Source organism: Mirounga angustirostris, unplaced genomic scaffold, assembly GCF_029215605.1.
Source record: "Mirounga angustirostris isolate CCGP_5_RB_7025 unplaced genomic scaffold, mMirAng1.0.hap1 SCAF_17, whole genome shotgun sequence".
Lineage (NCBI taxonomy): Eukaryota > Metazoa > Chordata > Mammalia > Carnivora > Phocidae > Mirounga > Mirounga angustirostris.
In genome coordinates, this window is record NW_026991725.1 from 45,971,001 (window position 1) to 46,040,678 (window position 69,678).

General features: G+C 61.3%; 1 protein-coding gene across 2 annotated transcripts; it reads right to left on the reverse strand.

Annotated features, from left to right (window-relative positions):
- Positions 1-22,959: 22,959 nt before the first annotated feature.
- Positions 22,960-53,929, reverse strand: WSCD1 (WSC domain containing 1). 2 transcript variants are annotated; one of them, XM_045890022.3, is made up of 9 exons: positions 53,788-53,929; positions 45,327-46,026; positions 40,590-40,704; positions 39,756-39,940; positions 37,493-37,614; positions 29,764-29,923; positions 29,194-29,358; positions 27,775-27,975; positions 22,960-26,776 (listed from the first exon to the last, which is right to left on the reverse strand). In XM_045890022.3, the coding sequence occupies exons 2-9, from the start codon at positions 45,751-45,753 to the stop codon at positions 26,424-26,426; spliced, it is 1,728 nt and encodes a 575-aa protein (XP_045745978.1). In that variant the 5' UTR covers positions 45,754-46,026; positions 53,788-53,929; the 3' UTR covers positions 22,960-26,423. The 2 variants fall into 2 exon arrangements, with proteins under 2 accessions (XP_045745978.1, XP_045745979.1); XM_045890023.2 differs by lacking the exon at positions 53,788-53,929 and adding an exon at positions 53,324-53,504.
- Positions 53,930-69,678: the final 15,749 nt, after the last annotated feature.

Genomic DNA, 69,678 nt, shown 5'->3' on the forward strand with positions numbered 1-69,678 from the left:
CCTCTATAGCGAGGTTGCCGTTAGTCCCACACTTGAATGTGGGCTTCGGTGCCCTGGCCCAGGAGTTGGGACACGCTCCCACGCTCCCACGCTGGGCGGGCAGCAGGTGCCCCCACTGAATCCGCTGTGCGGTGGGGGCTGGCTCCTCCCCGGCCAGGTTGGGGGCCACAGCGCGCTTGCTTCCTGCAGGGCCCGACAATGCACCAGGCGCGCAGCTCACTCTCCTCCCCGGGGGTCCAGAAAGGACCACTGCTAACGTTTGTGAGCATGATTTGGGCTGATTTTTCTTTATGCACGTGTGCGTGCACATGTGGGTGAACCGCTTTCTGGGGAAGATGGGTTTTATTTAGTGAAAGGTCCACGGGGAGCTGGCCCCCAGCCCCTCAGTGGGTTTGGATGCATGCAGGGTGGCCTAGATCTGAATTTGGGGCTCCGGAGGACTGAGTCGCCATGTTTCATGAGGTGGAAAAGCGCTGGGAGGTTGTGGGGCCAGCCAGGGGCTAGAGAGAGCAATGGAGTTCAGAATAGGAGGCCAGTTAAGGAGCCGATTCAGCTGGGCGGGAGTCTGGACCCCTCGCAGGAAGAGCCACGGCACCTTCAAAAACCGGGTGAAAACACCCAGGACTGAATTTCAGGGGCTTCTAGAGGATTCCCCAAACCTCCGACGTGCTGGACCCTCACACGGGTCTAATGTGAGTGTTTGGGGTGCTTGGAGGAAGGGGTTGAACCCACAGTGGGGCTGTCCTGTCTGGGGCCACCACAGGGACGTGGGGCAGGAAGGCCATCCTTCTGCAGCAGGACAGGGTGGGGACAGGCGCAGCGGTGACCACGTGAACAAACTCCTTTGGGAATTCATGGAAGTATTGGGATCGGGGACTCCCCAGTTTGTGGATGGGGGTTCAGGCCACGCTTCTGTGGTTGAGAAGTGGTTCGTTCCTCCAGACACGTGGGACATATACTTACGTTCACAGTTTTATTTAAATGGAGTTTCCCCCCCCCCACACACTTGCTGTTTTACGTCTTTTCTCTCCGTCCCATGCTGTGCACTCCAGGCTCATCAGTAAGGGTGCATCCAACCCGTCTTCCTGACGTCCAGACGGAAAGTCATGGGAGAGGAGCCGGCCGTGTTGCTGATTGGCTTTCGGGGGATTTCAGACTCTTCCGTGGTAACTCCACGTGCACCTTTCACGCGGGTTGAGCTGGCCGCTGAAGGGCTCGGGTTAGAATCTCAAAAGGCAAAAATCCCATTGTTGGTTTTTATTTCCTTTTCCTTCCTCCTGAGAATCAGTTGTTTGAAGGCAGTCCCCGCACGTCCGGACGGCCTCCGCGGGCTGCACATGGTGGTGGTGATTTTGAAAAGTTCTTCGGGCTGTTGCTGATGCAGAAGTCCCCCCCGCCCCCCGCCCGACCTCAAGGCTGGAGCCCACCTGCTGGAGCATTTACCAAACCCTCAGAGGGCAAAGCCTACCCTGGGTGGGGGGGAAGGGTCTCGTGTCCTCCCAAGACATTCACCAATTCAAGCGGCCAGTTGCAGAGATTTTCAGCTGGAAGCCTCCTTGGAGATGATCCGGTCTGGCGTCTTCACTTTACAGATGGGGAAACTGAGGCCCACGATCACACATTTGCAAGAACACAGTAAGAGCTATAGACGCGCTGAGTGTTGAAGACATTTTTTAAGTCTAAACCATAGCAAGAACCCTGTTCTTCCTGCCATTTCTCCACCGTGACACGGGAGGCGGGAGGGAGGGGGTCTGGAGTGCGGGTCCGCACGGGAGGTCACTGTGGGGATCGTGGCCCCCAAGCGGTCTCTACCACGCGCCCGTCTGTCCAGGGGTCTGTCACCGCTTGAGCATGGGGATGTCCTGGCTGGACTGCATACATGAATAATTCAATGAAAGTGGATAATTTCCATGGCAACCTTGCCGGCACGTGACCTGCTCCGCGGCCTCCCAGGGCTGGGCTCGCCCCAGTAAAGAGACGCATTTGTCAGATTGCACGGAGGAAACAGGGATAGCGCTCCCGTTTGCGGGACTGGACGGGAAGTAGGTCGGCGGCCGCCGGGCGGGGGCTCGCGGAGCCTTGTTTAAGGTGGCGGCGGATGGACGGGGTTTGTGGGAGGCCCTGCGCCCCAGTGTTGGGAGGACTGCCCTTCCTGCAGGGGAGAGGCATGTTGATCGGCCCAGGAGCCCCCGAATCTGGGATAAAGACCATGTGAAACCCTCCTCACTCCCCAACTGGCAAAGGCCACCCAAGTGCTAGGCTGCTGAGCCGTCACCGTCTTCCTTTGGGGTGAGACAGGGAGACTGAGGCCCAGAGCTGCCTCACTGGCTTAGTTGGCAGGTGGCAAAGCCTGGACCACTCCAGCCGGGTGGTCTCCCTACCTCGCGCGTGGAAGCTGGAGTCTGAAAGGGGAACGCTGTCCATCTTCCCGTGTAAACCAGTAACTCACATGTACGGACCCAGCCTGGGAGGGTTTGGGGACCCCGTCTGGGCATGTGTGAGGCCGAGGTGAGGGGTTAGCCTGGGGGGAGTGTGGGGCTAAGTCTGCAGCAGGAACGACAGGGACTCAGAGCAAGGTCAAGGTCGCAGTCAAGGCCCAAGTGGTCAGCTTGGGCCTGTGCTGGAGGGATGGGAGTGGTCCCTCTGTGGAACTTGTGGACGGTGCCTGGACCGCGCCTCCAGGAGGGAGAGGGTAGGGCACAGTCACGCCGGGACCCCCGGGGGCCCTCCAGAGTCAGGGGAGGGCAGACCCAGGTGCAGGTGGGAGGGATCAGAAGAGCAGGTGGGCTCAGGGATGAGGACACGGGGCAGCGGGTGGGGGGCAATGGGGTCGGAAGGCCCGCGCAGGGGCTTCGGGAGATGGGGGCGGGCAGATGAGGGGCAGAGGGAGAGGCCTGACCGGGAGACCTCTGCAGAGCCCAGCCTGTTCCCTGGTCCCACAGGGTCAGAGGGGAAACCCCGAGGAGCAGGTGCCCTGGACCTCCCACCTCTAGGCCAGGAACACCCGCCTCTCCCCAAAATGCACTCGCGGGCCTTGGTTCCTTCCAGGATCCCGCGGACCTTCCCCAGTCATTCCAGCACACAGTGCTGCCACGGTGCTTCCTGACGGGGCGCTCACCCCCTCTTCCTGCTGCGTCCCCCGTGTTTGCAAGACCTGAGGAGTGGGGTGCCTGTGGTTTTGCAAGCCCCTCAGGAGCCTCCCAGGGGCACTCTGAAACCCTCCCCTTTCGCGGAGGGCAGGGAGACACACAAGTCGAGGGTGGCGCCTCCAGTTGGTAGGCGGCGGGTTAACCTCGGGCAGCGGCCAGCAGGTAGGTCTCCGATGCACACAAGGCATCTGGAAGGTCGGTGCCGAGGCCTTGCCTGGGCTCGGGCACGTAGACCCTGCAGGCGTTCTCAGCCCTACCGCTGTCTGGAGGCCGCATCGTGGGAGCAGCCTCTGGGAACGGGAAGGCCAGCGCACGCACGCTCGAAGGACGGGGGGCAGGTGAGGCGCCTTGGAGGGCCCGGGGCCAGCGCGCGGGTCAACCTCAGGTCCCGCCCCTCCATGACCTCCCCAGTGCCCGGGACGCCGGGCTCCTTGTGAGCTGCGAGGGGCCGGCCGAGCTCACGTCGATGCTGATTGAAAACAAGAAGCAAGACAGGACAAAACAAGGCTCTTCTGCAGGTTAAAAGCGGTGGGCGTGGGGTGTGGGGGAGCCCTGTGAGTCACTCCCAGAGCCACCTTAGATGGCGGGGAAAGGGGGAGCAGGGATACTTCCTCTCCAGTTATGCTGGATGCCGAGCCGGGTGAGGGGGACCCATCAGGAGGGGACGCGGGGGGAGGGGCAGAGGGTGTGGCGGGCGGGGGTGGGTTCTGGGTTTAATGGCAGCGTCCAGCTCCTGTCCAGCTCCCGTTGCCGGGCATGTGGGGTGCTCTCTTCACACCTGAGGACGGAGCGCCGGCCCCTGTGCGGGGACCCTCTCCAGCACTATCTCTGGCCCCGTGGGGCCTTGCCCGTCATCCTCACTCCAGCCCCTGCTATGGTGGGCACCCCTGTGCCACGAGGCCGGGCCCCCGTCCCAGCCCTGAAGGTCTCGTCTGCTCGGGGCCAGGAGCTCAGAATGCACCTGGGCACAACCCACAAGTGGGGCCGCGGGCACGCCCCGCGGGTGGACCTTTGACTGAACCGTGCTTCCCCCGTCCTTCACCCCCCTTCTCCAGAGGTGGCGCCCCTCCCCCCTTGAATCAAGCAGCTCATCTCCTGCACAGGTGGCCATGCAGGTGAGGACCCGTTTCTTGGGCCTCTGGGTGCGCTGCAAAATGACCCTGCCGTCCCCAGGTCCTGATCCTGGAAAGGCAAAGGCAGTTTTGTGGCGAGGACTGGGCTTAGGGTCTTGGGATGGGCGGTGACCCTGGATGACCCGGGGAGCCCTGAGCATGCCCGGGGTCCCCTTAAGAGGGAGGTGGAGGGAGATTTGGTTGTAGGAGGAAACATGGCCGGTGAGGCAGGGTGTGGTGCCGGGGGACGGGGAATGCGGCTCTGGAGGTGGGAAAAGGCCAGGAAACAGGTCCCCCCAGAGTGTCCACAGGGAAGCTGGGTCCGGCCCGCGAGACTGCTTTGGGACGTCTGCCCTCCGGACTGTAGGAGAGCAGTGGTTGTGGTCGTTTGTCACGGTGGCCCCGGCGCTCAGATCGGGCCCCCCTTTGTGCCCCCGCTGCGCTGCTCCCTCGGGCACCCAGGCTCACGGACACCGGCGTGCACCTGCTCCATCCCCCAGCCAGGCAGTCACAGCCGACTCAGGGTCTGCTGTGCAACGGGAGTCTGGCCAAGAGAGCACGTGAGTTCCTGTGCTCCTGCATGGGGACCCCGATGTGAGTGTCTGGGTGGGTTAAGGACGTCATTCTAGGACACGCCCGGGGGGCCTGGGAGCCCTGTGCCCACTTCGTGTGGTCGTGGACGTCAGCATTTGTCTGCAATATAGATGTCATCCTCCTGGGTGGATTTCCTTTGTGCCGTACACAACCTGAACAACTGTACAGGGTGGCCCTGATGGGATGCTCGGCCTTGGACAAATTATCTCACCTGCTCTATTTCTTCTGTAAAATGGGAGTGGTGAGAACACCCCCCCCCCCCCCCGCAGAGCGCTATCCTGACTCATGCGGGCACTGGATGAAGACGTTAATAAGCGGTCGTGGTACCATCATGGCCGCTCCTGTCATGTTCAGAAAGGTGGTCCAGGCACAGCCTGCCCAAGGTCACACAGCCAGCAAACCGCGGAGCTGCATGGACTCAGACCTCCTGACGCCGGGCCTCCTCCGAGCTTCCTCCCATGGCTTCCAGGCAGAGGACGGGGGAGGGGGAGAGGCGCTGGGCGGCCGCGGGTGGGACCGCAGCCGGGAGAGGAAAATGAAGTGACAGCCGTGAGTGCGGTCTCTCTTTTTCCGATTTGGCTGCGTCTGCCAACAGCCAATATTGTCATCACAGGCCCGGGGACGCGCGGCTCTGGGACCCTCGGTCACCGCGATGGAAACCTCGGCCGGGCAGGGACACTCCTCTGAATTACATCAGGCGCGCAGTTCCCACCCTGGCCGGGCGCGTGCGAGTTATCTGTCGCCGGCCTGCAGGCTCGCGGCGAGTTGATCTGGGGCCTTTGCAGCTGCCAAGAGGTGCTTCCTCCCCCGTCCCGTTATGGGTCAGCTCAGCAGGCTGGAACAGCAGGAACAGCCGCGGGGCGGCCGAGCCGCGCCCCGCACAACGCTCCTAGCACACCGCCGCGGCTTCCGGAGCGCCTGCAGGCACCGTGCCGCTGGTGCCCCTGCAGCATCGACCAGGGCCCCGTCCGTGCCCCGCCCACACGGCCCCCCCCCGCCCCGCCTGCATCCCGAGCCAGCTGCAAGCGGGAGGCCCAGGTTCTGAGGCCCGTCCCCTCGGCCTAGGGGGCCGCTCCCAACCAGGGCCATAGTGTCCCCCAAACTGGGTGAGAGGGAGCCAGGGTCGCTCTCCATGAGGTGGGTCGGGGAGAACGGAGTGCAGGGACACCACTCAAATCCTACAGAGCCCGGGGCAGCCTCTCAACGGGGAGCCTCAGGGGTCTGGCGGCTGGGAAACACCGGCCTTGCGGCGTGGTGGACACAGAGCGCGTGAGCCGGGGACCCCGCAGACTGGAGCGCGTGAGCCGGGGACCCTGCAGGCCCGAGTGCGCGAGCCGGGGACCCCGCAGATGGGCAGTTACAGCAGGTGCCTTCCCAGCGCATGCGCTGTGCCCCAGGTGGGCCCTCCCTGCCTTCGCTGGTCCACTCACCTGGTCCCGTAAGTCCATAGCAGCCCAGGAGACAAGGGGCTGTTTTTACCATCCCCCCGTTTCACAGATGCGGAAACTGGGGGTCGAGGGGTGAAGCACTTTGCCCCAAATCCCAGGGCTCCTGGACTGCAGCACTGGGGTTGGAATCCGGGCGAGCCCTGGCCTCTGAGAGCCGCGGAGCCCAGACTCTGGAGCTGCCCAGACCACGCGGAGGCCCCGGCTCCTCCGCTCAGCACCCACGAGACTCTGACAAGCTGCGCGCTGCCCCGTGACCTCCCCGAGGGATCCCGTACCAGAGTCCCGGGGCCGCCGGACGTCCGCGGTCGAGCTGAGGGCGGGGCGGCCTCTCAGGCCAGGCTCCGGGGCAGGGTCCTTCTTGCCCCGTGCACCTGCTGTGGCCTGGGTGTGCGGGCTGTGGCTGCGTCCGTCCGTCCGTCTGCGTCTCCACGTGGCTTCTCCTCTGTAAGGACGCTTGTCCCTGGATTTGGGGATAGTGCGGCACCTTCTCATGTTGACATCGTTAATTTAATTACGTCAGCCAAGACACCTTTTTTCCCAGTAAGGCAACAGCCGCGGGTCCCGGGGGCACGAATGCCGACGTGCCCGGGGCAAACCGCGATGCCTGCGTCAGTGAGTGGGGTTTGAGGACGGCCCGGCTCTGCTCGCCATGGCCATCACCATCGCCATGGGGCGTGGCCCAGGGAAGGCAGACGGGGAGGGCGGGGACCGTCATGGTTGGAAGGAGCCTGGTTTTGGGGTGTCTACTCCCCGGGGAGCAGCAGGCTTGGGCAGGCCCCAGACCCTCAACTCTGACAGGCCATGGGCGTGAACGCGGAGCAGAAGGAACGGGGAGGCCAGAGAGACCCTCGCTGCCGCTTCAGCCCCTCTGTGCCGCCCTGATGGAAACGGGAGAGAGGAGTCTGCCTGACAAGGGGCAGAGCTGGGCCTCGAACCCAGGGAAGCCGGGACCCAACACCTGCGCCTGCTCCCCGCGCAGGGCCGCCTCCAGGTCCCGGAGGGCTCCAGGTGCGACAGCGAGAGGGCAAGGCCGGTCACCCATGGCTGATGCGCAGTTCCGCGGAAGGTGGGTTCTCAGCCCTCGGACAGGCTGCGCACCCTCCAGACCAGCAGAAGCATAAATGAGCTCGGCTCGCTTTGAGTCTTCGGCCTCGGCCCCCAAAGACCCGTCAGCTCGGGGGAAACTGAGGCAGCATGGCCCTTTGTCCCATAGTCACAAGGCAGGCTTCCCCGGAGCATGTTCAGGTAGAGTTCAGGCCTCCCTGGTAGAGTGCCGTGGCCCCAGGGAGGCCGGGGTGAGGCGGACTTGGAGGCTGCAGGGGGGGGGCCAGGCAGGGCGTGCCTCACCCCGATTGAGTTACCTCCCCCCAGGGGGTGTTTCCAGGCCCATTATCACGAGCGTGCTTGGCTGGATCTCCATTTGTCACGGCAAACATCGGGCATATGGTAATGGCCCCCCAAACCATGGCCAGTTGGGCCTTAATGTTTGTTTAATGAACCTGCTATGAAGGCTCCCATGACCAGCTCGTAATGGCAGATGAGGGGATATTAGGCTGGGGAAGGACAGCTCTGGGATGGAGGGCTGCCTCTGGGGCGGGGGAGCTCACGGAAGCTGCCCAGAGCCCCCCCCTTGTTCGGCTGGGCCCCCGGGGGCGGGACACAGAAGTGGCTCTGGGGCGGGAGGTGGGCGACACCAGGCCTGATTTCGGTTTCCTTTACCGACCATTGACCTGTGCTCAGAATGAACGCCAAGCACTGTTTCCCGTGTGGGGAGGGGAAGGACAGCGGAAGCTGCTGGGGGTACGAAATACCAGGGATGGGGAGCTGGAGACGGTCCCTCCCTGCCCTCCTGCCTCTGCTGGGCCTTCTGCTCCAGCCTCAACCTCCACACTCGGGTGGGGGCAGAGACGGTTTGCGAGGGTGCGTAGGGACGTCCCTTCTCACAAGTTCTCTTAGTCCTCACGCGCTCCCCCACTCGCGGTAGCTGTGTTAATACGGAGATGCTTGCAGGAAGATGCTTGCAGGCGGCGGTTCCCAGGGACGTCGGCACCTGTAGGTGGTGCCGGCTTGCTGCTCGGTGACACGCCCTCGTCAGGAGGTGAAGTCTCGTTCCCCACACCTCGAATCTTCGGTGGCTTGTAGCAGATACGATGTGGCTGGATGTGGCCCCACACGACAGCAGGACGAACCGCCAGCCACCAGCCACGTGAGCCAGCCACATGGCATGCCAGCCCCGGGGAGCCTTCAGGGGACTCAGCACCTCTGCTTGACAGATCGCCGTGCAACCAGAGGCCGGAGGCGGTGAGCACTGCCCCACGCTGGGCACGCTCACATGGGAGCACACGCGGGAATCTGCCGACCGCCAGGGAGGAAGGACGCTCAGTGAAGAGGCCATGGTGTGCAGAACGAGGGGGTGTCACGCCAGGACAGGGAGCCCCAGCTCGCCCTCTGAGGGGGCGCTCAGAACCGAGGCTGAACACCCAGCATCTTCCTAGAATCTGATTGATGGTTCCCACCATCAGGGGAGTTAAAACATTTTTATATTGAAGCCAAGAATACATCACAGAGTAAAAAAGCAAACATGACATGATTTTTTCTTTTTTTTAAGGATTGAATTAGGAGAAGTCATAGATTTTGTGTCTTCCTGGGCCTTGCTGAAACATCAGTGGAGGGCGGCGTCGGTGCTCGGGGCCCGATGGACGGGAGCTTCGAGGGGCTCTCGATGGTGAGGGGTCGCTCCCGGGAGGTTCTCATCTGGGGGTGAGCTGCAAGCAGACCCGCGCTGGGACGATGTCCGGAAAGAAGTCTGGGGGACGGCTGGTGCAAGACTGAAGGCAGGAGGCCGGCTCGGAACCTGCTGGAACGGCCACCATAGAGGCTCCGTGGGAGGGGAGGACGGCCGGCACGAGCGGAGGGGTCTGCCCAGAAAGATCTCTGAGACTCGGAGCCGCGGCGCTCCCCCTGGCCTGGACTGGAGGCTCCGTGAAGCGTCTGGCGTTGGTGCCCCCCTCACCCGCCACCATGCTGCAGGCTCATGACATCGGCGACGCCGCAGCCTGGACACTCTGAGTGCTTCTTGCACACCCGTGCTCTCCTGGCTCGCGCTCGGGAGCACGTTCACCCGCGAGAGCGTGGCTGACGTAAGAACTGTCTGGAACTAAGTGGAACAGCACTCAGGCGCCCAGGAGCGCGTCTGGAGCCCAAGGCCCCTCCAGCTTCTGTCACCGTCCCCTTGGTCCCGGGTGGTCAGATGTTCCGTATGAGTGTTTCTGGTGAGAAGGCGAACGAGCAGCGTCTCTCATGAAACTTTGTCCTCTTACTCTGGAAGGAATGCTCTCACCAAAATTTCCATCCGCGCTCAACGACAGGAACCGGGGCGCGTGGCCCGCGTGGCCACAAGGGAGCCTGGGAAGGCGAGCGACTGTCAGGATGTGTGGGCCGCCCCAGCAAACTCAGGGTCCTCTCAGGGAACAAGGAGGGCATGGTGGACGCGTGTGGGCTGACGTAGCTGCCCCAGCCGTCCTGGGACCTAATTACTCTTTTCATAATTTGACGGATGAGGGGATTAAGGGACAGGCAAGCCAGGTCATTTCTTTTTTGAAGACTACGTAATAGATGCGGGAGCTGTATCTCTGTGAGACAGTGGGCAACCTGAGGGCAGGACCATGCATGTGTCCTTTGCCCTGTGTGGTTGTGACCCCATCACCCGGACACAGCGTCACTTGGGTTGATTCCTGATCGAATGCCTCGTTGACAGCCTGGTAAAGTCCCATCCTCCGTCTCAGAGAAAAGAGATCTGGAAGAATCTCCACCATGTTGGGCTGAGTTCACCAGGACCTGACAAGGCCTGAATTGTTTCAAGGAGTGTTTTTAACAAGTTGTAAATAACATCTGACCAAGTTCCGCTGCTGCCTGGAATTGATGCGGCTGATGAAAAGCAATCATGATCCCGTGAATCATTTCTGTCTGTTTACAGAACGTTTCATTCCCCATCTTCCAAATGGATGCACAGAACATGCTTTAAAGGAAGACGATGTATCCGATACTGACATATGGTAAGACTGTCTTGCATTCCGCTTCCTCACTGGCTCATACACTATGTGCAAAAGAAGAAGGCAAACTCGTCATTACTGTAGATTCTATTTTTTTTTAATACCCACAGATAATTTCTCTTAAGTATAAACACGGGCATTTGCAGAACGACAACCTTATCTCCGCATGGCTTGCTTTCAGGTAAGAAACGTGGCCGGTACCTTGAGATGTGATTATTTGCCTACAGGCCCGTCTCTCTCACTCGAAGAAATGGCATGTGTCTCGTTCTAACGTATAGTCACCCTGCTCTTGTTGGGCCCATCGCCCCTGCTAAGGCTGAGCAGGAGCCTCCGTGTGTTTCGTGCATGAAGTAAGAAATAAACCTTCTGGAAGAAAGATGGAATACCCCTGATGGGGAAGCCTTTCTTGTTCACAGCGACCGTCTGTATGACAGTCGGGCTTAGGGAGTAAGAGCGGAGAACTTGGACGACCCCCGCTTGTATCAGCCAGCTAAGCCTGCAGCCATGCTGCGTAACAAAACATCCCCAAACTCAGGGTCTCGAAACAAAAACTATTTCTTCTCATATCCATGGATCTGCAGTTGGGGACCGTATGGCTGATCTGGGCTAACCCGTCTCAGGCTCCAGGTCAGCCGGGCATGCCTCCAGGCTTCGGGGTAGACTTGGGTCTCTTCCTCTGGTTTCTCCTGGGGCTGCATCTGAAGTGGCGCCTCTACCTGGTGCATAGTCTTCTCGGGGGATCCCAGGAATACAGAAACTGCAAACGCTATTGCACAGGACGTGGGGAGCCTCTGGCTGCATCATATCTACTAGCCTGTCACTGGCCCAAGCGAGTCACATGGTCCACCCGAAGGGCAGGGAGCAGGGAGGGCTGTGGGGCGTGGCTGTGGGGAGGGGCGATGGGGAGGGCCTGTGGGGAGGGGGAAGGGCTGTGGGGCGGGCCATGGGGCCGTGGCACCATAGGGTGGGCCGTGGGGCCGTGGGGGAGGGGCCAGGGGCAGTGTCGGGGAGAGGCTGAGAAGTAAGATCTATTACAAAGCAGTGAAGCCTGGGAACCAGAGATTCAGTCTGTCTCAGTGGAAGCCTGGGGTGGGGATGGGGGAGCAGAGGGGCGCAGGAGAAGCAGAGGGAGGGAACCGAGCTTGGGAGCAGGTGGAATGTGCCTGGAGAGGGAAGGAGGTGAATCTGTGATACGCCCAGGTCGCTGAGTTGGGGGTTCAGCCCCCCGAAAGGTGAGAACCACCAGTAAACGTGGGGCACTCCTGAGGGACGCAGCCCACACATGGCGAACACGGGGTGGAGAGATCACAGCTGCACGTGCCTTCCTCTGTAGAAAAGCCAGGATCGCTGGTCACCCACAGCTAGTAGGTCTGGTGATGAGCAGAGACCCCGCAGCAGAGTGGAGGTCCGGATGGCGGGCGGGCGAGCGGACACCTGCCAGCCCCACGTCTCCTTCCCACGCCCCCCCTGCGGCCACCTGGGCCCCGCTGCGTGGCCCCACTTTTCCGACAAGTCTGCCGGGTCACCAATGACTCCCTCGTGCAAACCCAGCGGGCGCTCGCCAGACCTCCCTGTTAGCAGCCACTCCTTCCGGAGACTTCCCGTCCTGGGATTCTGCCTTGCGGCTCTCATTTGCGTTTCCCTCCGTACCCGCCCCCCAACATTTCATCTCAGTGTCTTTTCCTGGCGCATTCGAACGCTCAAGGAGGAAAATGTTGGCGGCAGAGATGGAGAGAAGGGCTTGGCAGTAAATGGTCCAAGATCTTCTGCTTCCTACTGTGACGTGGGGTTGGGTGGATGGCGAGCTCGTGGGAGAGCTGGGGGACCTGCTGCCCGCGTGTGAGCAGTGACTTGCCCCTCTTCCCATCGTAAACTGCATTGCCAGCATCCTTCCCACGGCCCTTCTGGGCTCCTGGGGACAGGTTGCCGCTGAGGCACCTGGGCCTCCCGCGGAGCCCAGCTCAGGGCCTGGCAGGTGGCGGTTTCTCTCCTGACCACAGCGCAGAGGGAAAGGGGCACAGCCTTCACCTACAAATTTCAACACCTGCTGCTCCCACTCCAGTGACCTTCAACCTGCCTTTCCGCTCTCTCCCGCTCCCCCCTGCACTCTGCTAAAACTGCCCCCATGCTAGTCTGAGCGAGCCCGCCTGGTGTCCAAGCTCCTGCCCACCCTCTCCCTGCCCCTTCATCATGCACAGTTCAGCTCAAATGCCACTTCCTCCATAAAGCCCTCCCTGATTCTCCAGCAGGAAGCAGGAGCCTCTCTTCTGGAGCGTTTCTTATTGTGCATCTTATCTACTTCCCCAGCTGACTGCCGGTTCCTTGCTGTGGGGAATTTGCTCCAAGCTTTGCTTTTCCCCTGGTACTTAGCTAATGATTCCAATGGAGTAAGTCCTCAATAAATAGGCGAGAAATCATCAAATTGGGTTGGGTGGCAATCTGAGAAGATTGGGTTGAGTGGCAATCTGAGAAGAAATCGGATATGTTCTTAAGAGCTCCCATCCCGAGCTTGCGGCTTCGGAAGGGAGGAGAGTGAAATCAGTTTTTATTGAATCTGTCTGCTCTTTGCAGAGTTATTTTGTGGTCTCTTTCATTGGGCCAATTACATTTATGAAGATGAATTATGACAGGCGAGCACCCGCGTGCATGGATTACCATGTGCTAACTATGTAATTAGTGGCCAGTGTCTAGGAGGGGAGTTTGTTGGATATTTCCATCAGAAAAAAAAACAAACAAAACACATTATGATCCATAAAAAACAATGAGCAATGATAATTTCATTTTTATTGGTCATTTTAAAACATTCACTGATAATTGCCACCATGCTTAATAGGCACATGCTTGCCTCCTTCAAAATACATCCATAAACTTGTCGCAAAAAAACAGTCTTACATAATTGTTCAACTTCCTCCCATCATGAAGCCCAAATGAAAGGCTTCCAAAGGCGGCAGGTGTGGGGTTCATGGAGGGCATTGACTCCGGCTTACAGGTCACCCGGGTCGGCAGAACTCAGCATGAGACTGAACACTGACCATCGCGCTGTCCTCCAGCCAAGGGGTTTTAAACTAGAGAGAATTTATCCTGTTTTGCATTTGAATTAAAACAGAATGAGCCTTTCTACAGGTATCCTGTCCTTTTTGTAGATAATCAGGAGGAGGCTTGGGGTTGTTTGGGGCGGGGGAACTGGACCCCAGGGTGAGGCCGAAGGTAGATGCAAGTGGTAATAAATGTGTGCGAGTGAATGGCCCCGGGCAGGTGGGCGGGCTGAGGGCCGGATGGATGGATGAGCTCAGGTGAACTGGGTGGGACGTCCCGCATCCCACTGACACCATGCCTCTCACAGCCCAGGGTCCCAGCTCTCAGACAGGGAGATGGGGGGCTGCCGGGAAGGTGGCTACAGCCTCCAGACCCTCCCAGTTCAGGAAGGAAAACACCTTCAGGTGTTTCCAAAACCGCCTGAGGAAAGTATTTCGGTCTTCCCATGTGGAAATTAAATCCTCCATGTGAAATGTGTTTTCCTTTGCTTCTTGCTCCTTTATGACCCTGTTCTCTGGCCCCTCTCTGACCTCTGGCCCCAAGGTCCACCCTCCTCTCGCGTGCAAGGCCAGACACCAGCACAGATGGGAACAAAGACTGGGCTCTGGAGGGAGGGGCCCACGCAGCAGCTTCAGGACGGGCTTCTCTCCAGAGACAAGACCCGCCCTTCTGTCTGTGCTGTGAGCCGGACAAACCTGAGTGTGTGTGTGTGTGCATGAATGTGATCATGCGTGTGCATGTGATCATGTGTCTGTGTGTGCGTGTGAACACGTGTGTGATCGTGTGCATGTGAGTGCATGGGAACATGTACGTACATGTGTGTCTCCATGTGAGTGAGTGCATGTGTATGTACATGTGATTGAGCATTTTGTGCATGTGGTCATGTGTGTACACGTGGGTGATCATGTATGTGTCTGCATGCGATCGTGTGTGTGCATGTGAATGTGTGTGCATGTGAGTTGAGCATGTGTCTGCACAGGGGCATTGTGCATGTGAACACGTGTATACACATGTGTGTATATGTGTCTCTGTGTGTGGACGTGTGTGCATGCGTGAACATGTGTGTACACACGTGAGCATGTGTGTGCATGTGTGTGTGAGCACGTGTGACTGGGTGTGTGTTCCCGTGTTTGCAGAAGGGCCCCGTGCGGAGTGAGTGGGGCGGGCGGTCGGACGCGCTCCAGGGCCCGCCGGCTCCGTGAGCATTGGCGAGGCTGGGTGGCGGCCAGCAGGCAGGTGGGCCAGCCACGGTCCGTGTTTGCACCTGGCTGCACCCCACGTGAACGCGGCCTCTCCCTTAGCTGAGCGTGGCTGCCACGCGCCCGCCAGCGCCCGGGGCTTCTCTGGGCCCGAGACACAGCGCTTCCTCCCACGTTTCCGCCGTGGCCGCGGCTCCTCCAGCGCCTGGGGCTCCCCACAAGCGAAGTCGCAGCTGTGGCCTGACGTCCGCTCGGCCGTGGCGGCTCTCCATCTGCCCTTTCTCTCATTCCCTGCGTCCCGCTTGGCTCTCTTTGGCTCTGCACACATTTCCTGCCTGCACTCCGTCTGACACCGCGCAGCCGTGTTTGAACCTGCTTCTCCTGGCGGGTCCCGTGCGGGGCCGTGAACACGCCAGAGCCCCCACCCCGCGGGCCTGGGTCCTCCTCCAGGCTTGTGCCCCCCCGGGACCATCGGCGTTCTGGACCCCGAGGGATAGGATGTCCTGGTCTGTATCCCTGGGAGTGTATGTGCAGCGACCCACGCTGGTGTGCCTTTCATCGTGAGCGGGATTTTCCCGAGTGGGAGGAAATGCTGAGTCTCACCGCGTGGATCCCAGTGCATTAGTCAGTGCGCAGATAATTAATCTCTATTTGTGTGATTTTTCCCTCTCATTACGCATTTGCTCATTAGTGTGCTTGAATATTCATTCAACAAACATTTAATGAGCACCTAGTGAGGCCGATGGGTCCGAGCCGTTCATGCAGGAGCCGGGTTCAAACCCCAGCCCCACCGCCCCACCCGATCTCTCAGAAGCCGGTTTGCTTATCTGCTCAGTGGGGCTCCTGAGGCTGATCTGAGGAACCCAGTACAATCCCATGTTCAAGCCCCCGTAGCTCTTCACTCTTGCTGGCATGGGTGTCCTCGCGGTTAAACCCGGAGGCTCACAGTCCAGCAAAGGTAGGAGGGGCGCCCGTGGTCAGCTCTGCCCCAGGGGGAGCAGGGGAGGCGGAGGGAGGAGGCAGGTCCTTCCAAGCTGGGCCTGGAAGGATAGTGAAAACGCTAATAGTCAACGGAGCGGGGAGGGCATCCAGGAAGATGGAGGAGCATGAACGGCCAACCGTCTAGAGCGCCGAGTGGATTGAGGATGGCAGCCGTGAAGAGGAAGGTTTTCTGGCCAGATTGCAGAGAGCCTTAGAGAGCCTCAAATGCCAAGCCAAGTGGGGCATCTGGGTTGTAGTCTATTGGCCGTGGGGAGGGATTCCAGCGTCTTAAACAAGGGAGCAGTGGGATCTGATCAGTGCCAAGGGTATAAGTTGCCATTATAAAAATAAATACGTTTACCCGAGACTGAGGAAGTTGGCAGGAATACGTGGCCAGATTTTCAGTGCTCTGCCTGTGTGTGTTTGCTTCCTGCCTCAGGAAAGGGGCCAGGAAGGGTGATGTCACGGGAGCTCGGGGGGCCTCACGTCCAGAGCAGGCAGCCAGCTTGGGCTTCCCAAGGACCGCGAGGCGGGGAGGTGACGCAGGTGGCCCCGTGCCGGGCTTCCTCCCTTCCTCAGTGCCTCAGTGGCTGCTGGAGGCCGGGACGAACCACGGGCGGGAACCAGCGACAAGGAGGGAGCAACGGGGCCACGCGAACTTGCTCTGTGACAGTGGACAAATCACTTAACTTTCCCGAGACGCGGTGTGCCCGTCCGTGTGGGAGCGCCGTGGCCGTGAGGACTCGGGGACAGTGTGAATGTCTGGGGCGCACGTGGGGCACGCAGCAAGTGCTCATCCACGGCGGCTGGGGGCTTCGAAGAGGCTCAGCACACCTCGAAGAGGCTCAAGCACACCTGCGGCCCCCTCCCACCGCCCCTGCTCCTATAGCCCTTCTGGATGGGGCGTGGGACGCGCGGCTCCTGCCCAGGAGGGCTTCACGCAGTTTTCATCACCCCCTCCCCAGCGGGCAACACACGCATCCTACAACCTTTCTTCTTCCAGGGCCTTTGAGATTTTCGCTGCAAGTGGTAAAAAGAGATCGATGAATTTCCCCATGAATATTTATTGAAATGGCACTTTTAATACAAATCCATTTTAGTGAAACTCCCAGGAAATGCATTTTGTGCAGCCGTTGGTCTTAAAATATTTACTACAAATATGGTTATCTTGGAAATATTACACACTGCTTCTTATTACTTGTCCTGGATGGAATTGCAGGGATTTGGCCCACATGGTTTTACAAGCCGAGCAGTGTTGGCGAGTTGACTTCTGAGCGGCGTTTGGCTTGCTTTCTTCCCGGCCCCCGATGCGTGGGTTTCTGCAGCTGCTCGGTGGGTCTCGGTTCACGAGTGGCCGGTGGGGGATGGGGCTAAAGACGCACCTGTAACAGGTGAGCTCTGAGGACAGACACCTGGAGAATCAGGGACACAGGGGGTCATCTTGTCCAACGCCCTGACTTACCCACGAAGGTGCCCTTCAGATGGGGGCCACTTCCCAACCCCGCCCACTGGATCTGTAAAACTTGAGAGGATCAAGAATCCGCGGGGTCGAGGAAGATGCGGGGAAACAGGCATTTCATACGTTCTGATGGAGGTATGGATTGCTACGGGGTTTTTGGAGATGAGGCCACTGATACCCATCACGATTAGAACGCCACCCAGCCCCTGAGCCAGGATTTACCTTTGGGGGTCTGTCCTGCAGACCTCAAGGCGCTCGTCTATCAATGTTCACGCAGAGCAATCCTTGTTGCAACAGGCCGGCAGCGGCCCCAGCTAGAAACAGCACGCGTCTCCATCCAGCGGGGAATTGTGAACAAAAGCCTCCTGCTTACGTGGACCAGTGGCCTCTGAGGACTGCTGACTGCTCACTCGGTGTTAACCTGCACCTCCAAAGTATGGATTTTTATGTGCGTGCACGAATATTATAAGTGTAGGATAAGCAAACGGAACCTAGAAAATTCAGACAGATGAGATAAAACATTGAGTACTTTTTCCTTGTGGCAGCTGAGCATATGTGCCCTGCGTAGGAGATCCTTGCTGGAGAATGTGACACCACGTTCCCACGGCGCACCGTCGAATGGAGACGTGAGAGACAGGGAAGTCCGTGCATCGTAGGATCCCGTTGTTGCAAAAACACACGATGACTTCAAGGTTCTCACGTGTCGGTCTGTAGACGGTGGATACAGCTTTATGGCTACGGACACACAGATAGGGACGCTCACACGCACCTTGGTGTACTCGCTCACGGGCACAGCACAGCGTGGGTGCGCGGGCCTCAGCCGTCACCCCTGCAGCCACGGCGGGGGCTGGACAGGGAGCAGGAAAATGAGATATCAAAAAGATACTAAAACCGAGAAAATATTCGGGATGTAATGCCAAGTAGGAAGGAAAGTAAACCCTCGTGCATTGTTCACACGGGGAGGACACCAGTGTGAGAAAAGGCGCCCGCCGGTGACAGGGACGAGGTCCGGGATGAGCCCTAGTCAGTGCCCTGGGCGGGGGAGACCCAGCCCCACCCGGACGCATCCTCCGCTGGACTCAGTGGCATCAGGGACGGTCCCACGGCCCTTGGCTTCTGTGCCATTTGAGTGGGAATTTGAATTCCAATCCTGTCACCTTTCCATACATCTGGAACCCTCTCTTGGAATTACATGCTAATAAGACGAGGGAGAGGACACGGATAGTTTCCCTAAAGATCACACTCCGTGCCCTGGGTCCCGTGGGGATGGTGCGTGAGGCAGAGAGCGGTCGGGCCCGCACCCGGCGTGATGTCGTGGCAAAAGCAAGGAGCCTGTGGCTTTCTCTGAACATCTTGTTAGACTCTGTGTCCATCAGAGGTGACTGGCTGGCGGAAAGGTGACCGTGAAGGTCTCCCACGGAGAGCCAAGCCCTTCATCATCTGACGGAGGTTGACGTGGCTGCAGAGAGGGGAGCCTGGGGGTTGTGCGGAGAGCTATTTCTGCGGGTGAGCCCGTGGAGAGCCCCCCATGTCTGACCAGGCTTTCCCGGCCTCGGGGACCCTCCTAGGCTGAGTGTGGGGAGCGGACAGTTGTCCACGTTTGCTCGGATACACGGTTGCAGGGCGAGCCCGCAGGAAGGGTGCAGCAGGATGCTGAGGGCCGCCCTGTGCGGGGAGGGGTGGGGGCGGGGAGCAGCTGCGGGTGGATGTGTGGGGACCCCAGTGCAGGACCAGGGTTCCCAAAGGGGCCGCCTTCCCGCACCCATGCCCCTGCGTGACCCCTCTTCTGGGTGCAGGCTAGACCTGGGAATGTCCTTCTAGCCGACGTAACGCCCAAACGCAACAAAGAGGTGGGACTCATGGGGCTCGTCACGAAGACTCACACCCTGTACCCCCCTCCCCTCCTCACTCTGATGGGGCGAGCTGCGGGTGAGGACCTAACGGGGAGGTCCTCCTCCTGCGAGGAGTCCTGCCCACGGTGGGGTGAGAGGCTTGGCGGTGAGCCCTCTCGCCGTGGAGCCCCCAGAGGAGCGTGCGGCCCGGCCACCTCCCCGTCACAGCCTCAAGAGGGTCTGTGGGCCACAGGACCCACGTAAGCCGTGCCTGATTCCCAACCCACACGAACCCTGAGTCTGTGGCTCTAAGTTACGGCTGTTTGGGGGCGACTTGCTGCACGGTGGTCAGTGGATCACTAACGGTGACGTTTGCTGCTGGGGTGGGAGGCAGGCACCCTGCATTTCCCACCCTGGCCCCCTCGTCTGGGCGGTGGGGCTGGGGGAGAAACCCGGTGGTCCCCCGGGCGAGCATGTGTGCGTGGTCTGGGGGCGGCACCGCATCCTTCCCTCTCCTCATTACGTATGCAAACACACTCGCCCTCCTGCTGCCCTTAGGAGAAAGGGGGGCGTCTCCGTTTACACCTCGGGGCCTCTGATCGAAAGGAGGTTTCCGTTTAGGAGAAAAAGCATTGCCGGAGGTTTGGGGCTCAGCGTCAGGTACCAAGCGGCAGAACCAGGGGCAAAGATCGGGTGATGCTGGTTAGACCATCTTCCCGAACATCCCCCAACAGGGCTTTGGACAAAAGCCCTGCTGCTTTGTCTCCTGTTCTGCAAACGGGAACAGGTGGTTGACCAGGAACATGTGTCTTCAGTTCAACTCTCCAGAGAGCTGGGGTACTGCTGTTTGTCCCCCTCGTTCTGCTGCCTGGGATCCTACAGCTCACCTTCGTCCCCCACCGTCTCAGCAGGCGGGGGGTGGTCAGCAGGTGTCTTCAGCCACGTCCCCCCAACTCACAAACAGTGGTTGTTTTCCTGGAAAACTTGAAAAGCCAGATGGTTTAGGATTTTCTTTTTTTTTTTTTTTTTTTTTTTTTAAAGATTTTATTTATTTATTTGACAGAGAGAGACAGCGAGAGCAGGAACACAAGCAGGGGGAGTGGGAGGGGGAGAAGCAGGCTTCCCGCCGAGCAAGGAGCCCGATGTGGGGCTCGATCCCAGGACCCTGGGATCATGACCTGAGCCGAAGGCAGACGCTCAACGACTGAGCCACCCAGGCGCCCTGGTTTAAGATTTTCATGCATCCCTACTTCCTTCCCCTGATATTTGCCGTGCCTCCCACGTGTGAGTCCTATGCCAGGAGCTGAGGCTAGAAAGGTCCCTACAAAATACAGCACTGTCCCTGTCCCCACTGGCTTAAAAAATCCAGTGAAGTAAATGTGTAATTGGGGCTTTTTGCATGAATTGAAAATGGTGATTATTTACCAAACTCAAAACATGACGAATGGACGGAATATACAAAAGTCATTTTAAGAGTATTTGATGTTTTTCCATGGCACTGTCCATTTCTGGGAAGACCTGACAGAGACTGGGCTCTCGAGTGAAGGTCTGGCTTTTGGGATGTTGCTGGTGGCCCAGTGTCCCGAGCAGGTGCAGACGTGGGGCTTTTTCCCCAGAAGATGTGGACGGCATCAGGAGAACTGTCGAACATCCAAGCCGGGTGAGATCTCAGAGAGTTCTTTCAAATTTCTCAGGTTTGTTTTTTTTTTAACGAAGAACTTGAAATTCAGAGAGGAGAAGACACGTGCCCATCTGCTGGCGATGCTCATGGTCATCTGATCTGATTTTCATGGTCAGGGATCCAGTTCTCACGGTGGCTGGTTAGGAAAGCACTTGCTCAGCTTTTCCTTCCCTGAATTAAGCCCAAACGATGACATGCCCGGGAGGGCGAGACGTGGACAGCAATGGGACAAACCCTGAGAGGCGGCAAACAGATGGGAAGATCAGAGGCGGTGAGCGCCCAGCATGGGGCCGGACTTGTGCCTCAGAAAGGTGGGTGCATCCCACCAGCAGTCCGTGGAACTGGGGAGCAGGAGGTGGACTCGGGGTGATTCACAGGGTCGCTGGCTGAGGTCCCAAACCTGGGGCCACCAGGAAGGTCGACCCCACACCATCCTCCTCTTCTGTAATGAATGCAGAGCCGCCAAAACTCCGATGAGGACCAGAACCACGAAAGAGACCACAAAGTCGACAAAGAGAGAAACTCACACCCAAGGAAATAGAGTTAACAGAGCACTGAGTGTATTTAATGTCTGTGAGTAGACGTGAAGGGGCATCATCCACAAAGCCAGTGCAGATTGGGATAAAAATCAATTAGAAGTTCTAGGAATTAAAAAAAAAACAACACATAATTATGGAAATTGACAGGTAGGTTAATGGGACCTGTATGCAGTGAAGAGCAAATGATAATTTTTGAGGATCAAAGTGCAGGACCCGCGCGGTGGGATCGAGACAGCAAGTGTGGGAAACGGCCCGCCGCATGCTGACGGATGCAGCTGGGCTCTGGAGTCCCGGCGCCAGGGAGTGAGGAATTCGAGAGGGACGCTGGGGGGAGGGGCAACGTTCAACTCAAAAATAGTTAATGGTGTCCTAAAATTAAAGAAGTCCAGATTGCAAAAGACCCACTGTGCGCTGTGCAGGATGAATTGGAAAGGAGTACAGAGTGGCCGCTGTGGACTGGGGACACGGCCCTGACTCGTGGTGATGCGGGTGAAAGCTGACACCCCCCAGATGATGCCCCCAAACACACACCACACTCAGTGCAGCCCAGTGCGGAGCAGAAAGTACGGATTTCTGGACTTTTCCCACACGGGTGTTGTGGTGGACAGACCCCGAGTTGGTCACCAGGGATCTCCACCTCCTGGGGTTCATGCTTTCGTGGGACCCCCGCCCCGAGTGGGGGTAGGGCTGTGACGTGCTCTGTCTGGTGGATGCGGCTAAGGTGACGGGACGGCCTTCCTGGGATCATGTAGAAGATGTGGGACCCTGGGTCACCCTCCTGCTGGCAGCCACATTGCGATCTTCCTACGAGAGGCCCCCATCATGTCAGGACCGTGCACAGGCCGGAGGGACTGAGGGCCTCAGTCCTACCACCACAGAAACTCAATTCTGCCAAAAATGTGGGTGAGCCTGGGCACAGACACATCCCCAGTCAAGCCTCCAGTGGGACCACCACCTTGATGGCGGGCGGCCCACGGAGGTCCACCCGGATGCCTGACCCACGGGAGCCAGGGGAGGGTGCCTGGGGGTGGGCTCGAGCTGCTGGGTTCGTGGTAATTTGTCACGTGGCAAAGGAGAAGCGGCCCAGCTGATGCTGGTGGGGTGTGATCTCAACCTCTGGCCAATCGCACCGTGTCAGCTGGGTGCGGGGCTCAGACTGTGGGGACAAGATCACTGAGGAACCTGATGCCGAAGTCCGGGTGACTGGGTGCCTGTCTGGTGGTCAGGAGGGCTGGCCCGCGATGCGAGGGGGCACCCGCCTGTCCTGCGGGTGAACCCCCCGAGGGAGCAGAACCCTTCTGTGTCTGGGATGCCCAGGACGGAGGATGAACACCCGGGCACAGTCCCTCTCCCTGCTCCGTCTGGGCAGGTCTTCAAGTCCTGGCTACGCTCTGATAAAATGGCCCTCGGCACTGACCTCGGGCGCCCACCAAAGTGTATTCTGGCGAAGAACCAGCAGTGAGATTAATGGGGTCGCTTCCAAATGAGCTGGCTCTGCACACTTGCCCTGTCTGTGGTGACGCCTCCAAGAGTTAAAGGGATGCAGCAGAAGGGCGGTCAGGTGGTTTCGCGGAAGGAGCCCGCGCTCCTGCCCTCACTCTGCGCGCTCGTCCTTCTAGCGCGACCTCGTGGGAGTCCCAGGTCCCTCGTCTGTGAAGCAGAGGGCTTGCGCTTGGGGCAGCTCAGCTCAGAAGCCAGATCTCTCCCCCCACCAAGGCGCACGCGGGACGAGGTCTCTGCTCTGGGAAAAGGCACCGTCCCCGGACCCCCAGCTTGAACTGGGCCGAGGCTCGGCCTCCATCTCCATCAGCCGCAGACGGAAAGAACCCGGCACCAAGCCCGCGGACCATAAGGAACAGAAGTCCGACAACCCGAGGTGAACAAGAAAGGGGATTTATTGGCTCATGTGACAAAACCATCCAGAGGGAGGGCTGGTCACAGGCAAAGCATGAGCGTTCTTAACGATGCCACCAAGTTCCTGGCTGGTTGTGCCCCCGACCACCCCCGCGGCAGAACCAGCATCATTGGAGGGTGGGCCCCTCTGCAGACCCAGGGCCGCCGACCTCCCCTCCCACCAGCAGTGCACGCTCCGTGCGTCCTGAGATGCCCTCCGGCCGCACCCCTGTAGCTCACAGGACCATCCCTGAACCCACCCATCGCCAGAGAGACGGAAGGAGCCGTTGGCTTTGTCCAGCCGGGGGCCCGACCCCAGAGATGGTGATGAACACGAATCCCCCCGTCCCCCAGAGACCAGGGCTGCTGGGGAAGGAAACGGGGGCGGGAACAGGGGGGCATGGCCCTGCCCGGCTCGCAGTCTGCCTTCCATTCCATTTCCACCTCGTCTAGGCCAACTGGTCCTGTTGGGAGCGGTGAGCAGTGTGGCCCCCAGACCCATCAGTTTCCTGCTAGACCCCCGGGGATTTTCCAGCCGCAGAAAAACACACCTCTGCCCCAAGCATCCCTGCAGCTGCGAGGACCCCCCAAGCACTCCCATCTCCCCACCCCTAAGGGCCCCCCCAAGAACCAAGGAGCTCCTGCCACGTTTTAAGGGGAAAATGCATTCGGGTGTGCAAACATTATCACATATTCATGCACTCAGGATCTAATTTTAGCTGCAAGAGGCTTCATTACAAGATGCTCACATAATTAAGCAGCTTTCTTCCCAGGGTCTGGAAGCCTGTCTATTCTTCTGTCTCATTTACACATCGCTGGGATTATCAGAAATGTGTTTTAGTTTTTTTAAATTATGTATTTTGGTGTTTCCAAATTGATCGACAACGGGAGATGAAAACCATGGAGATTACATGTCTTAACACAGGTTTACGTGATTTCACAGGTGGAATCTGCAGGAAGTGGGTTTTACCACAATCCTCCACCAAATTCACACTGGCTTTTGCTCCCTGGCTGCTTAGGGCAGCAGAGGCTTGATGGGAGAAGCTGAGAGCTTGAGGACGCCTCACTTGCAGAGACAAACGGACACCCCGAGCCCCTTCCCGTGCCTCCGGGCTCTCCCCCAGGACAGGCTGTGGTGACAGCCACGGAGAATCAGCAGCAGGGCCTTTGCACGTCCTTGCTCATCGGACACCCAGGAGCACCACCCCCGTGTCGGGCACCCGACTGTGTACCGACTCAGTGTGAGTCAATGCAGGTGACCCCGTCATTCCACTCTTCTGCAGGTCTGGCTGAGGTGCCCTGAAAGTTGCAAGGCCGTCTGAGCAGCTAGCTCTCCCCCGGGAAGGAAGGGAGGTCTCTGGGCACCTGGCAGCAGGAAATGAACCATCTACTGGGGTGAGGGGCTGGCTGTTGCTGTCCTGACTCCAGGGTGGGCAGGAGGGTGGGAGGCCCGAGGGCCAGCGTGGGTCGGCCCTCCAGCCACACCTCTGCCCTTCCCAGCCTCCCCGGCGTCCGGGTCTTGTCCCTGAAGTCTCCCCGGCGGCCGGAAGAGTGAGGGCCAGATCTGGGAGCCAATCTCAGGAGGCAGCCAGCATCCGGCCCTCCATCCCCTCGAGACTCTAGGGTTGCTTGGGGGGCGCAGCTGTCCCTTGGGACGCCTTCCACAGCAGGTGGGGCCTCGCGGCAGGTCTCCCCTCTTCCTGCGACGCTGGAGACACCGCTCTATCGGGCCGACCCAGACTGGATGGTGGAACCAGAGCCGTGCCAATAAACGCTTAGCAAGACCTGGTGCTTCCAGCGTCATGCCGAGCGCAGCTGTGGGAGGGCCGGGACAGGCTCGGCACCAGTGTGGGTTTGGCGGAGCCGGGGACGGCCGTGGAGGCCTCCCTCTGAAGAGGGGCAGCCCGCCGGGCCCCCCACCCACCTGCCCACCTGTGGTGGCTCTCGGCTTCCTGCAGCCGGCGGGGAGTGCAGGCTCAGGACGTTCCAATGCCGGTTTCCCCAAGCCTCTCCCCATTTTCTTCCCCTGGTGCAGCTTGGCTCAGGCCGTAGGAGGACAGACCAAGGGGCCCAGCTGCGGTCACCCCAAGCCTGGAGAAGCTGCTGAGGGGCCCGCCCACCACCACCCACCTCGCAAGGGTCCAGCCCCACCCCCAGACCAGAGCCCTGGTCTGCACAGCCTCATTCTGAACCTGAGAGTCGGTCTCTGAAGGGCGCTCTGTTCCTTCAGGCTGAGCACCAGGCCGCTGTGAGGACAGTCCCTCTGTGTCCCCACCTCTGTCCTCACCCACCACTCCGTCCCCAGCTGCGCACTCAGACACACACGCCCCACACCCGTTCTCCAAGCCTCTGAACCTTTGCATACGCTGTTCTCTCTGCCTCAACGCCCTTCCCTCTGCTCCGCTGGGGAAATCCCTACAGATTCCTCCGGACCAGCAGCGTGGAGACCCTGAGCGCACGCACGCTCCTCTGCTACTGGGTTAACTCCTGTTTGGGACCAGCCTCCCCTGCCCCCCGAGGCTGTGAGCTGGGGTAGGGGGCTTTCCTACCCTCCCCCCACACACACTGCCGGGCTAGCACACAACAGGCCACGGCGTCCGTGAGCACCCTTCCTCCGGGGTGAGTGACTGAGAGAGATGGCAACCTCACGCAGAGACAGAGGGCGTGGTAATGAGCCCCAGGGACCGGGCGGGGGTGAACACAGAAGGTTTGGCCGTGGCCCCTCCCTCGAGGGTTGTGTGGATGGGGACATGGCCAAGATGGGTGGGGCCAAGTGATCCCCAAGACCTGTCCCTCCTGGGTCTCCCCATGTGCACCCCAAGCCCCCCTGCAGGCCTGTGTGCCCCTCGGGTCTGGGGCTCCCCTGGAGGCCAGCCCCTCTTGCCCCATGCCCCCTCGCCCTCACACCCGCCTCTGGGACACGGGAGGGAAAAGCGGGGCAAGGGGGCCCCTCCAAGGAGTGCTGACGTTGGACGGGGTTGTGGGGTGCACAGAGCTGTGGCAGGTCCTGAGGTCGGTGTGCGGTGGGGGGGGGGTCTACTCTGTCCAGTCCTGCCAGCCCGCCTACAGAGAAGGGAGATGTAGGGCTGTGCACCGGGGTGCCTGATGGCCACGCTACACGTGTTCATGGGGCGTCTGATGCGCCGTCAGGATCGCGGGGTCCAGCAGCATCCGTGAGCTCATGCCCACGCCGGGGTGCTCGCTGCCCACGGCGCCGACGCCCGCCCAGCCCCGCGTCCGGGGGCGAGGACCCTGGCCGGCGAGTCTGCAGCGCGAAACAGGAAGCCGGACTGGGAGCCCAGCGCGCGCGGGCGGGCCGGCGTCTGCGGGTCCGAGAGGGCCCGGCCCAGCGCGCGTGGCCCCGCGAGACGGGTCTGTGAGCGCAGGGGGGCCTGCGGCGGCTCCGGCAGCCGGGCCCCAGCGAGGCCGCGGGGCAGCGTCCGGGCCGTCATCTGGGCACGTACTCGCCCGGCAGCCCGGCCCCGCCGTGGTCGCGCAGCGCCTTGTCCACCGTCCGGATGTAGCCGTCGATCAGCGCCCTCATCTCGGGCGTGAAGGGCTCGGGGTCCTGGGGGCGCCGGCCGCGCCGCCGGAAGCTGCCCTCCTTGTTGTTCTCCACGCACAGCAGCCGCTCCTCGCTCACGGACACGTTGAGGAAGGCCACCATCTCCCGCAGCGTGGGCAGCAGGCTGTGCCGCAGCTCCTCGTAATGCACCACCAGCAGCCGCTTGCCGTACCGCAGCCAGTCCAGCACGTGCGAGGACCACCACGCCGCGTAGCTTCGCACGAAGTCCGGCCACTCTGCGCGGGAGAGAGGGCGCCCGTCAGGCCCGCCTCCTGGGCGCCGGGGTGGGGAGGCGAGGGCCCCACAGATGAGGCCCTCCTGACGACCTGCGGGCAGTAAGAGCAGCACCCCCGGGCCAGCCCGGGTCACGTGGCTGTGGCTGCATCCGTGGCCGTGGCAGCACCACGTGAGGACGGACGTGGACCATGTGTGCCAAGAACCGGTTCCCTCTCTCGTGGACGGTGAGTGCCGTGACCGCTGGGCCCACGCTGGGGCAGGGAGAGCCACGGGGCCCACGTGGCACAGTAGGGTTAATGACAGGTGGGAAACGGGATGACCCTCATCCGCCTTCACCTGTCCCGGGTGACCAGGGTGAGCAGGGGTTCGGCAAGGACGCACACAGGCCCGATCGCCTGCCCCGGGGCCTCCTGTGAGGCTAAGTGAACCTGGTCCCTGCCTGATGCCGACCTGTCTCGTTGGGGGGGTGGCCAGTCTACCCTGTGACGCCGCCGGGCAGCCGCCAACTTTTGCCAATGGTCTACTCCGTGAGATTTCTATCCTAGCAAATTAGAAAGCTGGCGGGCTTTTTGTTTTGGTGGGGAAAGGTGCAAATGTCAACAAACACCGCTGCTGTAACTATCCCACCCGCACACCTCAGATGCCACCGAGAGCCTTCACTCTCCCTAGTCTTCATGATGACTCCGAGACAGGGACCACCCTGGTGTCTCAGATGAGTAAACTGAGGCTCACGAGAGCCAAGGAGGGACCAGAGCTCAGCCTCCTGCATCCGGGGGGTCAGCAAGGGGCAGGGTCGGCTGGAGGCCACGGGAGGCATCAGCCGGGGCCGAGGCTACAGGGACGGGCCTGCCTGCCCCATGGCCTTGCACCTGCTGGACGCAGCTTCCCTCTGAGCGCTCCGTGCCCTAACACCCGCCCCCCGGACCCGCGTCTCGGCCACACTGTGGGGCGGGTCCCCCCCCGGCCCCGCCACGGGCTGCCCACCCCTTTTGCCTACCTTTGCTCTTCCAGTTGCGGTCGGCCGCGTAGCCCAGGTGCCCGGCACACTTGCGGTTGAACTCGGCCACCAGGGACCTGTACGGATTCCGGATCAGCAGGATGGCCGAGTCGAACATCTCGATTTCCCTCCGGCCGCTCTCATGGGTCTTCACGCAGATGGTGCGCCGGCTGCACCAGTGATCCTTCTCGCCCTTGAACCCTGCGGGGAGAGCGGAGGCCCCTGAGGACCGCGTCGGGCCCCGCCACGGCAGCAGGCAGAGCTGAACACGCCTCCGGGAGACCCAGAAGCTGGGGGGCAGAGGCCTGACACCCCTCTGGACCCTGGAGGTGCGTGCGTGTGGGCATTTGCACGGAGATGTCCCCCAAGCACCACAAACAGCCCACGAGTTAGTGGCGGCTGCAGGCATGGCTCAGAGTGGGTACGAGACTTGCCCGAGGTCACACAGCAGCGCAGGGCTCTGGGCACGTGCCGCGTGTGTCCCTGGGAGGCCTGGCTTCCACCCCTTCCCGGCAGTGGGGGCGGGATCCCCGTCACCAGGCGCGAGGCCTGTCAGACCTTATGCTGCGGTCCTGCAGCGGGACCCAGCCCTCCCCACCGTAGCAGAGTCACACGGGTCAACAGGACGCTTATGTGCTTGTTCCGCGGTGGGCTTTACGCTGCGGATGGAGGGGCTCCACGTGCAGTCCTGCCGAGCACAGGGGCTCACAGGAACTAGGAGTAGAGGACCGGTCAGGGGTGCAGCGCGATGTCACGGAAGGACCCCTGGACAGGCGTCCCTGAACCTAGATTCTGGCCACGTCCCGACAGATCCGGGGTCCGTGAGCCTGGGACCCGTGCTCCATAAACGAGCACGCACTTCTCCTGGGCTCTTGGGGACGCCGATGAGCCCCAGCACCACCCGCTTCGTGAGCGGCTGGGGACACGTGAAGGTGCAGCGAGCAGGGACGGGTTCTCTGATGCCGGGAAACAAGGCTCCTCTGCATCGGGGTTCGCCCACTGGAACTCAACACGCCAAACCCCGTCAGCCTTCGCCGGGGCTCCTTCTGTCAGACGCTGGGACGCTCCAGGGGAAGGAGGAGCCAGACCACAGGCTGTAAACACGGGATCTGGTCCCTGACACCCTGACACCCACGGCGCCTTCCGTGCGCGGCAGGCTGTCCCCACAGCACCACTCTCGCCCGTCACACGGGCCACATTCGCCCAGGACTGGCCGGGCACTGTGCGTGTCACTGTGGGTTGGTGCAGAGGCCAGTGGCCACCCTGAGCCAGTCCCCGGAAGCCTCAGAGGGGGAACCTCGCGGGCCACCCCACGCGGCCTGTCCAGCCCCTGGGGCCCCTGGCCCCCTGCAGACCGAGACCGCTGTGTGGACAGGTCCTGCCCCGCAGCCGGGGACCCCTGCCCTGGCCCTCACTCACCCTTGTTGTACAGGGTCCCATCAAAGTAGTAGCTCCCCGTGTAGAAGCCGGTGGCGTGCTCGATGAGGTGCCGCGCCCACGTGTTCCCGGCTCCCGGGAAGCTCGACAGAGCCACAAACACCTTGGACTTGGTGGGCAGGAACCGCCTGTCCGTGCAGCGAGTGTCTGAAAGTCCAGAGGTTGACCACCGACCGCCCCACCGGGACCCGCTGCCCCGAGGCTCCCACTACACCGACGGGGAAACTGAGGCAGGCCCAGGGAGGGGAGGGCTTGGCTGCACAGGCCTGTGGCCAGAGAGGCCTCCCATGCCCCGGGCAGCGGGCCCTGGCTCCCCGCACAGCACAGAACGCTCTGGATTCTGCAGGGGGGTGGCTGGCCCCGCCTCGCCGCTCTCCTGCTCTTCCTCAAACTATCTCCATCCCCAGACTTGGGTCAAGGCCAGGAGCGTCCCGTGTCCAGCCTCCAGGGACGGTGGAGGCCCCCCCCGCCCCAGGACCACACACGGCCACACTGGCCTCTCCAAATCCCCGGAGCGCGGGACCCCGCTCGTCCCCCAGGTGCCGAACTCACCCTGCATGGGTGTCTGGTAGACCTCGCAGTACGGGGCCAGCCTCTGCGCCTCAGGCTCCTGGCCACACAGCGAGCTGTCCACGGCGTCCCGAAGGCTGAACTGAGGCGTGGGGTAAGCGCAGTAGCACTCCCAGCCCCGCAGGATGGCCAGTGGGAACTCCTGCCAGGAGCGAGGGGGACAGAAGCATGTGGGGTGCACGCCGGGCCGGGCCTCCCAGCTCGCATCGGGATGGACGTCCGTCCTTCCAGCTCAAGCCTGGGGGGGGGGGCACGGCGCATGGACGTGACAGCTCACAGCGGGCCAGGGACGGTCAACAGTCACAGCACGAGCAGACCCGGGACTAAGGCTGGGGGGCCGGCAGGAGTGCGGGAGGACTGGGCACGCGGGGTGGGGGCGTCCACAGGAGCCCGTGTGTGCCCGGTCAGAATGGGGCACGTAAGCCCACACAGCGCAGTGCGGGGCCCACAGACCGCAAGCCCCAAGGAGACCTCTGGCCTTCCGGTTGGGGCTCCCTGGGGAGGTCAGCCCAACCCTGCTGCGGCGGGCAGGGGGTGCAGGCCGGGACAGACTCCCCCAGTCCCTGTGGGCTCCGCCAGGATCAGGGGCAGCCCCCTCCCCTGTGCTTGGCCCTGCTCCCTCTGCCCCCACGGAGGAGACCGCTGGGCACTGGGCGACCTCGGGCAAGGTGCCGAGCCTCTCTGAACCTCACCACTGAACAAGAGAAATCAGATCCACCTTGCACGTTCCTTATGAGGAAAGCCCAGCACCGGGCATGGCGCGTGCGGGCGCTCCCAGGGGGAAGGACACCCAGCCCCACTCGCCCCTGCCTGCCCCTGCCTCGTGCAAACGGGAACGCAGGGAGAGTAGGCAGGGAGGGAGGCGGGAGGCCGAGAAAGCCTCTCACAGCCCAGGCAACACCGCACAGACCTTTTTATTTTTTGCCTACAGCAAAAATCTCATAAATAAATAAGAAAAAGAAAATCAATAGCGTTTTCTGAGTGTGGCTCAGCAAAGAGAGGATCCCCGGGCTCAGAAAAGTCACCGGGCGAGTCCCAGCCATGGGAGGGTGATGCAGAGCCCCAGTGGGGGGAGGGGACTCCTGTGCTGGGGCATGTGCCCCCCCCCACTGCCCTGCAGCCCCCACCAGAACCCCTCCCCGCCTCCCTCCTCCTCCTGGACGCCTGCAGCGGCTGGGCCGCTGCCAGGAGCTCCCAGGTTCCCGACCCCGTCCCTCTGAGAGCTGAGCTGCCGCGTGGAGACAGAAGCCGAGACCCCACGCTGTTCCAACGCTGCGCACCCACCACGCACCCCTGCCCTGTTCCGAAGCTGCGCCCCTCTACGCACCCCCTGCCACGCAGCCCCGCCCTGTTCGGACGCTGCGCACCCACCACGCACCCCCGCGCTGTTCTGATGCAGCGCCCCCACCACGCACCCCGCTCACCCCCGCCACGCATGCCCATCGCTGCTACAGCACTGAGCCCCCCTACACACGGAAAGCCCTGAGACAGCCCGTGGGGCCCATCTGGAACCCTAGTCTCTAGGGAACAGACAAGTCTTGTGGCTCCTGGCCTGGAAGAGGGGAAGGACCTCGCTTCCCTCCAGCCTCCTCACCAGCTCGCCCCCTCCCCTGGGACCAGAGCACAGGTCTCCATGCCTTTGCTGGAGGAGGCTCTGGAGACATGGATTTTCGGAGGATGAAGGACGGGGGAGGCAGTGGCTCGGGGTGTCTGTGGGCTTCCCCTGAGCAGGGATCAGGGAGGAAGCAGCAGGTGTGTAACCCATCAGACCCCAACACCAACCCCACAGCTCAGCAGCCTGCCCCCTCCTAGCTTCAGTTTTCCTATCTGTGAGCTGGGGTCAGGACCCCCCACCCCGATGCACGTCCTCGGTGACCCCCCCGTCATCTCTCGGGACTTCTGCTGCCCCCCCCCACGCGAGGGGACCTGAGAGTTTGACGCTGTCCGTGGGCTCCCCTCCATGGCCCCTACACACGGGACAGAGGTTGGAAGTCCCACCCCCATTGCACCTGTGAGACCCACCGTTGGCCACAGCGGTCCCTCACCCCTGCACACTCCGCACCACAGCGGGGCCCGCATCGGGGTGCAGGACAGCACCGGCGGGTCCCCACCATCTCTCCGCACCCGCGGCATCTGTCCCGAGCCCACGTTCTACCCCCAGTTCAGGATGCGGCTGTATTCGGAGACGGGGTCTCTAAAGAGGTAAATCAGTTAAAATGGGCCACGGCGGGTGTGAGCCAATCCGACTAGTGTCGTCATAAGAGATTAGGACACAGACAAACGACCGTGTGAACACACAGGGACAAGATGGCCGTCTGTGCGCCCACTCCGCCCACGCGGGATCCTCCGTGGAGGAACCGCAGAGTCGCCGTCCACGGGCAGACGCACCATCGGGGTGTCCGTTCGCTCCACGCCCACCTGGGCTCTGTCCGCTGTGTCCTCGAGAGCACCCACGGGACCCGTGTCCCGGAAGGAAGTGTCCCTCCAGCCGTGTCCGCACCTGGTGGACGCTCACTGAACGTCTGATGGATGTGCCAGCCGACGGTCGAATGTCCCCCGAGGTGCTGGTGGTGCACGTGGGCACCAGGCTCCCGTGGGCCCTGGGCTCTGCTCAGAGAAGAAAACGCCACCACGCGGGACCCCTCCCCAGCTGTAGTGGCCGCCCGCGACCCTGCACCCCACCGGCGACCCGAGCCCCTCCGCTTCCTCGCGTGGGTGAACCCGTCAAGCTTCGTGGTGCGTGCGGAGCGAGGGGGAGCCGTAGACGGTAATGCGGTTTTATTTACAACATAACCGCTCAGCAACATCACCAGATTCTGAAAACACAGAACAATTTCCAGCCCCTTGGGGATTTCTAGGACATGATTTCCATAAAAATTAAATATTGATGAAAGGGTGCCTGGGTGGCTCAGATGGTTAAGCATCTGCCTTCGGCTCAGGTCATGTCCCAGGGTCCTGGGATCGAGTCCCGCATCAGGAGCCCGCCTCTCTCTCTCTCATGAATAAATCAAATCTTTAAAAAAAAATATTGATGTAACTCTTCTCTGTCGGCTTCCCTGCTCTCCCTACCCCTACCTGGGCTTCAGCGCAAGAAGACGATCGGAGAAGGGGAGACGGGAGGGGGAGGCCGGGACACAGACATGGGACTGTTCCCATCGAAGGGGTGGAGGGGATGGTGGGGGGGACAGGGCCCCACCCGGAAACCGCATCCGGAGCCTGGGCCCGGTGGCTACCACGTGCACACGCATTTGGCCTGGCGTCGGGTCAGGACGCAGCAAGCGATGGGCCCTCCTGTCCCAGCGTCCACATGCAAAGGCGTGGTGGTGGCCAGGGATAAGGGAGTGGACATTCCGGCGGGCCCATCCGTCTCCATCCTCCTTGAGCGCCTTTCTTGCAGTCGGTCTCCGGGATTACCGGGCGTCACAAAACACGTCAGAGATCAGAACTTCAGAAGGGGAAATTGAGGTGAGGAGGCAGGTGTCGAGCAGCCCAAGACCTCAGACCATGAGGCCCATCAGGGACAGAATCAGCCCAGGGCTCGGCCACACACCACTCTCAACTCCGTGGACACACACATGAAAACGGGGGGCTTTCGGTGAAATCTGTGCCTTGACTGGTCTCCTGCCTCCATTCACTCCGAGGCCGCTCTGGACATTCAGGCCCAAAAGGAAAGAAGGTGCCCGGAGGGTGGCTGCTGGGATGGGGGTGGAGGGCGGGCTTCTGCTCACAGGTGAGCGTCAGGGTGAACCAGAGCCCGGCCACGGAGCCCGTCACCGAGCGCATGTCTCCCTGCCGTGGAGCTGCAAACTGGGGGCCGTGTGGTCGGAGAGGCAGCCCACGTTCGACCGCAGGAAGCCACCGCTACGGATCGCATCCGCGTGAGTCAGCGAGGATGCCACGGCTCAGGGCCACGAGACTGGCCAGGACCACAAGGCAAGGATGTGGCCGCACGGGGACACGCAGCTGGGTCACGGACTCTGAAGCCACATTCCACCGTCTTTGGGATGAGGCCAGGTGACCTGCTTCTGGAAACGCACCGCAGGTCTCACGAGTGACATAAGAGATGCACAAATCCCTCCCCTCCCACGTGTGATGACACGAGGAGATGATTATGAGCCTGCTCACGGGTCGACCTTCGGGAATGTTCGAGGCAGCGTTACTTAGTTATTTAGAAACTTACTAAGTTTACTTAGTTACTTAGAAAAGTTACTTAGAATAGCGAAGAAAGTAAGGAAGAGCCCGAAGTAGAGGGCGGGCCTCTCCGACCACGCGGCCCCCAATTTGCAGCCCCACGGCAGCCACGAGGGACATGTGGAACACGGGAACGAACGGAAGCAGAGAGTCCCTTTTTTTTTTAAAGCAGGCTCCATGCCCAGCACGGAGCCCGACGCGGGACTCAATCTCACGACCCTAGATCATGACCTGAGCTGAGATCAAGAGTCAGGCGCTCAACTGACTGGGCCACCCAGGTGCCCCGAGAGATTCAGCTTTTAAGAAACAAATTCCACAAACATGCACTTAGAATAAAAGACCAAAGGATGTGAAACGTTACTGGAGGTTTTCTCCGATGTGGTAACGTCACAGGTGAGTTTTAATTTAATTCTGCATTTTCAAAATTTTCTAGAACAGGTATGCATTACCTTTGTAACCACCGACCCCCCCAAAAACAATAAATTTTCTTTAAAGACACACAGTGTAACGTTGACAGGTTTACTGCCGAAATCGTGTGAGAACCCCAAAGCTGCGCCAGCTCGTCACCTGTGGACAGGACCGGCTAGCATCTCGGCAAAGGGAAAACCTCCCAACATCCAGGAAGTTAGTTCACAAAACCCAGACCCTTACTGACCCAACCTCGGGCTGAGCCAGGGAGGCGCCCCCCCCCCCAGGGGGGACAGACTGCACCTGCCGGGATCAGGTGGGTCTGGTGGAGCAGGGAGCCTGGTCAGCACCATGGGAAAAGCCTGAGAAGACCCGTCTGTGGGAAATACTAATCTGGGCGATCAATAATCTATAGGAAGAGCTCATACACCCCAGATGCTGGCCGACCCTTCGTCCTCGCCCTCCGACTCCTGTCAGCATACCCAGGAGTAGGTGCAGGGGGAGCGAAGCTCAGATCGCCTGTGGGATCCCTGCAGGAGCGTCAGGTGCGAGCAGGCTGTTCGCCGACCGTGCCGGAGTCCCTCGGCGGCCCCACTGCGGGGTCCGCGCACAAATACCAGGCGGTCAGACCGTTGAGGCGCTCATGGCGCCCCACGTGTCCTCCTTGCATCCGGCCACACCCTGGGGCTCCCGAACCATTGGAACCAACCAGTAAACAATGGTGGAGACTTTCATCTGGGGCCACAAACAAGCCTCCGACGGCGCTCAGAAGTGGGGTGCCCCGAGGCCGCCACGGCCCAGACCGGCCCTCGTGAGGCCCGAGCCGACCCCGGCCTTGGCTCCGTGGTGGGGCTTCTGTCCGTGAAGACACCTGCCGTGGCCGGGTCGCCCGCTGCGCACCCAGAGCATCTGAGCCTTCGGCCAAATCAGCGCCAGACGAAGCTGCCCCCACAGCCCCGAGGCCCCGGGGCCACCAGCCTTCGTGGGAAGGAGGCGCTGGCCCTCCAGGGGGGAACGTATGACGGACGTCCCGAGTTCACCTTTCCCACCCCCTTGACGTCCGGGGAGGAGAGAGAACCACCCCTGCCGACAGGTCTCTCCGCGGGCCTGTGTCCCCAGAACTCAGCCCGGACACAGTCAGAAAAGACAGCGGCTCCCCGGGACTCGGCGTGGGGCACGTGGGCCGGGCCTCGCGGGGCCGAGCCAGCTCTAGGGCGGGGGCTCTCGGCTGTGCCCGCAGGGGACACCCGGCTGCCAGTCGGAGTGGGGTGCCGCGGCCAGGGGCCGGGCAGAGGCGGGGGGGCGGCTCAGAACACCACGAGCCCGCCGGCAACGGGAAGCTAGAACCAGAAAGCCGAGGACCCCCGAGGCTCTAAACTCTGCATCTGTAACCCCAGAGCAGAATGCCCGGGGCTGCCCAGGTCACTGGGGCATCCGGCCCAGGACGCTGCTTTGGAGTGCCCTCCCCCCCAAATTCTCAAAGCCGCCGTGCTGCCTCATGCATCCATGAAATGCACATAATCTCTGCCGAGCGCAGTGGACACACGGACCCTGACCCAGCATCTCCCTCGGATCCAGCGACACAGAACGACCCACCTACCAGGAGAGTCACCGCAGCCTTGCTCGCGAAAGCGAAACACTGAAAACCACGGAAACGCTCCACAGAGGGGGAGGGGCCGCATAGGCAATAGGACATGCCCACGACGGAGCCCAGGAACGGGAAAGCGCTCCCCGTGCCAGGACACACCGGTCCCTGAGACCCACCGACCGTCGGGTGAGGAAAAGCTGCCCGTCCCCTCCCCCGATGCCGTCGAGACTGGACGGGCGCCTGTTCCCGCTGCTGGGACCCCCGCTGGCTCCAGCAGCGTGCGGGGCTCAGAGTGTCCCCCCTGGGAGCACCGGGAGGGTAAGGCGGGTCACCCGGCACGCGGGGCACCTCCAGGTTTGCAGACGGAGGAGGCCTGGTCTGGTGCAGCCTAGCGCCTCGGACTGCGGACGGCAGTGGGCGCTCCCGGGGCTGCTGGGGACGGCAGGGGTGCAGAAGTCCCGGGAGGGCCGCGTGGTAGCAGGTGCATGTGGCCTCTACCCAGAGCTCTGCTCCCACGTGGGGAGTGCGGGAACGCGGGCCCTGGATGCCGTGAGCCCTGAGGACGCCCCAGACACCCCGAAACGCTGGGGATGCAGAGACCCACTCCAAAGGCGGCGGTTTAGGGTGGGAAGTGCAGAAAGGCTGTGTCTTGGCCCCGAGGAACGCATCTCAAAGGGCACCAGGGAGGGCGTGCTCCTCGGCGTTCCGGAAGCCCACTTCCTGCAGCTCTGAGCCACTGGCCGGGTCAAAACCAGGGGGCCCGACTGGGTCCAACTCCCGGCTCCCCCACGTAGGGGGCAGCAGGCAGGAGCCTCTCTGCCTCTGTTCCCTCACCTCAAACACGGCTGCGCGTCCCAGCACCCGCCCGACGCGGCCCTTAGGAGGATGGGGTGAGCTAGCCTGATGGACAAGGACGCTCACGCCACCACCACCAGGACGCTCCTGTCCCAGCCCCGCCTGCTATGCGGTCTCGACTCAGTCCCCAGCACGCGGGAGCAGCCCCGGCCTCAGCCTACTGCCACGCCCGGGGGCCACGTGCAGGGCCACTGGACCCTACCCCAGACCTCAGTGCTCTGGGGTCCTGTCGTTTACCAGCCCCGTCTGGCCTTGACCGCCGTGTCCCTCCCAGGGCTCCCACGCGAGGCAGGGACAGCGGTCTGGGCCCGCGCCCACCCTCTGCAGAGTCGCACCCGAGCCCCAGGTAAGCCAAAGGCACACGGGCGACCATGGCCCCTGACGTCGGGTCAGCACCAGCCCCGTCCCCGGGTGCAGCCGATGAGCCGTCTGCTCTCCCCGAGCAAGCACGTCCCACTGACAAACCCAGTCCACTGAACACCTGACGTTCGTGCCGAGAGCCGCCATCGGGGGCGGCGCGAATCCTCCGGCCTCGCGGCCCCGCAGACAGCGCCCGGGCAGCCGGGGGCACCCACGTGAGCACAGGCCACGCAGCCATGCCAACACCTGCACCCAGCCCGGGCACCTGCCCCACGCACCCCTCCACGCACGAGTTGTGGGTGGCCTTACCTTCTGGGAACAAAATCCCGAGCAGGCGTCCACCGTCACGTTGGCCTGTGTCAGGGACTCAGGGAAGGTGTGTGTGCCATTCTCTGGCAGCCGGAAGCATCCGCGGTATGTGACGGTTCTCCCTGCGGGGACAGACAGGTTTCTGGTGAGAAACGGTGCCCCTGGTTGTTGGTGTCTGTCGTGGGGAAACGGTGGCTTCGGCAAATACAGTCAGCAAACCAGACAGCAGACCGCCCTGGACCGGGTGTGGACGGGCCAGACTCCTGAGACCCCGGGCGCCCGAACCTCCCCACCACGGTCACCGACAAGGGACCACGTGGCTGCCACGTGCTGACCTCAGGCCGGCTTCCCCCGAACTCTGGGGCACGGCGTCCATGCCCCCCTCCGTCCCTCCTTCCCTCTCCCCCCGGCCCCGGGGCACGGCGTCCGTCCCCCCGTCCGTCCCTCCTTCCCTCTCCCCCCGGCCCCGGGGCACGGCGTCCGTCCCCCCGTCCGTCCCTCCTTCCCTCTCCCCCCGGCCCCGGGGCACGGCGTCCGTCCCCCCGTCCGTCCCTCCTTCCCTCTCCCCCCGGCCCCCCGAGCTCCCACCAGGCCCCACGAACACTCCTCGAGCCCGTGCTTCCGCGGGCGCCTCTGCCCAGCTGCCCTCCAGCCCAGGGGGAGAAGTCCAGCCCCTCGCGGCGTCCTGGGTGCTGAGCCTTCTGGAATGTTCCAGCTCCGACAGCTTACATTCCGTCCGCACTCGTCAGGGTTGCTTAGGCGGCAGTCTCGCTGTCGTGCCCTCTGCCCGCCTCAGCAGCGCGGAGACCCCGTCCCCAGCCTGCACCCGGGAGGCCAGCACTTTGCGGTCTGGGCACCAGCTGGGCCCGGCGAGCCCCCCACGAGTGGACGGCAGCGGACGGGCACGTGAGGCGTGGCGGGGCCTGCCTCGGGCTGGCGGTCCCAGCGTCACCAGCCGCGTCCGTGCTGTGCGTCTGTCAGGGGAGGGGCTGCAAGCCCGGGCACACGGCCCCCTCGTGCCCAGGGGACAGCCCAGGGCCCCTCGGGGCACATGGTGAAGCGCTGACACCCTCGACCGCCCGGTGCCCACCATCCGGGAGCACGTTCACCCATCTCAGCCCTGCAAGTGCTCCTTGCTGGTGGGAAGCCGAAAGCTAAGACGGCGGTCACGTGGTCCCAGCTCTGCCAGGGCTGGGAGAAGGTCTCCCCGGCTCCGACTTCCTCCCACGCCCAGCCCGACCGCTCCCCATCACGACAAGGTGTCCCCGACGTGGGCAGAGGTGCCCCACCACAGCATTTAGAAAGCAGCCCCCGACAACGGCATCGAGGGGATCTGGGGCGCGTCGCCTTGCGGTGGATGCACCTGAGCTTCAGCTGCAGCTCGCTGGACATTTTCAGCGGCAACTCTCGGGGCGCATTCTTGCTTCCCGGCGCATCAGCTCACTGCCCCTTGCGGTCGGCTCCCGCCTCCCGCCTTCTATAATTTTGGATCGTGAGCTTATCCTCAGTGAGGATTTGTCTGGGGGACCTCCACCCGCCCGAGTCGGGGGCGCAGCCCTCAGGAGACCGAGCATCGGCTCCACGCGGCCGGAGCCAGCCGTCAGGTCGGGGCATCAGGACCAGGTGGGCGGTAAAACTTTGGGCCTCTGGCCTCACCCAGATGCAGGCCCGCACCGCAAGCTTGGTGGTTTGAATCTCAGCTCCTGCTCAGGTCAAAACTGACCCGTCTATCTCCCTAAACTGGCAGGTGGTGTTTCCTTTGGAACCTAATATTTCACGGATTTGTACTTCAGCGGAACCGAACGTCCCCGTGTGCAGAGTTCTGGGGCCGACTCCGTCCCTGCCACTGCGGCCCCCGGACTGGCAGCCCCGCTCTGCAGAGGAGGCCCCGGCCGCGCACCTCCCCCCGCTCTGGCCTCCGCACCGCCATCTTAGTCCCCCTTTGTTTCCGGGGCCCAGGCTCTCCAAGGGTTGTTCGTGTCTGCCCGGGACGTCTAGGCGCTGCAAGGCCAGGAAACTTTCGGAGCCTCCGCTCGGCCCCACCGCGGCTCATCTAGAGCTGCCTCTGCACTTGACGGAGAACAGGAGCCCAGAGAGGGGAAGCAAGCTGCCCGGGGCCACACAGCACGTGCGAGACGCGTGGGCCCAGGCATCCTGATGAGTGTGTCTGTCCCACAGGCCACGAGCCCACGCGGTCTTCGGCCGCCCCCGCCCCCACGCGAGCCCCTCCAGCGGGGCAACAGGGAAGGGAGGACACACTCACGCTTCCTGGAGCCGAGCTGCAGGTCCTCCACACGGTAGACAGACAGCCGGCCGACGCCCCCGCACACGGAGCCCTTCTCCCCTTTGCACTCGTGGTTACACGCCTCCGGCCGGACGCTTCTCACCGGCAGCCGGTTCCCGCAGTAGCACTCGGCCCCGGCCTCCAAGCCCGCGTACACGTAGGACCTGCAGGGAGAGCGGCCCCGCTCAGTCGCGGCCCCGGCCCCACGGCGGCCGCGACCGAGGTCAGGGTCAAGCCGGGAGGCCAGGGCGGCGCCATCGGCACATGGCTGGCCGTAGGGGCTGGTGCTCGGCCAGACTTCGGGGTCCCCCGGCTGACGTTGGGGAGCAGGCCTCCCTTCGTGATAAACTAGAGGCCAGCGCTTTCACACCCCCGGCTCCGAGGTCTGAAACCCCCTGGCGCTCCGCATCCTCGTCTGTGGCCACCTGCTGGCCACGTGGCCCCGACCGTCCCTTACCACCTCCTCGTCTGTTCCCCGAAACGCTGGGAAGGTAAAAGGGCACTTAGTCGGTGCCACTTTCTACTCTGTCTGCCCTGCAAGGCTGAGCCCCTCCTCTCTGTTCCAGCCTCAGTTTCTCCGTCTATAAAAGGGGCGCAATGGATGGTGACCAAGCTGGAAGGCTTCCTGGAGGAGGTGACGTTGAAGCTGAGCCCTCTATTGTAGTCTGAACATAAAGTAAACCCAGGCCCAGGGAAGCATCCTCCGTGACCCGGGGGGCTGACCCGTCCAGCTCCAGGCACAGCAGGATGGCCCCCTGGCGGCCATGTGCCCCCCGGTTTGGCACGGCTGGACGGCCCGGGGCCCTCACTCACCGCTCAGCGCACGCGTCCTGGCAGTGGGACACCGTCATCTTTCTCAAGTCGAAGAACACGGCGCCCCTCAGCGTTCTGTCGCGGCCACTGTCGCTGAAGCAGCCGACGTAGGCACCTGCGGGCGGGGAGCACGGCGGAGACTCAGGCCGGCTCAGGACGGTCCTGCCGCGCGCCCACCCTCGGGAGGGGTCCTCGGAGGGCCCGGGCGCCAGGCGAGGTCGCACCTGCCCCCGGCGCTCGCGAACACCTGTCCCCGCACGGCCACCACTTCCTCTAACAGCCCCATCTCACTGCGTCTGCTGCCGAATCCCCTCCCGGGACCCCTTGTCTCCATCCCTGCCCGCCCCCCGCTCGGAAAGCACCCCCCGCCTCCACAAACGTCCCAACCGACGGATCCTGCCACCTCTGTAGGATCTGGAGGAAAGAAATCAGTTATGGTAAATCTGACTTTTGCTAAAAAGAACATCCTGCAAACGGGAACAGCTATCTCAAGAGAAAAACCTGCGTTCAGGGGGGACGTGAGACGCCGTGGCTGGAGGCGTGGACGTGGTGTCTGTCGGGCGCCATGGGACTGCTGAGCGCTCGCCCGCCCGGGCACCTCTGGGGACGAGACTCCACCAAGCAGTGGCGGTGACGTCCCAGCCGTGACACCTAACCTCTCCGTCCCCTGGCGCAGAGGGTTCTCCCAGAGACGCGCAGAGAAGCCCGGAGAACACGAGCACAGAGCCAGCACACCGGGCGCGTGGACGCACCGCCACGTGGCTCAGGAGCTCCCCGGGCCCCACGCCGCGCATGCACACCAGGGACTATGCCCAGACGCCGCCCGCTGCCCGAGGACGTCTGAAGGGCACCCACACGGCACACGCTGCCTCTGGGGGGTGACGCGCCCAAGGCGTCCCCACGGCTGGCGGGACGACGCCCCGCCCCCCAGCCCGGTGCCCCGAGGGCAGGCGACACTCCAGTGTTCCTGCCCGGATCCCGGCCCAGAGCAGGAGCCAAGGGGTTCGGAGAAGTGGGTCCCCGACCTTCATTCCCGGGGCCGCATCCGGGAGCGACGGTCCCGTCTGTGAAGTCCACACCTAACTGTGTCTCTGACCTTGGCTACGTCACAGCAACGTTCTGTGCCTCAGTTTCCCTAACCGCCCAGCGGATAAAGGCCCACCACCTGCCGCACCCCGCCCGAGCCCCTTCCCCTTGCCCCCTGCGTGCAGCTGTGCCCGCCCCCGCTCACGCCCACCCTCCGCTTCCCACCCGTCCTGGACGGGCGTCCCCGACCACGCCAGCCCGCCAAGGACCACCAGCCCGCCACGGCCTCTCCTTGCTGCAGATTCCTGCATTCTGTATCTGAAAACCTGGTCAACACCCAAATGCGTCTCCTAACTACTGCTGTTGAAAGTCTCTTACACCCGTGTGCCCTGTGTCCGCGGGGGCCCCGCTGGGTCCGGCACACGGTCAGCACCAGGACGCCGTGTCCACGGCGCGCCGGGGCCCCCAGGACCAGGCTGACACCCTGCAAGGACAGGGCTGGGGAACAGGAGCTCGGACGCAAGGAGGGGCTCCCAGGGCCCCGAGTAACAGACACAGAGCAGTGGGAGGTGAGCGGGTGGCCAGAGACGGGACTCCACCCCCGAGCTGGGGTCGCCGAGGCAGAGCCCCGGGGCAGCGGGGAGCGAGGATCACCTTCCTCACTGTCTGCCCGCGGGGCCATGAGCCTCCCTGTCCCCTTGGCCCCAGGATGCCCGTCACCAGCCGTGTCCACAAGCACCAGCTCTCGCTCAGGCCGCCAGCCCCCCGGGGTCACGGATGGGTCAGGACCCCTGAGACCAGACCCACCCCTCCACCAGCAGCAGGAATAAAGGGTTACCCTCAGCGGCCTACTTGGTGAACGAAAACTAGTATTTGAGAAATTTCTGATGTGTTGCTCAGCGAAGAAGAAATTCTGTTACGACTTTCAATTAAGCCCCAAAACACAAGCTCAGGGGTGGTTAGACGTTTATCACCATTGATGGGAAATTAACTGTAAGCGTGTAAGGGGTCCACGGCCGGGGCTGGGCGGCGGGGCGGGGGCACGAATCTGGGCCCGTGCCGCCCCCTCCCCACTGTGCCTCGGCTTCCCCACTGTGAAGTGGGGACGGGCCCCGCGGGCTCGGGAGGGCAGAGAGAGGGGGTAACAGGCGGGTGGTGGGAGGCAGGCACGGCCTGCAGGGCGCTGGGGGGCCACTGTGTTGATGTGAACAACAAACAGGGCGCGGACTCTGCAGGCCCTCACCGCTGAGCCGGCGGCCCCCGTCCTGGCCCCCCGCGAGGCCGTCGGGGATGAAGTGAGTCAGCGCTTGGGGTCCCAGCAAGAAGCGCTGGGCGCGGGCCCAGGCTGTCACCACTGTGCTGGGGCGGCTGGGACCTAGCCAGACGCTGGACGGGAAAACGGCAGTGGGGTACCTGGCCTGCGGGCGGGTGAGAGAGGAGCAAACGCTTGGGGGCCGCGCCACGGGACCCCCGTGCCCACTCCATCCGGGGGAGGCGACCAGCCCTCCCTCCTGGAAAATTACCGGGCGGCTCTCCCAGCTCCAAGGGAGCCGAGGGCGTCCGGGGAACACACTGGGACGCATTCGGAGGCGGATTTATTGCTTGCGGCTAAAACGGAGGCAACACGTTACTGTCTGTGAGTCTGCATCTGTTCATTTGCACATCAACACGGACGTGCCGTGAGGCTGTTAACGCCGGCCGTGGAGATATCGGAATGTCTTTGGAAATCACTATCAATAAAAAACAAACTGGCGCGGGGGAAGTTACTATTTCTCCCCTAGTAAACTTACTGACATTTTACTCCATTATGGATGTTGTCCAAGGTGTAATGAAATGCTCGGTGATTGATGGGCCTCCTGCAGCTCCAGCCCTCTGCAGGGCCCTTCCAGGAGCATGGCGGGCTGCCCGGACGCAAAGAGCCACTCTCTCTGTCTGTGACAAGCACGACCAGCCCGGGGCCGGGGGGCGCCCCGGGTGACACCACAGCCACCCCCAGAGCACAAACGCTTCCCCAGGTCCTGGCGGCCGGGGAGGGCACAGGCCACTCAGAGCTGCCATCCTCTACACTGGCCCTGAGGCTCCTCCTTGTGCTGGGTCATGGGGAGGGCGCCCCAGGGCTCACGGCGGTCAGCACCCCGACACTCCCCTCTGGTCCCTAGCACGTCTCACCCCAGTCTCTTCAGCCACTGCTATGCCCTGTCCGCCGTGCAGCTAGGGGGGATGCCGTGGAGCCCAGGGCTGCCCCCGGGGTTCTGACTGGGTCACCCCAGCCCTCCCCTCTGCTGGCCAGGTCATAACGACCTTCCACCCGAGCCTCAGCACTGCTGCATGGTGACGGTTCGGCCCCAGACTGAGCTCCTCGAGGGCACAGACAGTAGCAGACTCAGGCGTGGATCCCCGAGAAGGGCAGATGGAGAGAAATAAAGAGGAATTGACCTCTGGCCAATCTGCCCAAGGTCACAGAGCCAGTGACCGGCTATACCAAGAGAGAAACCCAGGTCTGTTTGCAAAACCTGCACTCTTTCCAAGGCTGCTGCTCAAGGATTCTGTGTTGACTTTGTCAGTCATTCACACTTGAGTCTAAATGAGTCACGTGGATATAGTCCGCATAGAGACCCAGCTTCCTGGGGTGCTGGGGCGAGTTGACGGAAGGCAGGCCTGTGCAGACTGAGCAGCAGAATCTGTTCCTCATGTCCCCCTTTCTTAGGTGGAAGCCTCCTGAGGAACCCCGCAGCAAGGGCTCTGACCCACGTGATCTCGGGAGAAACCTTCTATGAAGACAGGAGGGCACTGTCCTCTGGGCTTCACCGACCATCAGTCATCCCCCCAATGCAAGGGCTGCAGGGGCTCCTCCCTCTTCCCTGGACCTTCTCACCATCCTGAGAAAAAAGGCCTGGCCCTCCTCCTGACCCGCCGCCTCCAGGCTGCACTCCGAGATGTGCACTCTGCCCTCCTTCCGAGTCCGTCCCCTGCCGTGTTCTCTTCCCCAGCTCCCTCCTCGCTCCCTGCCAGTGTTCTGGGGTCACACTCCAGACAGGCCAAGGCTTCCGGGGAACCCAAAGCAGGAGAGTGACCTCAACAACTGACTGAACGTCCCCATACCCAGTGTCTCCCCTGGGGGATCGGGATACCACGATAGTGGTGACGCCCATAAATACCATTTACAGGTGCACTGTAAACGCCGTGGCAGTTAGCTGCCGGTGACCGGTGCCGAGAAACGACCGGGCCCTCCCGCCCAGGGCTCTCCGCCTGCGCGAGCACCAGCATCACCCGCTGACGCTGTGCAGACGCGCCCCACCCCGCGTTCGGGGGAGGCCGAGGACCTGCACGTGGGACAGCCTGCCACGCTGGGGCCCTCAGTGCGGTCCCATCTCATCCCCACACTAGCCCTGGGGTGGGTATCTCTGTCTCCACTCCCCAGGGACCCGGGGCCGTTAGGTCACACGTCCAAGGTCACTGTCAAGCCTGCCGCTAAGCCAGGACGCCAGCTAAGGTCCACCCGAACCCAGAGGCTGGGCTCCGGGATGACGGGGCCGGCCCAGCCGGGTGCGAGCAGAACTCCCGCAGAGCGGACAGAGCCGGTGGTCTGGGGGCCGCGGGCCTGAGGGCTTCCATCCCAGGTGGGCCCGGGGCCAGAGAAGGGGAAAGCCAGCCCTGCCCCCCGGGCCTGGGCCCCCCAACGCGCGAGGGGAGCCAGGGCTGAGCACCTACCTCGGCTGCTGGCCACGGGCCTGGGGGCCTCGGGGCCCGGGGCGGGCGGCCCCCGGGCGTCTCCCGCGAGGTGGTGGAACCAGCGGCGACGCCTCAGCGGGGGCAGCTCTGAGTTCCGGCTCCGGAGCCCGCGGGGGCCGGGCCGGGGCCGGGCTGGGGGCCTCCGCAGCACGTCCACGCCGAGCAGCAGCTCCGGGCTGACGCGGGGGGCCTGCAGCGCCCCACTGTCCAGCAGGCCCACGCCCAGCGCCACGGCGGCCACGGGCAGGGCCTGCAGGGGGCCGGGCGCTCGGGGCCCCGGTGGGAGGGCCACGCGGGCCCGCTGCAGCAGCAGGCTGCCCGTCATCAGGTAGGCGGCCGTGAGGAAGAAGAGCAGGAACTGCGTTCGGAGGAGAAGCTTCTGCAGGCGGCAGAGGGGTTTGGCCATGCCCCCGGGCGGCGGCTCCCAGCTGCAGCCTGGGCACGGCTCCTAGCACCCGACGGCGGGGGAGGCCGGGGCCCCCAGCAGCCTCATCCTGGCACCCGGCACCAGCCTGCGCGCCTCCAGGCTCCCCGGTCCTCCCGCCCTGATCCCGGCAGGTGCTCGGGGGGCAGCATCACATGGCCCCGGCCACGGGGCCCCGCGGCTGTGGGTCCTGCCTCAGCGTCACCAGCTCCGCCGTCGCTGAGCTCCACCAATGGGCACGCCCGGCCGGAGAATCTGGAAGAGCGGAGAGAGCACGCTGAGATGCAAGGTCCGGGGCCTCTGTCTCCAAGAGGGGACACCTGTTCAGCAGGAGCCCCAGACAGAGAGCGGGGCTCGGGTCCCAGCTCCGCCCCCGTTGGCTGGGTGCCCCTGGCCGTCACTGGGCCTCCGCCGCCCCATCCGCTTGACAGCCGTGAAGGCCCGGGGACAGAGGCGGCTCTGCACGCAGTCCTCACAGGCCAGGCCCTGACGTGCTATCTCCTTCGACCCTCAGGGCAAAGCAGCGAGGTGGACGCTGGCCCCATTTTACAGAGGAGGCAAAAGGAGGCAAGGGCACTTTGCCACGTCGTTCAGCTGGCGGACGGAGGAGCCGAGGTTTGGAAGGATCTGTTTCGGGGCCTGGACCCTGAACTAGTAAACGGTCCGGCCAGCGACGGACACCAGCACATACAAGCACCCAGCCCAGGGCACGCAGCAGGGGCTCTATGCATGTGCACAACCTGCCGACTCCTGGGGGCGCCCTGGGCCTGGAAGCTGTGTTCTGGAAACTGCTTCTGCAGAGGCCGATGGGCTTTAGCCCGGGAGAGGGTGCGGGGCCGCGCACCTGCTCACGGAGGCCGGGGCGCCTGGCGGGACAGCGGGCGGCGCTCAGCTCAGCACGGCCTTCCGGGGCTGCCCTCGGCTCTCCCACTGGGCTTTGGCTCCCATTGGCGGTGCCTCTGAAGCGGGCTGCTAGGGGCTGGCGGGGGCTCTGCAGCTGCCGGGAGCCAGGCCGCTGCGTGAGGGTGGCCCTCGGCACAAGGAAGGTCTTGTCCCGGGAAGAAAAGCTCCCAGGAGCGTGACTAACGTGGCCCGGGACCCCCGCCAGGCCCCGCGGCCCCTCAATGAGTGCTCTGTGCGCAGGCACAGCCAGCCCCGTGTGAGCAGAAAGACAATGTTTGGGCTCTTGTGTCTGGGGCGGGGATCCAGAGCGGCTCCCCGGCCAGCACCGCCCTTTCCAGACCCCAGGTCCCGAGGCCGCCCCCTCCCCCGCCGAGGACCGGGGCCTGGGATCGCGGGGGGCAGGTCCTGCCGGCCAGGGCAGGGGGGGGGTAGCTCCACGGTCAGCAGACGGGGCTGGATTTAAACTCTGAGCCGGGAAGCCACTTGCGCGGGTCTCCGGAGCTCTTACTTTCGCGTTAAGCTGGTGTGCGCCGGGCCTGCCCCAGCCAGCCTCGTCAGATTTGTAACGCCAGAGAGGAAATCCCAAGAAATCCTGCCTGATCCCCCTGCCTCCAGCTCTGGGCCTCCAGTCCACCCTCGGCGAGGCCGCCAGGGTGAGCCTCTGACCACGGTGCTCCCCCCGCTCAAAACCCCTTCCAAGAGCTCCCCGTGGCTTCGGGGAGTAACTCCAAGCTCATCCGCGGGACACACAAGGCCCCACCCGGGCTCGTCCGTTGCCCAGCCCTCTCCTTGGGCTTCCCACCACACGCGCGTGCAAGCGTGCACGCACCACGAGCCAGCCGGCCACTGGAGCACGCTGCCTTGGGGCCTCTTCTGTCTTTTCCATCCTCATAGCCCAGTGAACCCCTGGGTAACCTCCGAGGCTTAGCCCACCTCTCCAAGAAGCCTTCCCTGACCACCCCCAGTGACACACACACACACACACACTGGCAGAGACTCCTCTGCCTTCCTACAGCCGTGCTGACCCCTAACCCAGCACCCAGCAGCCTGGGAAACATGTCGTCCTGTCGATCATCCACACAGGACTGCGACCAGCTCCAGGCGAGAGGCCATACCCCGCTCGTTCCCGTAACTCCGGCCCCAGCATGAGGCCTGCCCAGCAGTGTGGATGTGCCGCGATCCTGGTTTCTGAACACAGTTTTTAGGGCGAACGAGAGGATAAACTGACCGGCTAATCCTGGTATCAGAAAGCTGTTCCTCCCGTGGGGTCTTGGGGCCCCGAGCGCTCAGGGGGCACCAACCCAGACCTGCGGGGCCCCAGCCCGAAATGTGGGGGAGCCGCGTGTGGTGGGCAGGGCGCTGTCAGGGCCCATCGGTCAGGGTCCCAGTGATCACGGACCCCACAGTACCTTCCGGAGTCAGTCCCTCCCAGGGGGGCCTCCTGGTCTGGGGAGGGGGCCTGGGCGTGGAGGCAGGGACGGTCACTTCCAGGGTCCTATAAAACAGGCTGCCACCCTAAACTTCTAAAATCGCAAGGCTGATTCCCAGCCCAGAACACCTGCGTGGGGCGGTGTGGGGGGCCGGCACGTCCCCTGCCCCGGACTTCTGCCACCCTTCCTCCCAGCATCACACCCGCTGGTCACCCCCACCCCTCCTCGAGGCGGACACCCCCTCCGGGCAAGGCACCGATCACACCTGACGTAGCATCAACCCCCCAGACCCCACACACAGCCAGCGGCGCCCTGATGCTGGACGTCCGCTGAGGCCGGGGGCGGCTGGGGGAGGGGCACATCTGCGCCAGAGCTCCCAGCCCGGCCACAGGGTCAGCCCCACGGCACAAGCTACCAGCGCCCGGGGGCTGTCCAGCCATGGCCGGTTTGCTCGGGGGCGGGGGGAAGCCCATCGGTGGTGCCCGTGGGGCAAGGCATTGCTCAGGACGGAGCTTCAGGCTCCTCATCTGTGAAATGGGGCCATCAGCAAGGCTGTGGGATGGGTCCAGGGGGAAAAGCCCTGCTCCCTACAAAGCATGGTGCCCGCTGTTGTGAACGCCGAGGAGGGGCCCCCAGCAGCTATGTCACAGGTGACCTCAGTCTCCAGGGGCCCCTCGCCTCCCTGGGGTGGGCCCGGCACCCCATCCTTGCCAGAAGCCACCCCAGGCTGTTCGCAACTTCTTCCCTGTTCAGCGCCCCCCCCCCCCACGAAGCACTCCTAGAAGAAGAAGGAGCCAGGCTGGGCCGCGTTCGCCCCCTGCCCCATCCAGTGACTCCACGCACCCCTCCCATGCAGGTGCCCTGCTCTCCCCCCTCGAGAGCCGCGGCCCCTAGAGCCCTGCAGGGGGAGGTGCACCGCCTGTGGTCAGACCCCGGGGCACGCACGCCCGGGCTCCCCGCTCCAAAGCCCGCCCGGGCCCACAGGGGCACCAGCAGCGAACGAGGCGGGACGTCTTCTCGAAAGGCCTTCCGCGTGCCTCCCCCAGCCCGTCTTGAGCCCAGGCCAGGTCCGAGCTCCGGAGACGGCGCTGCTCATGGCGTGCCCCAGCCTAGCGTCCCGGACGCTGCTGTGTGCCGTCCCTGTCGGCTGGGAGTCATTCTTCCCCCAGCCGCTCTCCTCCCGCGGCACCTCCCATCTTGTAATCAAGCAACGAGCGAGCTCCAGGGAGAGGAGAATGAGGGGACACACCGCTGCCTGAGGCTGGGGCCTCGTCAGGAGGGGGGCCGGGGCTCAGCATGGAGCCTCAGGCTGGACAAAGGGGGACACTCGCTGCCCTGCCCAGTGCCGGCAGCACCCCAGAGAAGACAGGGCCTGGGGGGGGGAGGATCCAGAGTCCCCTCCCAGCAAGGAGAGAGTAAGGGGCCCAGGGCTTCTGAGGGTCTCAGGAGGGAGCAGGAACCTAGCGCGGGGGGGGGCTCAGAAAACCTGAGCGCTCTCCTGTTACTTTGTTGCCACCTGGGCCCCAGGGGGCAGCAGGTGCTGAGCCTGCAGGTGGGGAGATGTCAGGCAGATGGCACCTGACGCTCAAGAGAGGCGGGGGGGGGGGGGGTCCCAGGGACTGCAGCAGGGAGAGGACAGCAGGCAGCCCCTGGGGCCTGGGGGCTGGAGAAAGCTCGGAGGGGCCCAGGCCTGACCCCGGGCCACTGGGGTTTGGTCACGTGATTCTGCCTCCCTCCCCCCCGCCCCAGAGAGGACAGTCAGGGGCAGGCGAGAGGAGAAAGATTCCAGGTGCCCCCAGAAGCATCTCAGCCCTTGTGGCCACAGCAGTGAGGACCGGGACCCTCGGGGTTCAGAGCCACGTGCTCCCAGTGAGGCAAGAGTCTTTCAGACAAAGGCACAGGGCGCAGCACGCTGCCCCCCCCAGGAGATGGGCAGTGGGGTCCCCGCAGCTCGGGGCTCCAGCCTCCAGGACCAGCAGCTGGTGCAGCGGCCGGTGGGGGCGCTCCTCAGCCTCAGGACCCCCAGGAGGCCTCACTAGGGAGCCTCCGGCTGGGCTCGGGGCTCTGAATTAGCCCCCTCTGCCTTCTCCCTCCCCTCCAGCCCTGCCTCTGCCCGGAGTCACTGGACACTGCGCCCTCTCCAAAAGGCTAAGCCTAAGAAAGTGACCTTCCCAACACGAAGAACCAGTAACTCTGCCGTTCGCAGGGGCTCCCCTGGACTCGGATAGCCAGGCCCAAGCTCCTCAGCCTGACACTCCACCTCCCGGCCCCTTGCGGAAGGCCGCGTCCCAAGCACAGTGTTCCCTGGCCGGCAGGAGCTGCGTCACGCCCCCTCACGCACGCTCTTCCGTTGGCCGGGGGCCCTGTGACCCCTCGCGTGACTCTGAAGTGCTCTGTGGCCATCAAGGCTCTGCTTCAATGCACCTCTTCCATGCAGTCTTCCTGGTCCCCCAGAGCTCGACGCTGGGCCGGGATGCTCTGGGAACGGCACCTGGGCGATGTGTCCTGCCCGGAGTCAGGGCTCCACGCTACTCTGCCCACTCTTCCTCTCAGCCCGGGAGCCCCCTGCGGGCACGGACACTCAGTGCCCCGCTCTGGGTGGACACAGGACAGACCCGCAGGACATGCTGGGGCCCCAGCCTCTGCATCCTGGAGGCTCAGACCAAAGAGAGCAAAGGACCCACGGGATTCAAATCTCCAGGTCCTCGGGCAGGACAAGGTCAGGGAAATGGGTAGCTGACTTTGAAAAGCCGGATACTTTGATCTTCTGAATGCAGAACTTAGGTGAAAAAGCCCAAAATGAGAAATGTTGCCAAGAAGGTATAAGGCATTAGAGAAAGGTCAAAACTCCGTTCAGTGCGAAGGGGGGAGAGGGTGCTCCCTCACACCCACCGCTGAGGTTCCTACACACAGGGCTCCCTGCACCACGTTAGAGACACGGCATCCTGTGCACGGAATGAACAGATCGGGAAATGAATGAGCAATCTCCCCGAAAACCCGAGAGGCGGGAGTCTCCGTGGGCCCATCGTAGGGACGCAGCAGCTGACAGAAGCAGGGCCACTGAGCGGGGCCCCAGACAAGCAGCTGCCGCTCCACGAGACCCACGCTTTCGGATGAGCCACGTCACACAGCCTCCATCTGTTTGACCTCCAAGACGCGGGTCCGTCCGGGCGTCAGGCTCCAGGCCGTAAAGAAAGCGGGGAGCCGCCATGGGGCCTGCCGCCTTCCCTTTCCTGTGCGTGGATGTGGAGCCTGACCCACCCTCGAAACAGCCCAAGGCAACCTCTCTGGGCTACCGCGGGCCCACCTCTTCCATAGAACCCTATCTTGTTCATTTGTTCCTCTGCTTCTCTCACTCAGGGGCGAACCCTGGAGGGTTATCCAAGCCCCTCTGAGCGATTCGGATAAATCCGGGAGAGTGAGTGGAGCATGCAAAATCAGCCTTGCCCTTCTCTGGCTCCTGCAGTCGCTGGGATGGGGGATTCACGTTTCTGGGAGGGGGCGCCTTGGGCGCTCCTGCACTTGGAACCCTCCTGGCCCCCTCAGGCCAAGACGGCCACCCTCTGGTTGGGGCTCCCATCGCCAAGGCTCTCCAGTGGAAGGAAGGGGCCTCGGCAGCCAACAGGTGCGCCCTGTTTATGGCCCCTTAAATTGATCCAGCCTATTCCTCCATCCCCTTCTCAGCGCCTCTCCAACCACGTTCCCCAAAAGCGTCACGCTTCTGATAACTGCACAAGCAGTAAGTTAACACGGTAATTATTACAGCCACGGCAAGGAGAGATTAGGAGAAATAGTGTGAAAACAAGACTTTGAGGCCCAAGGAGAGGGTCGGCACAGCCATGATCACGCACCCACTCCCCAGATGAGCGGGGCCCCGCCGCCGGTGGGCGTGACGATCACGCGCGTCTCCCGGATAAAGGTCTAAACACTGTGCTGTCCCCAGCGCCTGGGCCCCGACCTCAGGGCAGCTCCAGAGGGAGAGTCAGGCGGGCTGGTCTCACCACGGCTGACCCGGGTCTGAGCCGGATGGGAGCGTGAGCCGGGAGCGTCTGCAAGGGAACCAGCCCTGTGACTCACTCCTCAGCGCTGGGCCTTAACCGACCTGGCCAGAGACTCGGGCTTTCGCAGCCGACCAACTGGTGGCCCAGAATATCCACTTTGGCCTGATTGGGCAGACGGGGGGAAAGGGATGGGGTCTGGCCTTCTGCCTAATCCAAGCTTCCCTTCATTCCAGCCGGATACACGATGGCCACAGGCCACACCCCACAGGGCTCCTACCCCCGCTGGAAAGCGGGGTCGCCTCACCCCCACACCAAGCCTTCTTCCAGAGGAGCTTGGAAATGCTCCTGTGGAGGGTGGGAGGGTGTAGCCGCAGGCGAGGGCCACGGGGCTCCTCCTGGGGAGGACGGGGCTGCCCCGCGAGTGTGCTTGGGACGCTAACGCACGTGCTCTGGGGCCAACCCAACTGCTGGTCCTCACAGAACCCCGGGGCTCTGGCGGCCCACTGGGACACCTTCTCCGAGGGGCTTCTGAGACCCGAGCCAAGGGTGTGTGGTGGGGGGGCAGCGAGGGGCATCCTTGGGGGGGATCCTCCCCTTGCCCCCGCCGCCAGCACCTGCAAGGGCCAGGAAGGGGCTGCGGCAGACAGATGCAGACAGAAGGGCCCGCAGGCTTATCCCTCCTCCCTCCCGCCCCACCAGCCCTCCCTTCCCGAGCCTGATATCCCAGGCAATTCAGAGGAGAAAACAAAAGGCCCCATCTGCTGATCTGAGCCATGGCGTCCCAACCCGGGACAGCCCCAGTGCCTCCCTAAACTGAAGCAGGCCGTTCCAGCAGCAGGACGGGGTGGTGGCATCTGACGCTGTCTGTCAGAAAAGTACAGTGGAGTTCCCCGTCTGTCCATCTCCAGGCGCCAGGGAAGGGCGCGTGGACCCCGGATCCCCGGGCAGGGCTGTGGGAGCCCAACCCTGGTGTCCAGCCTCCCCCTGCTCAGGCAAGGACGGGCGTCGCTCTGCGCCCCTGCCTCCCTCAGGAGAACCAGCAGGCACCACCCCCCTGAGCGGAGGCTCAGAAAACAGACCCCCAGCAGGGCCACCCTGAGACTCCGGACTTACAAGAAAACCGCAATGAGCAGCCTCCAGTCCTGTCTCCGTCCCCACCTAGGGAGATGCAAAGCTCTGCTTGGGGTAATTTTGCAGACAAAATACATGAATACATACGTTTCGCCTTCGCCTCTGCCTCCGTTCAAGTTCACAGAGACGCAGAGAGCCCTCGGCTGACCGGAAGCCTCGCTTGGCAGCGGAGCGAGGGGAGCTGCTCCGGCGCACGTCTCCTCCTGAGAGAGGCAGCGCGCACCCCAAACCCCGAGCTCGCCCCCTGCCCGCCCGATCCGCCTCTCCCTCCGCGGAAAGCGACGCTCGCTGAGAATTCCGGGGGGCGGGGACAACGCGTCCAAAGCTGCCCTGCGCGCCCCCGCCCACCCCGGGGTGCCCCCAGTGCTGCCCCCACGCGCGCGCCCACTCTGGCCCCAGAGGCGCCCCCCGCCAGCCGCACCGAGCGGGAGCAGGTGCAGCCCCGCCGCGCTCCGGCCGCGTCTACACAAACTTGTTCTCGGGCGTCTGGGAAGGAGCCCGCCCGCCGCCCGCGCGGGGGTCCCGGCGGGCGCCCGGGGGACAGCACTCACCCCGCGATCGCGGCCGGCTGGGGCGCCCAGCCCGCAGCCCCGCAGCGCCCGGAGCCCCGGCGCCCCGCGAGCGGCCCGACGCGCCCCCCGGGGAGCAGGGCGCCGCCGCCAGCTCCCGGGGCTGCGGGCGTCCGCGCGGAGCGGGCGGCGCGGGCGGCGGGGGGCGGCGGGCTCTGCACATGCTCACTCGCGCGGCCCGGGGACAGCGGCCGGCCGCCGCCGGGTCCTAGAGGCGCCCGCCCCGCCGCCGCCCGCCGCGTGGGAGGGGTCGAGCCGGGGGCGGGGGGCGCTCCCCGGCGGAGCGAGGGACCCGCGCGTGCGCCCACGCGCGCGCACACGCACAGCCCGCCGGTGCGGTGCTCACACCCGGACACGCGTATCCACGCCGCCACGCTCACTCAGGCGCTCGCAGCGCCGCGCCATCCGACAGACACGCGAATCCCCGCTTCCCAGCCACGCGGACACCCCCTCTCGCTCACCCGCACACCCTGGGCCCGTCCCACTCACTCACGAACCACCCGGGACACTGCGACGGGCACACACGCAGCGTCACACCCTTTGTGGTACTCGGATGCCAACACGGCCGGACACACGCGGGCTCACCGTGGTCCGCAGCTGGACACGGACGCCCACGTCCTCCCGCACACACGCGCCCTGAGCCAGCCACGCGCAGGAGCACCTCCCCCGGGCAGACCCACGGACCCCTTCTCCGCGCCCGCACGCTCAGGGCGCCCACACAGACACGCGGGGACTGACCCACCCCGAGACCGTCGCCCACGGAAGCAGTTCCTCGCTCTGGGGCACCGACCCACAGGCGCACACACGCACTCACTCCCGCGCGCGCGCCCCGGGCGGTACGCGCCAATAAAGACGCTCAGGTATACAACCATCTATCCACAGCCCCCCTCTTTAAATAAGGGCTGGATCCAGCCCTAAGGATTTCCCCTCCAAGCGTCTCCGCTGCCCCTGCTCCTCAGAAGTCCCCAAGCCACAGGGCCACCCCTGCGGGTGCATCAGGGGGCCCTGTCCTCACCCAGGGCTGGCTGGGGAGATGCTCCGGGGGCTGAGGACCGGCAGAGGCTGCAGGAGCCCCGTCTTCCTGAAAGGGAGCGTCAGGCCTCTGGCGACCGCTAGGGGCAGAGCTGCTTGGCAAGACTTGGAGGAGCCTGTTTGCAACAGGTGCAGGGCGGGCAAGAAAAGGATTAGACCTGGGACCCGACAGAGCCCCTCTGTATGAAGGTCAGTCCAGTGGCGCTCAGAGGGGAAGGGGGCTTGCCTAAGTGCACACAGCCAAGCCCCAGAGTTAGAACAGAGTCGGTCCCCTCTGGAGCCGTGGGGACACGGGGCAAGGGTACCAGGGCTGAGAGACATCCTGGGCTGCCCCGCCGTTCCTGGCTTTGCAGAATAGCCCCCATGCATATCCCTTACGGACTGTGGAAGTCTGCACGGGGCTCGCGCTGGTGACGCCGGCCCCGGCTGCCTCCCGCCCACTATCTCCCTGGTGACTCACAATAAGTCAGTGGCTGCCTTCACGTGCCCACTTCACAGAGGAAGCTCCTGATGCCCCAAGGTGGATGAATGCCCAACGCTCACAGCAAGCGGAGCCCAGGGGCGCTTCAGCTTTGCTCCTCGGGGAGGTCGCTTGGGACAGGATTCAAGCTGAGAAGTCCACGTGGCTGCTCCCAGGGTGGAGAGTTGCCTCAAGGAGGAGAAGAAAGGTCTGCTGGGCATCTGTGCCATTTCTGTGCCCAGTGCCACACGGCACCTGCTGTGCAAAGCCCTCCAGGGGGTGGGAGACAGGTGGGAGCACCTGCTGACTCTGGGAGAGACGTGGAGAAGGAAGGAGGAGGACAGAATCCAGGAAGCGGTGGAGAAGGACTTGGATACGGGGCGTGGGCCACCTGTAAGGTATCCAGCTGGCCAGGGTTGGGATGAGGCCCTCCTCTGTGGCAGTGGTAACAAGTAAGAGGACGTGAGGAGGCCTCCTGGACTGGGCCTGACTGCGGAGCTACTCCCAGCCCCCATCCAGCTCTGCCTCACAGCTGTCACATGTCACCACTGTCCTCACGTCATCTTCGTCCACATTCCTAATACCACAGGGACCTCTATGGCGGTCCCACAGTGGGACTGACATGTCCAGTTACCACTGGACAGGTCTGGAACTAGGGACCAGACCATCGGCTCCCACGTTCAATCCTGCCTCTGTGTTTGGCTTTTGACTCCATATGCGCCTCTCTTTGTGGATCCAGTGATTGGACCCCAAGTATTTACATTGCCTCCTAGCTTCATATCATCTGCTGGCTTACCCATCCATCCACCCACCCTTCCTTCCTTCCTTCCTTCCTTCCTTCCTTCCTTCCTTCCTTCCATCCATCCTTTCATCCATCCATCCATGCACCCATCCATTCATCCATCCATCCATCTGTCATCATCCATTCATCCATTCATCCATGCATCCTTCTTTCCATCCATCCATCCACCCATCCATCCATCCATCATCCATTCACCTATTCATCCATGCATCCTTCTTTCCAACCATCCATCCTTCTTTCCATCCATTCATCCATCCATCCATCTGTCCATCATCCATTCACCCATTCATCCATGCATCCTTCTTTCCATCCATCCATCCTTCTTTCCGTCCATTCATCCATCCATCCGTCCATCATCCATTCACCCATTCATCCATGCATCCTTCTTTCCATCCATCCATCCACCCATCCATTCACCCATCCTTCTTTCCATCCACCCATCCATTCACCCATCTACCATCCACCCATTCATCCATCCATCCATCCTTCCTTCCATCCATCCATCCATCCACCATCAACCCACCCATCCATCCATCCATCCATCCATCCATCCATCCTTCCATCCTTTCACTTATTCACTGAGCAAGGCACCCATTGCATTAGATTTTGTGTTGAACACTGAATACTCTTTGAAAAGAAAAAGCAGTCCCTTCAAGGAGTTTCCGGTGTGGAGAACTGGACAAGGAAACACACCGAAAGTGAGAATGTACCACAAAGAAGGAGCTCTGCTATATCAGTTGGGATGCTTATAGCTTCATGCACATCACCACTTGACCAAAATTGTTCCTCTGGTGGTAGCAGAACACAAGCAGGGAGCTGGCTGCTGGGAAGGCAGGTGGCTGTGTATGCATATATGCGCATGACACCAAAAGTTTGGAGGGATTCAGGGAGGGCTTCATGGAGGAGGTGGCATTTCAACTGACTCTTAAAGGGGAAGTAGGCTTTATCTGGGTTGTAGGGAGTAGGGGCCATTCCAGGCAGGGGAGGCGTCCAGAAGCACGCAGTGTGTTGGAGGAGTTGCTGAGCCCTCATGCAGATCACCGACTCTCTCGGGCACGCAGGGCAGCAGACCCAGCCTGAGCCCGCACCACGGCCCTGCCCCTCCACAGGTGGCCACGTAGTCCTCCCCCTCGGGAAATACTCAGTGAAGTGTGAGCCATCAGCCCCCGTTTCTGCCCTGCATTGATGGAGGCAGCCTGGTGGTCACGGGTTGTGGGGTGACCAGCCTGGGCCGGGGCTCGGGTCCCAGTTCCGCACTCTCCTCCTACCTTGGGACGGGAAAGTCACCGTCTCTCTGAGCCTCACTGTCTTCGCCCACAAGACAGAGAAAATGCACCCATCCCTGGGCTCTCGTGAGGATCGATAAAATGCATGTGGTGTGTGGCACGTGGCCTGCCACGGAATAAACGCATTAACGCGTTTTAGCAAATATCGTATGAGGAGCTTTCTCCCAAGCTTCTGTGATCTGGAAATGCTGCCTGTGGGTGCTTTTTGGACCCACCAGGCTTGTGGCACGCCCCCCACCCCTGCCCTGACATCCCAGTCCCCACCTCGCCGGCCAGTTCCCTGGGCTGCAGAAAACGCGTCACCCCATTGTGACCCGGGGCACGCGTGTTTTTGCCTGTTGTCTCCTTCCCGACCCTCACAAGCCCCCGCAGCTAGAATGTGAGCCACTTTCTGTCTCGTTCACAGCTCTATCCGTAGGCTCTAGCTTAATTCTTGGCACATAGGCATGCTCACTAAATATTTATTAAATAAATAATTGATTGATTTTTAAAAATGCAATAAGTCTAGCATGACATATTTTTAATGAATCTGAGCGGGTCCCCAGTGGTCAGCCGTGGCGCTTCCCAGGGATTCAGACACTGCTCCCTCCCATGCAGGTCACAGATGGAGCCCCTTTGCATCCATCCCTCTTGCAGTCACCCCAGGGACTCTGCTGGCCACCAGCGAGACCCCGCGTGGGGTGGGGAGTGTGGATGGCTCATGGAGCTGGGTCCCCCTGCCACGGACAGCGGGATGACAAAGCACCAGCCCCCGGCCACCTGCCTCCAAGCACCCTCTGTCCCCTCCCACCTCCCCGAGCCATGCCCCCCTCCCGCCCCACATGGGGTCCCCCATTCATCCACCTGCATGGCCCTCCCACAAGGGAAAGCATTGCACCTGCCACAGGGATGGAGGCTGTCTGAGTACCTCAGACGGGCCTGCCAACCCCCCTGCACCGGCTCAGAGGAGCAGGAGAGGGGATGGGGGGGCTCCTGGAGCAGCAACGGGGAGGGGCGGTCCAGGGAGATGGACTGTGCTGGTGGCCGGTCCAGGCCGCACGTGCACCTGGACGGATCGGGGGGGCTGAGAAGTCCCCGGGCTGGCAGGTGAGCCGGACAGGATGCCACAGCAATCTGACCTCCATCCCGGGGCCGCGGGAAGCTCTCGACCAGGGGCTGGAAACAGGACGTGGGCAAGGCAGGAGGCAGGGTCCTGACCCACTGGACCACAGGCCCCAAGCCCGCCTCCTGCAACGGCAGCTGTGGTGGGAGCATGAGGCCCTCTCTCTGTGGGGTTCTGTATGTATGAGTTTGGCCCACAGAATCTCAGGCTGAGATTAAGACAGATTTTCCCGCCACCCACTCCCCCCGGAGTCCCCCCGGGGAGCAGCAATCCTGCACGCCCGCCCCCACCAAGTTCCCGGTCAGGACCCCGCCTGCCATGGAGGAAGCGATGGCCAGGCTCAGGTGCCTGTCAGGCTCCCAACCCGCCTCTGCCCTGCTCCCCCCGAGCTCCGAGGAGCAGGGAGATGGAAAGTGACAGCAAGTGCCGGGAGCCTCTGAATCTCTGCCACCTCGGTTTCCTGGCAGACCGAGCTGACTCCAGGGAGGCAAGACCCCTAAGAGACACCCAGGCCCCTCACCGGCCTGCCTCCCCCACTCCATCCCTCCCCGCGGGTCAGGTTCCCAGCTCCAGACCCCAAACGCCACGTCCAGCTTGGCTCCAGACCCCGAACCCCGCATCCAGCCGGGCTACAGACCCCGAACCCCATGTCCAGGGGCAAGCCAGGACCTCCCGACTGGACCTCCCATGTCCAGCTGGGCTCCAGACCCCAAACCCTGCATCCAGCCGCAGCTCCAGACCCCGGGCCCCGCATCCAGCCGCAGCCGCCCCCGCGCCCTCCCTGCATCACTCCCAGCCCCTCCCTGCATCACTCCCAGCCCCTCTCCCCCATCACTGGGGCTGTCTCCTCAGAAGAACCCACTCTCTTCGGCTTCGCAGAGATAACCTCTCCAAGTTCTGCTCCTAACAGCTCCCGACAGTCCTGGGGACAGACTCCAGGGAATAATGAATTACTCCATCTGTGTTCAGTTTCTTTGTTTCCTTCCTTTTTTTTTTTTGGCCAACAGATTGGGGGTGTCTCGGGCCACCACGTCTTCCCAAAAACCCAGACAGTGTCCTGTTTGTTATACAACAGACTTCTGGAGGAATCTTTTCTGAGGGAAAACGTGGGGAAAAATAATCTCATCTTAAATGCAGGCATTTAAGGCCAAGTCACCCCCTCTCCTCGGGATCCTTCCAGGTCCTACAAGGTGGGGACTCAGGAGCCACACCTGGCTTGATCCAGCCAGACCTGATACCCACCTTGTGCCAGCCCCGCCCAGGACATGACCGAGCGTCAAACCCCGGGTTAAATGCTCCGACTTCCCCCAGTCCAACGCAGACACACGCATGCGCACATGCAGGCTTGCCCCCACCAGCGTGCACACACATTCACACAGACGGTTTTGTCTGTGTGTTTGCTGTGGTCCTAACATGGGGACTTCGTTCTTACTAGTGTCCTGGGCTCTTGCAACCGTCCCAGCCCCCAGCGAGGGCTTAGCGAACCCACTGAGGAGTCGGGAGGTCCTGGTTTGCCCCGGCCCTTTTCTGGGGCCCCTGGACACACTCCCGGCACCAGGAGGTGGTGGGCATGGCCTGTCTGGGGTGGAACCACGTGGCCCAGGTGGGGCAGGCCCCGAGTGCCAGGCAGGGAGGCGGGGAGGCCAGTCTATAATCCCCCACTGAAGTTGGTGTGGTTTATTTATGATGCTTTTAGCTCCACACAGACCCATTTCCAAACTCCTCTCTAAGGTATAAATTATCGCAAAGGGCTGGTTTGTATCACTGTGGTTGGACAATGCCTAACCAGAAAGCACTCCCCCCTCAGCAATTCCCATCCAGGGAGAGCTATGGATTTTTTTTTTCCTCCCTTATCGAGCACTTCAGAAAGGGGGCTGAAAACCTTCAATAGGTTTCGTTTTTAGGGAAAGCAATTTTGGCTTATTAGGCACTGTTGGCTTCAGAAATATGCTCACTAATGACTTCTATTTAAATATTTTCCTCCAGCTGAGACTTTTTCAAAAATACCGTGTTAATGGATTCAACATCCCCTAAATGGGTGTTTCCCCACCTCAGCCTCTGAACTTTCTTGGCTGGATCCTCTACACAGTGAAGAGGTCCCAGGCAGCCCACGCGGAGACAACCCGTCAGAATCCCACGTAGAAACGACACCGTCCCCCCCCGCCCCATAGCGCTCCAGGCCATGGGCTTTGTATGAGCATTAACTCAGAGGGAATCGCCAGTCCCTCAGAATCCTGGCTCCCAGGCTCCTCCAGTTCAAAAGCCAAACCCTCCGGCCTTGCACAAAAAGGCCCATCCTGCCCTCAATGGGGCCGCAATGCCCGCCACGCTCCCCGCCGAACCCCAGGCTGGAAACGGTGGTGCGGCCGCCCAGGCTCCAGGCCGCCCTCCCGGGCAGCCCGCGGCCAGAAGCACAGCACCTGCTTGAATGATGTCACCTTGAAACTCTTGACCATGTGTGAATAGGGGTCTCCCACATTCTTAGTTTGTTCCAGGCCCTGCAAGTTGTCCAGTGGTGTCCAGATCCACCATCCTTTGTGCGAGGCCATCTGCTCCTTGTCGGGATACACCTGGGGGGCGTGGGGGGTGTTGGCCGGGCGTCCCTATAGCCCTGCTGCTGAACAAGCCAGGGTCCGCGGTGCAGTTCTCTCCCCTCCCGCTTCTGAGTCGCCCAGCCGTGGTCGAACAACATGGCCCCTGGTGGCCTCAGTTTTCCATCTGAGAAACGGGATCACGCCATGCCTGCTTCCCAGGCCGCCCCCCAGGGCTACTCTGCAGACCCTCCGGGAGCACTTGGAGAGCGTCCGGCACGACTGTTTGCCAGTATTTGTCACTGCCGGTCCTCCTCTGAGACGGGGATTTAACACGATCCTCTGGTAAGCCTTCCCTCTTGGGGGGTGTGGCGTCCCCTGACCCCGGCTCCTTGGCCCCCCTCTTGTCCGACACACACCCCTCAGCATGATCGTGGTCAACACCTCCATCTGCGAGCATCAGGAGCCCGCTCAGGCTAGCTCAGGCCAAAAGAGGGTCTGGTTATGAGAACATCGGTGCCTCCTGCAGAACCCGAAGGGCAGGATGGTAGCACGGCCTCGTGGGGTCCGGAATCTAAACCCGGAAATGCAGGAAGTTCCCACTTAACTCCTGTTTTCTCTGAGGAAGGGCCTCATTCCTCTTTCTTCCTCTCTGACCCTTGGTCTCTTTCTCTGTCTCTCTGCAGACCAGCATCTTCCTCAACTCAGCCACAAGGTTAAAAGGTATTTCCTCCCCTTCTAATTTTTCCTGATGGCTCTAGCCACGGCAAGCCTCCTGATTCAGTTCCAAGTCGCTGCAGACAGGGGCCTGACCGGTCCCTCCAAGGTCAGGTGCTGGTCAGTGGAGCCCAGACTACAGGATGACCTTATGCTCTGGGTGCCTTGATCCCACCACACCTGTCTTCCACATGTGTCTGTGTTTTCCTCACTGGCCATAAGGGACCCCTTTAGGACCACACATTTCCCATCTTTGCCTTCTCCTGTACCCAGTCCACTGCCTGGAATATAAATTTTGTTGCATAAAGGAAGGTGTGAATGATGGAGGAGGGGCTTGCATTTCCAACCCGGATCGCCATGCAATCTCAGGCAGGCGGTTCCTCTGAGGGGTGCTGGGGAGCCCACCTAGCCCCCAGCCCCACCAACGCAGGCAGGGTCGCCTGGCGCCCAGCTGCCTCCAGAGAATGCTGCTTAGCACCCCTGCTTGCATCCTAGCAAAGCAGGGCTCCGTCTTCCTGAATATGCAGTGCACGGCTTCAGGATCTAAGTTGATTTCTACAGGAGGGAATCTGCTCACTCAACAGAATCTACACTCCCAGAAATTATTAAAGGAGCAGAATTAAATTCACCGGGGTCGGAGGTCTGGGAACACTGGAAACACGGCATTCCCAGCAGAACCTTCGCTTAATTGCCGCAGTCAAACACGCCGGAGGAGCGGAAACGCTACTGAATTATTTACGTGGGCCCTAAGACCAAAGAGAGGACCAGAACCTGCTCCGTGGCTGTGACCCCGTGTGACCCCGTGAGCTGAGGGTGCTGCAGTGGGCAGGGGCTCTCGGCATCAAAGGTGTTTCCAGAAGCGGCCCCACCCACACTTAGGATGTGGAAAAAGGGAAAGGACGTGCTCGGCCAGGACTCTGGGGACAGAGCGGACTCAGCCCACGGACTTTGAGGGCTGAGGCTCCCACGAAGTGAGATGCAGGTGAATCCAGCCCGACGCACCTCTTCCAGGTCCCCGATGTGTCACACCACCCCCCCTGCACGCCTCCCAGGCTCTGCATCCCCAGCCTGGGCCGTCTCCCTGCTCCCCCAGGCAACCCTCCATCCTGCGTGGATGCTTGGCCATCCGGGGCTCACCTCGAACAGAGTCGGGGTGCCTGGCCTTGCAGAGCCACCAATGGATGTCCCGAGTCAGGCAAGACGGCGGCTCCTAACCCGCCAGGCTGCGAGCCCCTTGGGGCAGGGGTTGCCAGGCCTGGGGTCACGCAGCAGTAGCCGGAGCCTTAGGGGGCTCGGGATGAGGTTTAGAGTCTAGAAGCCATGTGTCCCCCTCAGGACAGCGGAGTCTGCCTGGTGAGTGGGACATGTGTGGGACATGTGGCCGCAGCAGAAGGACGGGCCAACACCGGAAGCCCTGAGTGCAGGGGAGACCCAGACGCGGTCTCGCGGGAGGGTGAGGTGTGTGAGGAAGGAGGGGGCTGAGTGGCGGGCAGGCGGAGGGGCAGACACGAGGGGCAGAATGCTCCGGGCTGGAGGAGGGCAGGAGGCTGGTAGGAAGACACGGGGTGCTGGGGAGGCAGAGGGGCCCAAGCAGAGCAGACTGGCCCCGGGACCAGCTTGGGCATCAGCTAACTTAGCTCAGCTACTCAGTCCCGTCATCTCTGCCCTTGGCCAACCCCCCACTCCTGTGGCTCCTCCCGTCCGTCCACCTCCAAGAACGGGCAGTGGTATTTGGTAAAGCGGGCTCCTCAGTCCAGAGGAGCAGGCGGCTCAGGGGGCTGGTGAGTACGCAGCCCATGCTGAGGTCGGGGACTGTGGAACCCCCGGGTGACAGGTGTGTTACTGCTCCTCGGACCACCTGTGGACAGCAGGGCCCCAACACCCAAGCCTGGCCAGCCGACTCCTGCCTGAGGCGCTCTGGTGGCCCTGGGCCACACTCACCGGCTGGGAAGTGGTTCACAGGGCTCCAGGCCCCCAGGGCCAGTGCTGGGCCACCCCCAGGGCTTCCCCAGCACCCAGCTCCTGGCCCTTCCTTCCACGAGCTCGGACTTGCGTTCATCACCTGTGGAGCGTTCAGGCTTTCCTTGTGTTCCCACTGCCTGGGGTGCCCCGACTCTCCCCACCACACGCACACGTGCACACACATGCACACGCACACACGTGAATGCACGCATGTACACGCACATGCACATACACTCGTGCAGGTGCACGTGCACACAGGTGAATACACACGTACACACATATATGTGCACTCATGCAGGTATACACCTGCGTGCACACATGCACACACGCATACACACGCACTCATGCAGGTGCACACACATACACAAGCATGCACATGCATGCAGGTGCACACGTGTGCACATATACACACGCACACCCACTCACGCAGGTATACACACAAGCATGCACACTCATGCAGGTGCACTCGTGTGCACATACATACATATGCACACACGCTCATGCAGGTACACGCACATACACATACATACACATGCAAGCACGCACACTCATGCAGGTGCACGCGTGTGCACATATACACACACTCACTCTCACAGGTACACGCACATACACATACATACACATGCATGTGTGCACACGCTCGTACAGGTGTGTTCACAGACACACACACTTGCTGGTGCATGCACACACATGCACACATGCATGCATTTACTTCTTTTGTAATTACACATTCCATGTATTTCTCCATCGCTGGCTCACGGGAGGCATACGTTTTTACTGAATAAGCCTAAGACCCTCGTTCAAACCTAGTCTGTGTGTCCCCAAGACCAGTGATATTTCATGAAACCCTGACATTTCCCCCATTCTGAGTAGGACTCAGGAAGTTTACCTGAGCAAGACCTGCCCCCTGCACACATCTGAACATCCATACCCAGCCCCAGTATCTGATTGCAGGACCCCCATTGAGGGTGGCCGTCCCCACCCCAGAGCCACCTGGCTCCTTCCCCACTGCTGTGACCGCTCAGAGTCTGCCCAACAGGTTCTGGTGCTGGCATGGGTCCGAGTCAGGAGCTCAGCGGATGCTAGTCCTGCTCGGACCGGGAGCCCAGAGCTGGTGCCTCCGACCCTAGTGTCTTCTGAGAGGCCACACCACTGTTCCCCCAGCCCCGAAGCCACCTGGCCCCTCCCCCTGCATGCTCTTGAGGAGTCCCCCAGTCTTCGGGTCTGGGCTGGAGTCCCGTTCTTCTCACCGACTCAGTCTCCTCGATGGCTATCACCTGAGCTCCACGGAAGCAGGACCACCTGGACACCAGGCGGGCAGCCAGGGCGATCTCCACTTTCTCCCAGAGTCAACATCTAGCTGGCAAGGTTGGAAATCCTCACCTCTCTGGTGGCTAGCTACTTCTCCTGGCTACCTCTCCTGCCTTCTCCCACCCCCAGGGGCAATATCACAGAGTCCCCAGCCATGCAGGTGAGGACGTGGGGAGCTATGGCTCTGCCCAACATGCGGACAGCACCCACTGCAGCGTGCATATGGTGGGGCCCTGCACCCCGACCCTCCGGACAGGAGCCCTTCCCATGCACCAAGGCCGGGAGACCTCAGAGGACCACGGCCAGACCTCTGCTCCCCTGGCTTCTCATGGCGAGCCACCGAGATAATCCGCCCACAGGTAATTCCGTCCTGCCTCCCCAACGGCGTCAGAGTGTCATCTTTCCCCAAGACCGCTGTCCAAATGCGGATGACCTCCCTGGAGCCCGGGAAGAGCGTGAGAAAGGAGGAACCATCCCGAGAGAAGCTGACGAGGAGCGGATCACGGCTAAGCGTGCTGGAGTTCCTTTTAAATTATTCATAAGCACAAGTCAATGTTTGTGTCCAGCAGCTGTCTAGAAACTAAACACATGGACGCAGTTGGGAAAAACTGCCCTGCTGGAAACACCGAAATGGATTTGACAACAAGTGATTCCATGAATGAATTTGTTCTGTTTTTGGTGTCTCAGCTGGACTTTGGGAGCCCGTGGCCAAAGGAAGGAGGGCGGTCTGCACTCAGTGGTCACTTAACCCTGCTCGCTGAGCTACAGGGCTGCTTCTCCCTGGGGCTCCGAGCTTGGTCACACGGTGCCGCGTTAGCGTCTCATGACTCCCTGCCCTCCGCCCCAGGCTCCCGGGTCTCTGGAGCCCCCTTACTGGAACATGCCAGAATCCTGCATGTGGCCCACCGGAGAGTGCCTGGAGAGGGAACACAAGACTTCCCGGAGGGTCATGCTCTGAACCAGCAAACCTCACACTTGGGAGTTTGCCCCAGGGACATCAGAGGAGATGCAAAAAGGCATGGCCGTGGGGTGGGGAGGGGAGAGGAGAACAGGGGGAGCATGGAGGATTTTAGGGCAGTGAAAATACTCCGTATGGCATATGCCCTCACACGTTTGCCCAAACCCATGGGATGTACGACACCCAAGTGAGCCCTAACAGGTCCTATTACCACCTGAGGGTGATTGCGACAGGTCAGTGTAGGTTCATCACCTCTAGTGAGGGGGAGGGTAGGGGAGGCTCTGTGCGTGCAGGAAATCTCTTGTGTCTCCTCTTAATTTTGCTGTGAACCTAAGCCTGCCCTAAAAACGGACATTTTAATATATATATAAGGTTAAAGGCAAAAGAAAGCTCATCAAAGCATTGTCTACAACAGCAAACAAGAGGCCAAGAACTTTCAGTGGCCTCATAGAGTTGAGGGCACAAAATTGGAATTCAGGCTATGTCAACATCACAAATACCCCCGGTTTTTAGTTGAGGTCACATCGAAGGACTAATGGATAACCAGAAACAGACCAGGCCTTTAACAATTAGAGTCCAGGTTCAAATTGCCACGTGAATGGAATACAGGAGAAAAGCTACATAATCATCTCAATAAATGCAAAAATGCATATACAGAATTAAGTATCCATTTCAACGAAAAAAAGAATCAAAAGACACTCCTAAACCTGATAAATCTATAGCAAATATTACACTTAATAATGAAATATTAGACGCTTTTCCCTGGAGTTTAGGGATAGTTTGCGATCAAAATATCTATTCCGTGGAGAGGTCCTAGCTAATGCAATGAGGAAGGAAATATTTCTAAATGTACGGGATTAGAAAGAAAAATAGCAACCCATCATTTTTCACCAATAACATGATTGCATACTTAGAAAATCTGAAAGAATCTACAGATAAATTATTATTGAGTACATGAATTTAGCCAGATCACTAAGCATAAGATCAATATGCAGAAATCAATTATGTTTTCATATGCTAGCTACAAATAGAAAATGAAAAAACATTTTTACATCTACCACTTATAATGGTATAAAAACCAAATACACATATAAAAATCCAACAGAAAATTTGAGAGACCTCTGCTCTAAAAACCACAACTATAAACTATAAAATATTATTGACATAAATTAAACAAAATCTAAATAAATGAGGGGACGTGCCATGTTTGTGGGCCAGAAGACTCAGTATTATAAAGACATCAATTTTCCCTCAAATTGATTTGCAGATTCAACATAACACCAATAAAAATCCCAGGAGGTACTGTGAGTGTGTGGAAATTTATAAGTCTACTCTAAAATTCATACAGAATTAAAAGAGCTGAGAAAATACAAAATGATCTTTATGCTCTTAGGCATCAAGATTTTTAAAATAAAAGTGCAGTAATTAAGCAGTATGGTATTACTACAAGGATAAGCAAGTAGAGAACCTGCAAAATGGCCCACGTACGTGATTTAGGACAAAGACATAGGGGAAAGACAGTCTTCTGGTTGACTCATGGGGGGTGAGCTGCTGGATATCCCTATTGGAAAAGGGAGTGCTAACCCCTACCTCACAACGTACAGATCCACCTGGTCATAGATTTAGGTAGGAAAGTTGAAACAAGAGAGCTTCTAAGACACAATAAAGGGAACTATCTTCATAGCCCCGGAGTCAGCGAAGATTTCTCCAACAGGACACAAAATAGCTAAACTTAAAAGAAATGATGGACAAATTGGGCTGCATTGAGCTTCGTTTATCAAATGACACCATCAGGAGGGAAGCAGGCAGGCTAGCGTGGAAGAGACATTTTCGACACATAACTGACATGGGACTAACACAGGTTACGCTGAGGACACCTGCAAACCCGTAAGAGACAGAGACCAGAAAACCAGGCAAAATATTTGAGCAGGTGCTTTTAAATGAGGATATTTAAGGGCATCTGGGTGGCTCAGTGGGTAGAATGTCTGACTCTTAATCTCCACTAAGTTCTTGGTGTCAGGGTCGTGAGATCGAGCCCCGCATTGGGCTCCACGTTGGGCGTGGAGCCTACTTAAAAAAAAATGAGGATATTTAAATGACCAATAAACAGAAAATCACTCAAGGTCATTGGTCATCAAGAAAACACATTAACACCACCGTCCACTCTAAGTCCAAAATAAGGAGGCGTAAAGTCCTGACAAAGATGTGGAAGAGCGGGGTGTGCTTGCATCACTTGCAGGAATGTAAGCTTGTGCAACCACCTTAGGAAAGAGTTTGGTGGACCTCCCAAAGTTGAGAAGATGCAAACCCGTTTACCAGCACTTCCCGTCATGGACACATGACCAACGGACGAGGGGCAAAAATCAGAAGCAACTCCAAAGTCCACTAAAACAGAAATAATTCCTCTTATTATTCTATGTATCCTGTTGGGTAAATAAATTGTAGCATGTTCATAGCATGAAATAGTAACTAATAGTGAAAAAGACAAGCAACTGCGATTGGCAATAACATGGAGGAATTTCAGAAACAACGCTGAACAGAGAGCCAGACACAAAACGCATACTCTGTGATTCAGTTTAGAGAAAATTCAAAATCAGGCAAACCTAACTCATGGTGTGGGGGCTCGAGAGAATGAATGATTGTCGCTGGGAAGAGCACACAAGAGGGGGTCAGGATGGAGCTGGTGTGGATGTGCTCACAGCGAGAAATCGAGAAATCGTAACAAATGGTCTATAATGTGTCTGCTTTTCTGCAGACACATTGTTCTCCAGTGAGACAGCTTATATATATATATATATATTTTAAAGAATATACCGAACAGATCTGGACCCGAAGCAAACAAGTAGGGCGTGGTAGCGGGATGGCCCTAGCCATGTCCCGGGGCTGGTGCAGTTCACGGCCGCCCGCCTGTGGGGCGCTAGGGGCTCGGGCTGGGCGGGGAGGGAAAAACGGGGGGAAGATGCTTGAGTGTCCCCACCTTCTCCTCCACGTTCCAGATGAAGTCATATGAAATCGTCGGCCAGGCTCTTATCCAATTGGTATTTACAGCAGACCCTTAGTCACGCGTTCCTTGGCGAGAACAAACATCCGCGTCCCAGTGAATTAATGATGATTTCGTTGCCTGGGGGGTGGAGAGGATTGTTTCTTGTTTTCTGCTTCCTCGACTGTGTGTCTCACCACAGTGTCATCCCAACCCAGCCACCTTAGGGTTTAGGGTCCGACTGCGAGACTTTGTGCCACCGAGCGGTTTCTAGAACCGGGATCCAGGAAGAGGAAGAAATCGCGGGGCACACACACATCGTGCAGCATCCTCGCTCCATCACTTCTGCTTCCGGCCGTCTGTCTGTGCTGTTAGATGCTGGTCTTCCTCAACGCGGTACCACGACACACACGCGGGAAAATACCGCTTCCCTGCGCTTCGGGGACGCTGCGCTTTCTGCAAAGGGAAGGTCTGCGGCGAGCCTGTGGGGAGCACGTCCGTCCGCACTGTGCATCCAACCGCGTTGGCTTGCTTCCTGTCTCTGGGTCGTATTTTGGTAATTCTCGCACTATTTCAAACTTTTCGTGATGATGTTTGTGGTGTGATGGGGTCTGTGCTCAGGGATCAGGACTCGCTGAAAGCTCAGAGGATGGCGAGCATGTTTCAGCCATAAAGTATTTAAATTAAGGTGTGTACACTGTTTGTTTAGACACACTACTGCACACTTTGTAG

Coding starts and splice junctions, on each gene's coding strand:
- WSCD1 (XM_045890022.3), bottom strand. CDS start 45,753: ATGGCCAAACCCCTCTGCCGCCTGCAGAAGCTTCTCCTCCGAACGCAG. Junction 29,924..37,492: donor CGGGATTTTGTTCCCAGAAG/GTAAGGCCACCC, acceptor CGCTCCTGGCAG/GAGTTCCCACTGGCCATCCT. Junction 27,976..29,193: donor TGGGACCCTGTACAACAAGG/GTGAGTGAGGGC, acceptor CTCTCCCCGCAG/GGTTCAAGGGCGAGAAGGAT.